This window comes from Macaca fascicularis, chromosome 13 (assembly GCF_037993035.2).
Source record: "Macaca fascicularis isolate 582-1 chromosome 13, T2T-MFA8v1.1".
NCBI lineage: Eukaryota > Metazoa > Chordata > Mammalia > Primates > Cercopithecidae > Macaca > Macaca fascicularis.
This window is the reverse complement of record NC_088387.1, coordinates 119,461,191-119,533,279: the sequence shown is the minus strand read 5'-3', so window position 1 is coordinate 119,533,279 and position 72,089 is coordinate 119,461,191. Positions and strand designations below refer to the sequence as shown.

The 72,089-nt window shown below is 50.3% G+C and overlaps 1 long non-coding RNA gene across 2 annotated transcripts; it reads right to left on the bottom strand.

Annotated features, from left to right (window-relative positions):
- Nucleotides 1-32,572: 32,572 nt before the first annotated feature.
- Nucleotides 32,573-44,690, bottom strand: LOC135966888 (uncharacterized). Of its 2 annotated transcripts, none has more exons than XR_010580610.1 (3): nt 40,581-44,690; nt 34,582-34,669; nt 32,573-33,038 (listed from the first exon to the last, which is right to left on the bottom strand). It is a non-coding gene; the product is annotated as an uncharacterized lncRNA (long non-coding RNA). The 2 variants fall into 2 exon arrangements; XR_010580611.1 differs by lacking the exon at nt 40,581-44,690 and adding an exon at nt 34,965-35,607.
- Between the last annotated feature and the right edge of the window lie 27,399 nt (nt 44,691-72,089).

Genomic DNA, 72,089 nt, shown 5'->3' with positions numbered 1-72,089 from the left:
TGCATGGAATCTTCGGCGGCTCTGCATGATGCTGTCTCCTCTGGATAAGGCTGCACCCTTCCTCTGACACCCACGCTGAGGGAGGGTCCTCCTTAGTCTATCACAGGCCGAGTTCCTGTGGCTACCATGCGGTTCTTGTTTATTTGCGTGTTTTGTTTTCTCGGTGCCGTTTTTTGCAAGGCTTTCTATTAGTCTCATTTTCCTTTCTAGGACGCCCCCTCAAGGTCCTAACCTAAAGCGCGGACTATTTGCTAACGCCTACATGGCCTTTAAACTCTAACTCGGCCCCATCAAATAAAAAGTTCCAAACACCAGGGCTTTGTGCTTATTTTCTTAGAATCTTCCCCCCTTCACCCTAATAATGTAGTAAATGCTTTAACGGGGAAATCAAAGGTTTATGACAGAGCACTCTTATTGTGGACTCAATGCTTATTTCTCCCCAAAAGTTATACGTTGAATTTTTTTTCATTTCTTTTTTTTTTTTTTTGTAGACAGAATTTCACTCTTGTCGCCCAGGCTGGAGTGCAATGGCGTGATCTCGGCTCACTGCAACCTCTGCCTCCCAGGTTCAAGCGATTCTCCCGCCTCAGCCACCGGAGTAGCTGAGATTACAGGTATCCACCACCACGCCGGGCTAATGTTTTGTATTTTTAGTAGAGACAGGGTTTCTCTATTTTGGTCAGGCTAGTCTCGAACTCCTGACCTCAGGCGATCCACTCTCCTCTGCCTCCCAAAGTGCTGGGATTACAGGCCTAAGCTATGCGCCCAGACTATACGTCGAAGTTTTAACCCCCAATATAATTGTATTTGGAGATGGAATCTTCGGGAGATAAATGGGTTTAAATAAGATGGTGAGGGTGGGGTCCCTATGATAGGATTAGTGCCCTTATAAGAAGAGGAACAGACACCAGGGCTCTCTCTGCTTGGCGAGGTTGCAACAAGACAGAGGACATCTGTGAGCCAAGGAGATGCCCTCGCCAGGAACCAACCACGCTGCACCCTGATCTCGGACTCGCAGCCTCCATACTGTGACAAAGCAGATGTCTGTTGCTTAAAGGCCACTAGTCTATGGTATTTGGTTATGGCATCCTGAGATGCCTAAGACACCCCTGTACCTCCCTTTTCTCTGGGATCCTCGTTCCTTAAGTCTCATCACATGCATGGGATTAGCAAACTCCTTGCTGGCTTCACTGACTCCCAGTCAGTGCCTGGCAGGTTTCTTGGGCTCTCTCCCAGCACAGAGGAAGGCAACATCTCACTTCTAGGTGGTTCCTTCTGTCTGGGATCCTGACTTCTCCAGTCTTGACTGCTTGGGCAGCTTGCGGATGTCTTCAAACACACTTTTTAAAAATCTGACCTTTCTGCATGTTCTCAATGAAGCATTAATGTATGTCTGGCTTCTCCATCTTAGTGGGAAACTAGGCGGTCCCACTGCCCCAGTATTGATCCAAATAAGGGGGAAAATATGAAACCTGTGATTCGCCAGTTGCCTGCTCCCAGTCCTTAAATGACGCTCCTGGTGCTACCAGTCCTTGGATGACGCTCCCAGTGCCCCTAGTCCATGGATGATGCTCTCAGTGCTCTCAGTCCATGGATGGCACTCCTAGTGCTCCCAGTCCATGAATGATGCTCCTAGTGCTCCCAGTCCATGGATGATACTCCTAGTGCTCCCAGTCATTGGATGGCATTCTAGTGCTCCCAGCCTTTGTATGACACTCCTAGGGCCCCCAGTCCTAAGATGATGCTCCTAGTGCTCCTAGTCCTTGGATAACGTTCCTGGTGCTCCCAGTCTGTGGATGACACTCCTAGTGCTCCCAGTCCTTGGATGACACTCCTAGTGCTCCCAGTCCTTGGATGACACTCCTAGTGCTCCCAGTCCATGGATGATGCTCCTAGTGCTCCCAGTCCATGGATGATGCTCCTAGTGCTCCCAGTCCTTGGATAATGTTCCTGGAGCTCCCAGTCTTTAGGTGAGACTCCTAGTGGTCTCAGTCCATGGATGATGCTTTTAGTGCTCCCAGTCCTTGGATAACACTCCTGGTGCTCCCAGTCTGTGGATGACACTCCCAGTGCTCCCAGTCCTTGGATAATGTTCCTGGTGCTCCCAGACTTTGGATGAGACTCCTAGTGGTTTCAGTCCATGGATGATGCTTTTAGTGCTCCCAGCCCATGGATGATGCTCCTAGTGCTCCCAGTCCTTGGATAATGTTCCTGGTGCTCCCAGTCTTTGGATGAGACTCCTAGTGGTCTCAGTCGATGGATGATGCTGCTAGTGCTCCCAGTCCTTGGATAATGTTCCTGGTGCTCCCAGTCTTTGGATGAGACTCTTAGTGCTCCCAGCCCATGGATGATGCTCCCAGCCCATGGATGATGCTCCTAGTGCTCCCAGTCCTTGGATGATGTTTCTAGCTGACCCTTGTTCTATTCTTTGAATCCATGATGTAATCTCAGGAATTTTGTCAACACATAGCTCTAGAGGTTCACATAGTATTAAACCTATCTGCCTGACCCATTTGAGGTTTCTCACGGAGTTACTGAATCATTTTGGTCAAACACTTGCCAATCTCAAGCAAAAAGTGAGTCTGCAGTTGTCTGAATTCAATAGTTTTTCATAGCATTATGGTTTTCTTGGCTAAATTCAGACTGACTTCATGTGTTGGAACAGTTTGCATCTCTTACTTTATCCGCTTAAGAAATGAAAAGAATAATACTCGTGACTGAAAAACAGGGTCATGAAGACTATGCAAATATTTGGAAAGCAGCATCGTTTGAACACTTGAAAGAAAAGTGCAATATAAATGATTATTTTTTAAAGCACCATATGTAGGAAATGCGATCCAGCTTTTTAAAGAAGTGTTTTGGCGTTTCATCCCAATTTACTGATGAATGGTAACTAATGAAATGTTTGTCTGGGATTCTGAAGAGGCAATTCGATTGCTGCATGTGGATAAAGAATGCCAGTTGCTTTTGATCCTGCCGACCAAGGCATCTTATATAATGATAAATTATACCAGGTTTCAAAATCCTCTGAATGATGCTATCTGCAATACCATTGCTTCTCCTTACTATCTCCCATTTTTACTTCCTCCCAGTGAAAGAAATAACAGTTTGTAAAGGCTTATAAATTCCAACTCTTATCTTTTAAAATGGTTGTTCTCTTCCTCATCTTAACATGCAAATAGACTGCCTTTCTTAAGGCTTTGATAAAGAGCCAGAAGAAAAGTTCACAAGGTTTCGATAAACCGTCCTGAGAAGCCCAGCCAGTGAACAAAGATCCACGAGGAATTGACTATCTCCTAATGTCACTGTAATAAGCAGACCCTCACCTGACATCCTCAAAGGAAGCCGGGTGAACATTGTAAGCGATGCTCAGAAAAGGTAAAGGAAAACCTACGCATAAATCTGGTGAGGAGTTTGGAATCATCTATTCACAAAAGAAATTTACTTAATTGTCTTCAGCACTGCTCCCAGCAGTGGGGCTGTAGGAAAAGCAGAGTCCCCCAGAGGCGGCTGCAGGGAGGTGACCTTCCAGGGCCCTGCGAACTTCCGTTCTGTGTTCTCGTCCTGACGCAGCCACTAATTTGCTGCATGACCTTGGCAGGACCCACTGGGCTTACAGGATCTTTTCTCTGTGCACTGATGGGATGAGGCTGGATCTCTGTTGCCTTCAGCCGTGCTGTTTATAACAACAGGGTTTGGAGTTTTAGTTCAGGAGGGGGCACCACGGAGTGCGGGGCCCCTCTCCATGTCATGGCAGTCAAATTCCCCACACTCAGGCCCCAGGACTCTAACCCAGACACCTGAAGCTCTTCCTCGCCCTCGTTTCCTGTTCCTTCTCCTCATCCCAATGATCCCAAAGGATCTGCAAACTTCCTTTCCAAACCTACTTTTCTGAGTTGTTGGTATCATGTTACATTTCTCTTTAAAAGCTCTCATTCTGTGGCCCGGACCTAATCTTTTGTTGTCATTGTTTCTAAGAAAGTCACTTTTTAAAATATTTTTGCATATTTAATGTACAAATAAAATTGTGTATACACAAGGTGTACAATGTGACGATTTGATTTATTCATCCATTATGTAATGATGATCACAACTTACCATGTCCGTCATCACTCGTGCTGTGCAGGAGATCCCCAGAACTTTGTCATCTTATAACCGCAAGTTTGTGCCCTTTGACCAACATCTCCCCACTTCACCTCCCAGCTCCTGGTAACCACTCTCTGCTTCTGTGATTTCAACTTGTTTAGACCCCACGTACGTAAGTGAGATCATGCACTCTTTGTCTTTCTGTGCCTGGCCCGTTTCACTCAGCACCACAGCCTCCAATTTATCCATGTTTTTGTGAATGGCAAGATGTCCTCCTTTATCAAGGCGGAGTAATAATCCACTGTGTGTGTGTGTGTGTGTGTGTGTGTGTGTGTGTGTGTGTGTGTGACGTTGTCTTCATCTATTCATTTGTTATGGGTGCTTAGGCTGCAGCATATCTTGGCTTTGGTGAACAGGCTGCAGTGAGCCTGGGGACTGTTTTGGCTCCCGGACGCCTCTCAGTGCTGTGGTGAACAGGCTGCAGTGAGCCTGGGGACTGTTTTGGCTCCCGGACGCCTCTCGGTGCTGTGGTGAGCAGTCTGCAGTGAGCCTGGGGACTGTGTTTTGGCTCCCGGACGCCTCTCGGTGCTGTGGTGAGCAGGCTGCAGTGAGCCTGGGACTGTATTTTGACACCTGGATGCCTACCGGTGCTGTGGTGAACAGGCTGCAGTGAGCCTGGGGACTGTGTTTTGGCTCCCGGACGCCTCTCGGTGCTGTGGTGAACAGGCTGCAGTGAGCCTGGGGACTGTATTTTGACACCCGGACACGTCTCGGTGCTGTGGTGAACAGGCTGCAGTGAGCCTGGGACTGTATTTTGACACCTGGACGCCTCTCGGTGCTGTGGTGAGCAGGCTGCAGTGAGCCTGGGGACTGTGTTTTGACACCTGGACGCCTCTCGGTGCTGTGGTGAGCAGGCTGCAGTGAGCCTGGGACTGTATTTTGACACCTGGATGCCTCCCGGTGCTGTGGTGAACAGGCTGCAGTGAGCCCGGGGACTGTGTTTTGGCTCCCGGACGCCTCTCGGTTTTACCTCTCATGCCCCTTTATTGGTGATTCTCTTCTCCAGCTTTAAGCAAACTTCCTCGGCATTGACCTGGGTCCTCACATTCTTTCTTAAGGGTTCTGGACCGCGGTGTTGTTTCTATCCCGTGTCTTCCTCTGCATCTCCACCTACCAATACTCAAAATCTTCTTCTCATTTTAAAGGCAGCCTCTGCCTATTTTGTAACTGCTGATCCTACTATTGTCTTTAATGTACATTTTTTTGTGTTTTATTGTCTCCTGTCCACAAGCCCTGAGTTTTTGCTTTCAGAGGAGACTTTTATACCCCCAAAATGTAAAAAAGTAGGAGTAGCTTAATGGCATCACCTTCGTTTTACAATGAAAACTAGTTTTCACAGCCTCAAAGAGGTCATCAGGCCTGACACTCTCCCCAGTAGGGTTTTTATGTCTCCATCCGCACTGGAGAAGAATTCCATGGTCTGTGGCCATGCCGTTATTGGAGTTGGGGTGAGTTAGTTAGTTAGTTGGAGTTGGAGTGAGTGAGTTAGTTGGAGTTGGGGTAAGTTAGTTAGTTGGAGTTGGGGTGAGACTGTGGCCTTCAGCCCATTTTTAGAGGTGAGACTAAGAAAAAGCTCATGCCAGCCTCTGCTTTTCTAACAATGTCAAATTCAGGAGGTAGTGGGTGTGTTCTGAGGGTTGTTAGGATTGCCATTGTTAGGACAATGGAAAATGGATGTCACAAAGCAGGAATATGCCTTAAAGAGTGCGCTGGTTATCAACTGCTGTGTAACAAATTACACAAACTCAGTGGCTTAGAACAACAGGTAGTCTTCACTCCACAGCTCCCCGTATCAACACATGGCCATGGTTCAGCTGTGTCCTCCACTCCAAGTCCTCCTTGGTTGAGCTGTGTCTTCTGCTCCGAGTCCTCCATGGTTGAGCTGTGTCCTCTGCTCCGAGTCCTCCATGGTTGAGCTGTGTCCTCTGCTCCGAGTCCTCCATGGTTCAGCTGTGTCCTCCGCTCTGAGTCCTCCATGGTTGAGCTGTGTCTTCTGCTCCGAGTCCTCCATGGTTCAGCTGTGTCCTCCGCTCTGTGTCCTCCATGGTTGAGCTGTGTCCTCTGCTCCGAGTCCTCCATGGTTCAGCTGTGTCCTCCGCTCTGTGTCCTCCATGGTTCAGCTGTGTCCTCCGCTCTGAGTCCTCCATGGTTGAGCTGTGTCCTCCGCTCCGAGTCCTCCATGGTTCAGCTGTGTCCTCCGCTCTGAGTCCTCCATGGTTGAGCTGTGTCCTCCGCTCTGAGTCCTCCATGGCAGCTGTGTCCTCTGCTCCGAGTCCTCCATGGTTGAGTTGTGTCCTCCACTCCGAGTCCTCCATGGTTGAGCTGTGTCCTCCGCTCCGAGTCCTCCATGGTTGAGCTGTGTCCTCTGCTCCGAGTCCTCCATGGTTGAGCTGTGTCCTCCGCTCCAAGTCCTCCATGGTTGAGCTGTGTCCTTTGCTCCAAGTCCTCCAAGGTCACAGTCAAGGTGTCAGCTGGGCTGCATGCCTCTCTGGACACCAAGTCCTCCTGGAAGTGCATGCGTTTGTTGTTGGAACCTAGTTTTTTGTGATTGTAGGGATGAGGTCCCTGTTCTCTTGTGGGCAGTCAGCCAAGGGTTGCTCTCAGCTCCCAGGGCTGCCAGCAGCTCCCTGCCTCAGGAATCTCTCTGGAGATGGCAGCTGAGCCCTTCAAGGCCAGCAGGTGACTCTGCTGCTCCCCATCCCTGAGCTTGGAGGAGAACAACATCTTCCATTGAAGGGTTCGCCTGATTAGGCCAGACCCACCCAGGGTCATCTTTGTGTTTACTTAAAGTTAAGCTGATTTGGGGCCTTACTTAGATCTGGAAAATTCCTTCATCTTTGTCCTAAAATGTGGCCTGACTCCCAATTCCATCTCCTTTGCAGGTGAGAAGCCAGTCACAGGGGCTGCCCTCACTACAGCCTGGCTCAGGGGGCTGTCCGGTGTGTTTTCATGACGAGAAATTACTCGAAGAGATAAGCAGTCCCGCAGTGTGGGTCGAATACGTTAATTAGCATTGCAGGATTAAAAATGTTAAATCAGAAGCGTGGAGGTTAAAGAAAAAGCTCGTATCCAGGGGGCGACTTCTGAACCTGTCTCCCCGCGTGCATGGCTTTCTGTAAGGAGATCACTTCAGCTGGGAGTCAGCCCTGGCCCCAGGAGACCTTGTCCTTATTTCACAGACAAAGAAACTGGGTCTCAGCACAAATAAGAAACATGCTGGAGGCTAGAAGCCCTGCCAGTGCTGGGGGCTGGCGCTGGAGCTCAGGCCGCATGCCCCGACAACGGCTGTATTTAGGTCTCTGATGTTTAGGCAGAGGGGGCATCGCTGCCCTTGGATCCTCCGTGTCAGAGCTTGAGCATGGGCCCACCTCTTCCACGTGGAGAATGAGAGGTTTGGAAGCCTGCCACAGAGAAGGCCCTGCTCCCTTGCCCCCACCCTTCAGTCGGGTCCAAGCCTCTGATTTCCAGCCCTCACCAGCCCCTGGGCACCCGTCTACCTGTCTATCTCCTCGTGCCCATAAAGACCAGGTGACACTTCTTTTTTTTTTTGAGACAGAGTCTCGCTGTGTCCCCCAGGTTGGAGTCCAATGGCGCAATCTCGGCTCGCTGCAACCTCCACCTCCCAGGTTAAAGAGATTATCCTGCCTCAGCCTCCCAAGTAGCTGGGACTACAAGCGCGTAACCACCACGCCCAGCTAATTTTTGTATTTTTAGTAAGGATGGGGTTTCACCATGTCGGCCAGGCTTGTCTCGAACCCTTGGCCTCAAGAGATCTGCCTGCCTCAGCCTCTCAAAGTGCTGGGATTACAGGCATGAGCCACTGCGCCCAGACAACCAGGTGACACTGCTAATCCAGCCACCTGATCTCTCACCCTCATGGCTTGTCACACATTCCCTGACCCAGTCCTGCCCATCAGCTAAGCCAGCCTCCACTCCGGGCACTCAGAAGGTCTTCCCAGGCTCACCTCTGGTCACATTCCTCCTGCGCTCATGCCCACTAAGGCTCAGCTTTCCTTCCTGGCGACTGAGGCCTTTCTTGCTCAAATGCTCTGGGTGACTTCTCCCTTCCAGCCCCATGTGACAGTCCTGCCTCCTTGTCATCTTCCCTCCTTCCACTGACACCTCCTATTTGTCCTCCAGGGTCTGGGGTCCTCCCAGAGGAGGCCCAGCAGTCTCAGGTGTTATAGGCTCCCACGTCCACTGGACACTCTCCACAGCCGAGCTTGTCACTCATCCGGAGTCCACCTGCTCCTCTGATGCCGCAGCTGCCCCGGAAGCTCCTATTGCCCCAGTAGAGTCGTGCGTCAGGCTGGGCATGCAGTAGGCGCTTGATACATAAAGTCTGCTCAGTGAAGATGGGCCAGGAAAGACAGTGCTCCATCCCTAACCTACACCTCAGTGGCTCTCCGTCAGGACTGCACTGATAGTCTACGGGGTGGGACTGAGTGCCCAGGGGCCTGGAGGAATGCCAGCGGCATGCAAGTTCACACCACGTCCTATCACCGCGTGGACTCTCACAGGGCAAGAGCAGGTTCCCGGCAGCTCACCCTTCTGGGGCTCTCAGGAAATCCTGCCTTTAAAGCTCCTTTGAGAGTAAGTGGATCTCGCTAGAACCCCCTTGATCAGATCCAGTGGGACTTGGGGTATTTCTTCGTCTTTGCCCGGAGCCCCACCCTGCTCAGGAACTTGCATAGCTTGTCCCCTCCTGAAGGCTCTGGAAGGTCCCGCCTCTGCGAGCAGGACAGAGCCACACTTCCCGGCTGTGTAGGCTGAGCTGTTAGGACTCAGAATCTGCCCGCCGTGTAGACTGAGCTGTGAGGACTCAGAATCACTGACAGCCCAGCTGCTCAGATGGGGAGGGGCAGTGGAGCACTGGAGGGCCTGCGAGACCCTTCCCACAGCAGCTGATGCCTGTTAATTGTAGAATCATAAAATGATAAAGGGGCCTTGGAGATCAATGCATTTTATCTGGCATTGCTGCAAACTGCAGCTGTTGGCGTTCATTTTCCCAGCCCCCAGCCTGGACAAATAAACACGTTATCCAAAAAGTGCAGCAAAGACGGTGCTGCTCTTAGCCCCCAGCCCTCTGTTTTGGAGATTTTGGCCTCTTTCAAATTCTAACCTTTGCCCAAAGGAATAGGAGAGTGTGGGGGCAGGGGCGGGATGATGGAGACAAGAACTGGATTCTAACCCGGGAGACTCTGAAAGAGCAACAGGATTTGGGGTGTGGCCTCGGTTTCCCCATCTGAGGAATGAGGGAATTGACGAAGATGACCTCTGAGGTTCTAGACAGCCTGAAAGATTTTAAGATTTTAGAGGACTGCTTTATATGATGGGGAACAAAGGCAAACTCCACATGACATAAAATTAACCCTTTTCAGGTGAGCAATTCGGTGGCATTGGTTCAGTCACAAAGTGTGCAACCAGGTGGGCCACTGATAGGTTGATCTGTTTTTGTATAGACAGAACAGAGATCAAGCAGAGGCCTGGGAAACTAAAGGAGGGGGTCTTGGCTCTCATCCTGTACCCCATGGACATAACTGTCCCCACACTGACAGGGACACATTCCGGAGACTGCCCATGGGCAGGAATGCAGCAGGAGCCTGTGATGTGTCCTCACCTCCACCTGCCACCTGAGAAGGCGTCATCAACCTGCTGGGGCCCCAGGTGTTCAGGCCACAGCCCCTTAACCCTCCCTTGGGTCTGCGTTTATGCAGATGCTCTTGTCACCAGTCAACAACTGTGACATAAGGAGAGCTTAAGACAGCACCAGGTCCAGGTCCTGAGGGGACCAGAAGAAAGGAGGCAGCCTAGGCCTGATGGAAGAGGAGTCCCAGGACCCAGGTCTGTGTAGCTCTGGCCAGGTGGGAGGCAGGAACAGGGCCACAGAGGACCCACACGGTGAGAGATCCCCGTGTGTCCTAGGGCAGCTAGAGCTGCCTCCCAGCTCATACACAGCCCACCTGCTCACTGTGGAGCCACATCCTTCATTTCTGCAGAGAAGCTGGGCTTTGGGGAGAATAGAAATGAGAAGCCAGCGCTGCAGCTGAGGAGGGGGATACAGTCACACTGGATCTGTCATGTTCAGAAAGCAAAAGACAGAGCAAGAAGCCAGCACTGACCTCGCACATTCCTCAAGGTGCTTTGTCTTCATTGCATTTCAGCATCTAAAACTGGATGCTGCTGCCTTTCTTTTATTTTTCTTTATGTTTATCTCCACCGCTTTAGTGTGAATGGTGTTTGTGAGGATCTGCTCATTTGCTTTCTCAGTGCTATGTTTTCTGGAGAAATCTGCACTTCTGCACTTACATTCTCTGAAGACATAAAAGCTATGCTTTTTTATGAGAGCTATGAAGATGGAGATAAATAAACGTGTGAGATGTATTCTTGTCTCCATGTGCTAGGGGCAGTACATGCACTGTTTTTCGTTCCTGAAACAACAGGAGATAGGCATGCATCATCTACTGAGATGATTTGGGGGAGCAGTAAGTTACTCCCAGGGGGTCATGGGAGGAGCAGGGAGAGTGGAGGGGGGTGCACTTGTGGACACCGGTGACTCATTTCCCAGGGAGAAAGCTGAGGCTGCAGAGGTCATGCAGGTGACTGGGGACGGCTTCCCAGCGTGGGGTCTCCAAGCGCTTTTCTGAAAGGCCTGGACCGCCTCCATCTCCTCGGCCCCTTGCTTCATCTGTGTGAGCTTTCTGCCATGACCCCTGGCTTCAGCAAGGGAAAGGTAATTTTTCCTGAAGCACACAGAACGTAGTTTATGGTTACTGCAGCGTGCGCTTCGAGAAACTCTAAATTACCGTGATTGCCGAGACCTACGTGCATGAATAATGGATCCAGCCCAGTGCAGCAGCCTTGTGTGCGACTTCTCAAGGCGCCTCGATAGTCTCTCAAGGGTGCTCACCGAGGTCACAGCCTACTTGAGCTATTCTGGGAGGGGAGCAGCAGAAATCTGCAGGTGGAGAGGAAACACCATTCCTCACCAGCGTCAGCCTCCCGCAGAAGCTGCCAGAGGCGAGCTCTGAAGAGCGCAGGTCTGCCGGAGGGAAGGAGCTGGCATCTGTTCAGCTCTGCTCAAGAAGCAAGGGGCATCATGGCTGTGGCTCTGCAGGCACTGTCCCATTTAATCCTCCCAAATGACCACCGCCAGCAGGGCAGGCATGGGATCAAAACGCAGAGCGTTCTACCAGCCCAGAGCCGTATTCTTTCCACTATTACATGTCACGTCAGGGGAAGGTCACTTAAAAATTTAAGAGCAGCCTGGCCCACATGGTGAAATGCCGTCTCTACTAAAAATACCAAAAATTAGCCAGGGGTAGTGGCGGGCGCCTGTAATCCCAGCTACTCAGGAAGCTGAGGCAGGAGAATCACTTGAACCTGGGAAGCGGAGGTTGCAGGGAGGTTGCAGTGAGCTGAGATTGCACTGTTGCACTCTAGCCTAGGCAACAAGAGCAAAACTCCTTCAAAAAAAATTTTTGAGCCCAAAATGCATGGGGCTTTGATGACTGTGGCCCCCCTGGGAAGCAGGGAGCCTCACTTTCAGTCTCTTGCTGGGCTTGGTGACCTTGAACTCGTCACTGACGTTCCTGAGGTACACGGTGTGTCACAATGCAGACGCTGCGCCTCAGTGCCTGTCTGCCATGTGGGCAATACACAGCACTGTAAATGGAGCGAGATGTCACTGGGGGAAGGGCAAAGGCTCTGCCCCAATGGTGGCACCGTGGGTCCTTCTCTCGCTCTAATTCTTGCAGACACGAGGTTGGCCATGTCTTGGCTTGGTGTGCTGTGTCATCAGTGCGTAACCTACTTCGTTCTTCCCTGTTAGTGTAAATTCAGTGACAATTTGGCAAAGAAAAAGGTGGTTGGAACTGTGTTCACAGTGTTGGTGAATAAGCAGGTGCGTTGCTCTGTGCATTCCGTGTTTGTCGTCAGAGTTGCTTCACACACAGCCCTGGAGGCAGAGTAATGACCCTCAATGACACCCAGCTCCTAATCCCTGGAAACCGCAAATATGTCACGTCTTGTGACAAAGGGGCCTTTGCAGACATGCTTATGCTACAGTCTTGAGACGGGAGATGGTTGTGGATCAGCCAGGTGGCCCTAAGCAATCACTAGGGCCCTTAGAGTGGCAGAGGCAGGAGGGTCAGTGGCAGGGGAGGAGAAGCGAGAGCAGAAGCAGAGGCAGGAGGGATGTGGGGTAGGAACTGGAAGAGTGGAAGCCCTTCCCACACCACCCGGGAGCACAATGCACGTCCCGGCTCTACCCAAGCTTTGTTTCTCAAGCACACCCCATATTTCATAGGTGTGGTTATTTGCTTCTCTCTGCCTGGAAAACATGTCCTTGAAGGCTCAGCTCAAACCCCTGCTCCCTGGGGAAGCTTCCCCTCACGGCTCCCCTTGCAGAGCTGGGCCCCCCACCCTGCAGCAGCCTCAACAGCCCCTGACCACACACCTGCTCTCACCGTCCCTCCAGTGGACACGGAGGCAGCCCTACCCGTCTCTCTCAGGGTCCCACAGCCTGGCTGGCCGAGGGGTGCCTCGTGCTGTTGAGAGTGTGCAGCCCTGCACACACACGAGACCTCTTCTCTTGCACACTCCTCTCTGGAGGCAGACGGCCATGGAGGTCGGTCAGGAGAGAGCCAGGGGCCACCTGAAGATCTCATCTCAGAGGGGAGGAGAGCTCTGTCCAGACTGCTGGGGACAAGGACAGTCGCTCTTCATGGTCACAAGGTTCAACGTCTGGTCGCATACCTGAGTCCTTTGGGAGTTCCCAGTGACCGGGATTTCTCGGCAGGGCTGCTGTTGCAGGTGAGACTGTCTCACCCTCGGCTGTCCTCTGGGGCTAAGTTATTCCAACAGCAGAGCCTGCCCTCCATTTCCCACAGTCCTGGGTGCAACGCTGTTCAGAATCTGGGCAGTGGAGGAGCTTTGAGAAAAGCTGCTGTCAGGCCGCTGTGGGTGGGGGTCAGAGGCTCTCAGCCCAGGCTGCTGTCAGGAAATAGGGGACATGGAGGGATGGCCATCTTAACCAGGAGGCATGACTAATGGGTGAGGTTAAAGATTTCTTTGTAGGAGAACATCAGTCACTCATACTGCCCGGGAACGGGGGCATTTGGCACTTCTGGGCTCTGAATGTGGTCTTGTTTGTCTGTGCTGAGACATGATCGCAAAAGCCGCCTCTCTTCAGCCTTGATGTGCGGTGAGACCGGCTTTGGCTGAGCTGGTGTCCTGTTCACTGTTTCTGTGGCACAGAAACACGCTGGGGCCCAGGTGCGAGCGGCAGGTGGGGTCGGAGCTGCGTTTGCCCCCAGAAATGCAGGTAACGCTCCTGCTCTCAGCTTCCTCGGGAGCTCCGGCGTGCGGCCTGCCCCCAGGTTCATGGCAAGGCTCGTTTGGCTGGTTTGGCTGCAGTCCCTGCACTCCGTGGTCCTTGAAAGGGACAGGCAGCCTTCAGAGGCCGGCAACACCAGAGCGGACCTCCACAGCTGTCATGTCTCAAGTGGGTCAATGTTATCATTATCAGGGTTCAGCCACAGGCTTGCGTCTCAGCCTTAAGCAAGTAATGGTATCCAGAGAGAAACCAGCCATCGAGAAAATCTAGGAAAACATATGAGGAAAGCTTGGTTTGTTGAAAAAATTTATTTCAACGAGAAGAGAAGTAGAGAGAGAGTCAGAGAGAGGAAAAGTCAGGGAGAGAGACCCAGAGAGAGAGGGAGAGAGAGAGACCACAGTATATTAATTTCTGATGTAGTGCCTTAAAAGCAAGGTTTAACTAAAGAAAATTCTAAATTAAAATATTTTCTGTAGAGTTACAGAGAGTAAATCTTACTACTTATTATGTTTTATTTATCCTCATTTCAGCATTTTAATTTATAGGCTATTTAAGCCCAGCCAGTAATAAGAGTCAGAAGAATGTTACCTCTTAAGACAACCTTGCGTGCAGATTGTTTTATAGGAGCCTAGGGAATTAAAACATTTTTGTAGCACTTTTTCTTTTGCTCAAATCTGTAAACTGTATTAGGAAGTATATGAAACATAGTACACATTTTTAGAATACCATGAAACAAAGTGACAGGATGCTGTTGACTGCATTTGAACACCGTCTGATACCAACTTACCATCTTTCCAGTGTCTGCCTGCCGTCGTGGGGAGGTGCAGGCGGCACAGCTTTCTGAGTAGCTGGAGCTTCCGAGTGCCAGGCCCGGCCAGAGGTGGCAGCCCCATGGGCTTGGGAAGCCCCAGCTAGGGGACGGACGGCCAGAGACAGAGCTGAGAGGCCACCAGGCAGACACAGGACTCACAGTCCTGGGGGAATGAGGGCAGCCCAGGATGCAGGGAACCGGCGGCACACAGAGGCCAAACCTCAACCCCTCAGCGCTGGGAAATGGGCTCCTATGTAGCTGCGCCTTGATTGCAGAGGGCTCACAAGCAGGACAAGACTCAGCCACGTGGTGTGAAATTTGATTGCCATGGTGCTGAGCAGGCGTAGGACTGGCACAGCGCTGGGGCTCTCTGCTGTCACATTTCTATACACTGAGCAGCTCAGCTTCTGGCAGAGGAGGCACTTTGGCCTTAAGAGGCTGAGTCCTGGCTTGCCAGCCCTGGATGCCCACCAGCCGCTATGTCTGTGCCAGATGTTCTGTGACCCCTGCCAGAGGCTGGCTGTACTCTGGGGTTTGGTCCCTCTTTCTGTCACTGGGAAAGGACCCAGGGGTCCATCTAGCCCCTTCTTGGGCATAGGCATCAGGGAATGTCAGGTCACTCTGCTGCATGCCCAGGAAGCTTAGGCCACAGTAGCCAAGGCAGGCTGGACGACCTCACTGGGGTCAGCGTCAGCCCACGTTGGCCACCAGCCGTCCTGGAGCACCAGGGTTTCAGCAGCTGGACCGCGGTCCTCCTCCAGCCTGTGGGCCCCTGGGCTGTCTCCCGTGGTCTGACTCGGTGCCAATCTCAGAGAATCTGGTCCCAGCAGAGGGACTGCGGGAGGCCCAGCCTAGGCACAGGGGGTGCTGCCAGCCCCTACCCAGTTGAGGCCCCAGCAAGCCTTGAAGCAGAACCTGTCCAGGTGGCATCCTTAACTTCTTGCCTTAATATTATATTCCCGCCAGTGACAGAGCACACAACACCACAACCACTATACAACAACCACACAACCACACAACCACACTACACACAACACATCACAACACAACATCACAACACAACCACACCACACTCCACCACATTACATTCCCGCCAGTGACAGAGCACACACCACCACAACCACTATACAACAACCACACAACCACACAACCACACTACACACCACAACACATCACAATACAACCACACCACACACCACCACCACCACAACATATCACAACACAGCCACACCACACACCACCACCACCACCACAACACATCACAACACAACCACACCACACACCACCACCACAACACATCACAACCACACCACACACCACCACCACCACCACAACACAGCACAACACAGCCACACCACACACCACCACCACATCACATCACAACACAACCACACCACACACCACCATATTACATTCTCACCAGTGACAGCACACAACCACACAACCACACTACACACCACCACCACAACAACATATCACAACACAACCACACCACACACCACCACCACCACAACACATCACAACACAACCACACCACACACCACCACAACACATGACAACACAACCACACCACACACCACCACCACAACACAGCACAACACAACCACACCACACACCACCATATTACATTCCCACCAGTGACAGCACACAACCACACACCACACAACCACACTACACACAATAACACATCACAACACAACCACACCATACACCACCACCACCATATTACATTCCCGCCAGTGACAGAGCACATGACAATACAACCACTACACAACAACCACACAACCACACTACACACCACCACATCACAACACAACCACACCATACACCACCACATTATTTTATTCCCACTAGTGACAGAGCACACAACACAACCACTATACAACAACCACACAACTGCACAACCACACTACACACCACCACCACCACAACACATCACAACACAACCACACCACACACCACCACCACCACCACAACACAACATCACAACACAACCACACCACACACCACCACATTACATTTCCGTCAGTGACAGAGCACACAACCACCATTATACAACAACCACACAATCACACTACACACCACCACAACACATCACAATACAACACCACACACCACCACATTACATTCCTGCCAGTGACAGAGCACATGACAACACAACAAGCACAAAACAACCACACAGCCACACCACACACCACCACCACAACACATCACAACACAACCACACAGCAGAACCACACAACCATACCACACCACCACCAGTGACAGAGCACACAACACAACCATACAACAACCACACAACCTTATCACACACCACCACAACACAACATCACAACACAACCACACAATGACAGAACAAAACACAATCACAGAACCACACAATATCACAACACAACTGTACAACAACAGAAAAACAATGACACAACAACACAACACTACACAACACAACACCACCACAACAACAGCAGCGGCAGCAGAGCGTCCCAGAGTCTCCCGGCCTGCTCCGGAGGCTGCCACCTGGCCGTGCAAGCTCTTCCCCTCCTCAGTCTTCCACAGGGATTCCCTCCTGGTCAGGCCTCTCCTCGGAGACTTGGTGAAGTAGAAGCAGGCAGAGATAGGCAGGAGGTGCAAGCTAAAGCCACCGATGGCCAGGCTGGAGGAGAACCTGGGGTGGGAGGTGGCTGAGCTGAGCTCAGGAGGAGGTGTGGCTTGAGAGAAGCAGGTGGCTGCACCCTGCCCTCTTGGCTCAGAGCCCCTGGGACTGGTCCTGTGAAAGCACCTCTTGCCACCACCTCCCCCCCACCTCTGGGCACCCTGTCCACCATTCCAGCCACCACCTCCCCCCAACCACTGGGCACCCTGTCCACCGTTCCAGCCACCAACTCCCCCCAACCACTGGGCACCCTGTCCACCATTCCAGCCACCAACTCCCCCCAACCACTGGGCACCCTGTCCACCGTTCCAGCCACCACCTCCCCTCCACCTCTGGGCACCCTGTCCACCATTCCAGCCACCACCTTCCCCCAACCACTGGGCACCCTGTCCACCGTTCCAGCCACCACCTCCCCCCAACCACTGGGCACCCTGTCCACCATTCCAGCCACCAACTCCCCCAACCACTGGGCACCCTGTCCACCGTTCCAGCCACCAACTCCCCCCAACCACTGGGCACCCTGTCCACCGTTCCAGCCACCAACTCCCCCCAACCACTGGGCACCCTGTCCACCGTTCCAGCCACCACCTCCCCCCAACCACTGGGCACCCTGTCCACCATTCCAGCCACCACCTCCTCTCCACCTCTGGGCACCCTGTCCACCGTTCCAGCCACCACCTCCCCCCAACCACTGGGCACCCTGTCCACCATTCCAGCCACCACCTCCTCTCCACCTCTGGGCACCCTGTCCACCGTTCCAGCCACCACCTCCCCCCAACCACTGGGCACCCTGTCCACCATTCCAGCCACCAACTCCCCCAACCACTGGGCACCCTGTCCACCGTTCCAGCCACCAACTCCCCCCAACCACTGGGCACCCTGTCCACCGTTCCAGCCACCAACTCCCCCCAACCACTGGGCACCCTGTCCACCGTTCCAGCCACCACCTCCCCCCAACCACTGGGCACCCTGTCCACCATTCCAGCCACCACCTCCTCTCCACCTCTGGGCACCCTGTCCACCGTTCCAGCCACCACCTCCCCCCAACCACTGGGCACCCTGTCCACCGTTCCAGCCACCAACTCCCCCCAACCACTGGGCACCCTGTCCACCGTTCCAGCCACCACCTCCCCCCAACCACTGGGCACCCTGTCCACCGTTCCAGCCACCACCTCCCCCCAACCACTGGGCACCCTGTCCACCATTCCAGCCACCACCTCCTCTCCACCTCTGGGCACCCTGTCCACCGTTCCAGCCACCACCTCCCCCCAACCACTGGGCACCCTGTCCACCGTTCCAGCCACCAACTCCCCCCAACCACTGGGCACCCTGTCCACCGTTCCAGCCACCACCTCCCCCCAACCACTGGGCACCCTGTCCACCGTTCCAGCCACCACCTCCCCCCAACCACTGGGCACCCTGTCCACCATTCCAGCCACCAACTCCCCCAACCACTGGGCACCCTGTCCACCGTTCCAGCCACCAACTCCCCCCAACCACTGGGCACCCTGTCCACCGTTCCAGCCACCAACTCCCCCCAACCACTGGGCACCCTGTCCACCGTTCCAGCCACCACCTCCCCCCAACCACTGGGCACCCTGTCCACCATTCCAGCCACCACCTCCTCTCCACCTCTGGGCACCCTGTCCACCGTTCCAGCCACCACCTCCCCCCAACCACTGGGCACCCTGTCCACCGTTCCAGCCACCAACTCCCCCCAACCACTGGGCACCCTGTCCACCGTTCCAGCCACCACCTCCCCCCAACCACTGGGCACCCTGTCCACCATTCCAGCCACCACCTCCTCTCCACCTCTGGGCACCCTGTCCACCGTTCCAGCCACTGCCTTCAGAAAACCTGGCCTCCTCTGCTGCCTGCACCCTGTGTGCTCCCAAATCACTTTGTGGCTCCCACACAGCCCTCGGCCGTTCTTCCTGACACGGAAAGGACGAGGGCTGAGCACAGGAGCAGCACCTGCACGGCACAGGCTGTGGAGTTGACAGAATTCTTCCACACATTGTCTAAGTGGCTCCTGTACAACCTTGTGAGAAAGGACACCGATCAGAGGCCATGGGGCTTGCCAGCATCCCGCCCTCCCCTCCTTCCTGGGCACACAGCTGGGCTCGTATCTCCAGCCCCCTTGGGCTGCAAGGTGGAGCTCTGGTCACCAGAATGTGAGCCGAGAGCCCAGCCCCACTTCCAGTTATGAACCTGAGAGGCTCCTATGAGCCTGAATTTCCTTCCCAGTGGGCCGACAGGGTAACCCTTTGAGGACCAGCAGGAGGAGCCACCAAATGGAAGGGCCTGGGGTGGCCCAGAGCCCTGCTGATGACCATTCTCCTGCGATGTGAGACAGCCGGGGCAGGGGTGAAGGAGGCCTCCAGGGGCACACGGTGAGCAGGAGCCCTCTCTGGGCCCCGCAGGGCCGGGTGGCCTCACCTTCATTCTGCACCCACGGCACCTGCTCGCCTCTGTTGGGTCTGGCCATGGTGAGAAACAGACCTCAGTGTTGCTAAGCTGCCGAAATCAGGTTTCCTATAGGAATTAAAGGAATTCAGGTCTATAGGAGTTATACCCATGCTAACTAATGCAAGTGGATGGGTATTTTGTGTTTCCTTATTCACAAGTGAGGAAACCATGGCTTTAAAGCTCTATGATTTACTGAAGTCACACAGCAGAAAACTGAGCAGAACTGTTAGCATACAAGGTGCCAGTGCAGAGCATCTGGTGGGTTTATTCTGCTGCTTCACACACCTGGCACCGACCCCCTCGCATCCAGGGCACATGTGAGTGCAGCCCGGGAGTTCTTCTATCATTTGCCCCACACGACCCTCGCACAGAACCTCGCGTGGCATAGATGGTGCTCAAGAAACTGTTGAATGGATAATCCCTGGGTTAATGTGGAATGCGAGTTTTCTGTAAGTTTAGTTTATTTAACTCAACTTCAAGTTGGATAATTATTGTTTACTTTGGGAAAAAATTGTTGAATTTCAATTGTTGAAGACTATGAATGACCCTTGAGTTTAAAAGTGATGGAAGGATGAGCACGAAGAGCTTAATTAATGCACTGAAGAAGGATGTGACAGAAAGCTTGTGCTCGTCACACCTCCGCGTCTTGTCTCCAGGAGGTAACGGGGAGGGTGCGGGGGAGGCTGCTGAGTGGTTTTGAAATTATACAGAGCAGAGCTGGATTTGAACCCCTTTCAGCAACATGCTTTCTGTGGGACTTCTCTAAGACTCATTTTTCTTTTCTGTAAAACAATGTTAAAAAGTCCTATTTCTAGGGTTAATAAAAAAACATTTATTAATCATTTACTATGTGTCACAAACTGTGTTATGCACGTATAGACATGGTCTTATTTCATCAAGTACTGTGGCTGGTGAGTGGCAGAACAGAAACTGAAGTCTGGGCATCTCTGACTGCAGAGCCCACGTGTTTACCCCGTTTCTGGCACCTCCTCCGGAGCGCAATGTGAGTTCAGATTAAAGGAGACCACTGCGGTGAAATGGAAAGCAAGGCCCTTTGATCTGGCAGCTCTCAGACTGCTGGCGCCTCCCTCCCAGCCCTCCTTCCTCTCCCTGCGCCTCTCAGTGCCCGCAGGTGGGATCGTCACCCCTTCCATCTGGGCCGTCCCCGACTCCTCATGTCTTAGCTGTCCTACTCCGAGTAGCCCCAAGAGGAGATGCCACTCAGAAAACTCTTTGGGGACTCAAAAAAATTGAGGTATAATTCGCACACCATTCTGGAGATGTTAAAATCTAGACAGAGAAACTGTTCTCTTGCTGGTCACGAAGATTCCAGTTTCAGAGCAGGAAGTGGCCAGAGGCCACGGCCCCAGCCTCTTGGAGGAGCTGATTTGAGAGAAGAAGCCTGGACCCTGAGAAGACCAATGAGAAGGAAGCGCTGAGGGCACCTGCCCTGGGCTCTGCACCCCCGGTGTGTGCCACTCCTGCAAGCTGGTTATGTGGGCCAAGTGTTCCTCTCAGAGGGTGCACAGCTTAAGCTGGCTTTTGCCTCTTGCAAGCGTTCGCTTATCCTCAGAGGTACATATTATTATGTTTTACTGACAGAAATCCTGACAACTGTAATCCATGCGGTGACTCATGTGCAATCGCAGGAAACAAGCCATCCCCTCTGCCTGGAATTCTCTCCCTTCCACCCTCGTAGCTTTCACTCCTTTTCTTTTTACGCTCTCATCTTAACGAAGTCTTCCCTGACAAGCTTTTCTGAGGGATGCCCTCCCTCCCTCCCATTCCGTCCAAATTACTGCATGATGTTCATTGCCACCAGATCATTTCTTTCAAGTTATAATAACATACTTGTTTATATGATTATTTTCTGTCTACCCACATTATTTGGGAGAATCTCAGCTGTGTGAGTAATAGGACCCTGAAAATAACTTGGTCTTAAATAAGACAGAGGTTTATTTTTACCTCAAATAAAATAAGTTCAGAGATAAGCAGTCTGGGGCTGGTGTGACAGCTCCACAAACAACAGAGACTCTGGTTCCCTCAATTCCGCTCCTCAGCCATCCCCACACATGACATGACCCGTGTTCCAAGAAGGCTGCTTGAGCTCCTGCCCTTGCATTCCTATTCCAGCCAGCAGGAAGTGGGAAGGGACTGAAACACAGACGCCTTCTCCCTTGTATACGCACCTTCTGGAATTTTAACCCTACTCTTCTGCTCCTGCCTTTTGGAGCAGAGTCCATTCTCATGGCCACGCTTGTCTACAGAGGAAATGGGGGAGTCTAATCTCATATTTGATGGCCACATGCCTCACTAAGAATTTGAAATTTTATAATTAAGAAGGGATAAAGGATTATTGGGGGCGGGGGGAATCTCTGTCCTTCTCCACTCACAGGCAGTGACACACAGGAAGGAAGGTGCGTGTCTTTGTGGCTGACCAACAGGGACCCAGCATTGTGCACAGTCAGCATCCAGGGCACAGTTGTGAAAAAAATGTATGTATGGAACAAATGAACTCCTGCCCTGACCTAGACTATTCAGAGAATCAGATGACAGCTAGAGTGTTTGAAAAGCTGCTCTTTCCAACTGGGTGTGGTGGCTCATGCCTGTAACCCCAGCACTGTGGGAGGCCAAGGCAGGTGGATCACTTGAGGTCAGGAGTTCGAGACCAGCCTGGTCAACACCGTGAAACCCCGTCTCCACTAAAAATACAAAAATGAGCCAGGTGTAGTGGTGCACACCTGTAATCCCAGCTACTGGAGAAGCTGAAGCAGGTGACTCACTTGAACCTGGGAGGCGGAGGTTGCAGTGAGCTGAGATCATGCTACTGCACTCCAGCCTGGGCAACAGAGTGAGACTCTGTCTCAAAAAAAAAAAAAAAAAAAACCAAGAAGAAGAACTCTTCTTTCCCATGTATTATTATACAGAGAATTAGCAAATCACTAGGCAAGAAAAACAAGAAAAATGATGCTAATAATTTCTCTCACTCTGTGCCCAAGCCCGCTCATCTGGTGGTTTGCATTCCCACACCTCCCCCTTCCTGTCTTCTGCTCCTGTCCAAAGGGAATGGGGAATGTACCCGGCCCTCTGGTCGTCTGCTCCCATGTTCCCTCTGCTGCTTCACCTTTGGCCTCCGCGTCCTTCCTTTTCCTTAGGGCTGGAGCATGTTCAGTGCCTTGCACCCGGACCCCACTTGGTTAATGGCAGAACACAAAGTCAGGACCTCCTCTGGCCGCACGTCCTTCTCCTGCTTCAGGCTGTGCTTCTCCCGGTCCTTCTGCAGCCCCGTCTCCTCTCTGGACAGGCAGCGTTTTCCTCCCTCACTTCTGCGGCTGGGATCCAGCCCCCGCGGGCTGCTGAGATTGGCAGAGCTGCTGGAACACCTCTGTCCAGACGCCCAGACTGACGATGTGGACCTGCACTCCGGCTGCCTCCCTCCTGGGTGGCGGGACGTGGGACTCTGCTCCTCCCCACTCACCTCATCTGGTTTCCAGGCAGCCTCTTTCCTGAGCTTCCCGCCTCTGCAGCCACCTCCCAGCATCTCCTTGGCAGTCCCTGCGTCCTCCTGCCCCACGTGCAGTGATGTTCCCAGGCTGCTGTGGTCCTTCAGTTCTCACTCCCAGGAAAGCCTCGTCCCAGCTGGCGGCTGTCACTGCCCATCCATGGCACTCACCACGTCACGCCGCCAGTGTGGACGGAGACACAGCTCCCCACGGAGTTACCCTTAGGGGCCTCATCAGAACCCAAGTTCCTCAAGGGTTCCCAGCCATGCCTCTCTCTCTCTCTCTCTCTCTCTCTCTCTCTCTCTCTAGATCCGGGCTCTGGTTGTCCAGGGCAGCCCCGGTTTCCTCTCCCATCCCCTCACATCCCACTTAGCACTAAGTGCTGTTGGTTTCCCTCTCAGGCGCTTCCTGTATCGGCCTCGGCCTCAGCCTCTGCCCTCTATGGGCGCTGACCTAACCCTCTCCCCGTGGCCTCCCCAGGCTCTGCCCAAAGGTCCACACCGGCTCCACACTTCCACCCGAGGTGGGCCCAGGAACATTTCCCACAGAACCCTGGGGACACACGCGCCCTCTCCGAGCGGAAGCCTCCCCTGTTACCCCAGACCCAGCCGTGGGTGCTAATGGTGATGTTCCTGATACTTGTCTAGTCCAGCACCCCGGGGTACCCAACACATGCCTCCTGTGGCCGTCTGAGTCCCCTGGACTCCCGGAAACACAGTGCCCTCCCCCACGACCTCCCCTGCCTGTGAGCTCCTTCCCCGACCTGCTTATGGCCCGGCTAATCACTTTCATCTCCCCGCTCAGCTCCGACATCTCCAAGACGCTTTTGTCACCTGTTCATCTTGGTGCTCGTTGTAACTGCACCGAATTACTTGTGTAGAAATGGGATTCAGTGTCACCACAGGGCTCCAGGCCCTGTGAGCAGAACGGGGGTCAGAGGCCACGTCTAATTTGTTCACTGCTGCGTCCCTGAGACACACCCAGGGCCCTGCACACAGGACAGTTTCAGGCATTATGGGCATATTTGCCTCCTGCCTGTCTCCTCCTCAGATGCAGGATGTCAGCACCAGGGCCTGGAATCATCAGATCCTCTGTCCCAAGCTGGAGAGCCCAGCGGAGGGGATTCAACCTGTATTCCATGGAGTAAATGCTGGGGCATTCCTGTTGCTCAGGCTTGGACACTCTATTTGATACACAGCATTTCTGCAGTTAGGCAGGTTCCACACAGCCATCAGAGAAATGTTATTCCTACTTGGACAAAATGTGCATACTTTTTATTAACAGGTTGTTTGGGGAAAGATGTGGGTCCTATTTGAGTTTTTAAAATTCCAATGCCAAAAGGAGGATCCTGGGAGGCCAGGGCATAACATAGCGTGGGTCCCAAGAGGTGAGCCTGGTACCTCTCCAGTGCCTCAGCCAGGCTTCCCTGGGCTCCCCGCATCTCTGAGGGGTCAGGTGGCTTCCCAGGTTCTGAACCCCTTTGCAACACAGTCTTGGGGTAACCCACCTGAGCTGCACTGCACACCCTGTCTCACACTCCTGAAGTTCTCCAGGGCTCCCCATGGTCTTCAGGAGAAACAGCCCTTTGCCCAGCACAGACCTCTATCAGGTCCAAGCAGCAGGCGTGCTCCATCCACATCTCGCACGGTGCCCAGCATGGTGCTCGCACAGGGACAAGTTCTCAGAGGGCCCTCGGGTACCAGTGATGTTACAGAATGTTTCACGGGTCTTCATCAGGTCCTCAATCTGTTGCTTGTGTTTTCACTGTTAGGAAGAATTGGCCTATGCTGATATACTAGTCATTTTATTGCTGTCTAGACATGATTTCCTGCACACAGACCTCTATAGGAAATGAGGCAGGTGCAAAAATTTGCAGCAGCAGGTGCCATGAGGCCAGAGAAAGACTCAGACACAGAGAATAGCAGGGAGGGAAAAGCGCCCTGTGCTGGGCAAACAGGAGTTGGGGACACAGACCTGGCTGGAGGGTGGGGCCAGTTAGGAGAGTCACAGCGGGAAAGCAGGGAGGCAGGCTGGGAAGAAAAACAATTTTTACAGTCCCTAGAAGGAATTCAAAGGAGTTTTCCTCATCCATTTGGATGAATCCTGATGCTTAAACAAAACCAGACTGTAGATTATACACACTATGTGTGTGTATGCTATATGTGCATTTGCGTGTGTACCTAAATACTGTGTGTGTGCTTGCCACGTGTTTCTGTGTATATGCTATGGGTATGCATGTGTGTGCATGTTATGTGTGTGTGCATGTTTTATGTTGTGTATGTGTGTGTATACTACATTTGCACTTATGCAGTGTACTCTGTTGTGAAATGTACAGTGTTGTGAATGGACTCTGCTCCAAAAGGCAGGAGCAGAAGAGCAGGGTTAAAATTCTAGAAGGTGCGTATACAAGGGAGAAGGCATCTCTGTTTTAGTCCCTTCCACTTCCTGCTGGCTGGAATAGGAATGCGAGGGCAGGAGCTCAAGCAGCCTTCTTGGAACACGGGTCATGTCATGTGTGGGGATGGCTGAGGAGCGGAATTGAGGGAACCAGAGTCTCTGTTGTTTGTGGAGCTGTCACACCAGCCCCAGACTGCTTATCTCTGAACTTATTTTATTTGAGGTAAAAATAAACCTCTGTCTTATTTAAGACCAAGTTATTTTCAGGGTCCTATTACTCACACAGCTGAAATTCTCCCAAATAATGTAGGTAGACAGAAAATAATCATGTAAATTATTAATATAAATAAGCATATGGGGATATGCTATGTTTCTGAATGTACTTGTAGATTATGTGTATATTTGGGTGTGTGCACATGTGTTCTGAAGGTGTTGTGTGTGTGTACGTTTATGTATGCTATGTGTGTGTATGCTGTATGTGTGCCTGTGTCTACATATGTGCATGCACAATGTGTGAATGCATATGTGCATGAGGTGTGTGTATATGTTGCAATGTGCTTGTGTGTACATGTGTGTTTGTGTGAATTTATGCTATATGTATGTGTGTGCTATGTGTGTGCTAGTGTGTGTGCCTACATACTAGATGTGTGCGCATAGTGTGCGTGGACTCTATGTGCATGCGTGTATGCTATATATGTGTGCTATATGTGTGTGGGTGTGCTGTGTGTGCATATGTGTATGCTGCATGCATGTTTGTGTGTGCTGTGTATGCACATGTGTGTACTCTATACATGTATTTGTGTGTATGTTGTGTGTGGGCATGAGCGTATGTATGTTAAATTTGTGTGTATGCTTGAATGCTATGTGTGTGGGCATGTGTGTGTGTGTGTGTATACTTTGTGTGTATGCATTTATACTGTGGGTGTGTGTGCACATGCATTGCCTTCTGTTCAGTGTACAAGACACACAGTTCTCCACAGGGCCACACATATAAGCCAGGGAGCCCAGGTCTGTGGCATGTCTGCCTCCCGCCCTCCAGATACAAGCCAAGCAGAACCAGCTTCTCTCCCCACATGCTGAGGACACCAGGGACTTTGCCAGATTGCAACTCACTGTCTGTCTCCACAGCCTGAACCTTAGCTTCCACTGCAAAGTGCCTACCTAACTTTAAACCGCTGCCCCAAATAGATTACACACCTGGTATCAGTGTCTACAGACAAATGCCTCACTGTTGTCCAATAAATACTGTCCAATAAATACTGACGACATTGGCGAAGTTACGGCCTTGGCCCCGCATTGCTCATTGAAGTGATAAACCAGCAGCTTTGACACCTAAACTCATTCCAAAAGCAGTTTAAAAAAACAAACGAAGCAAGATAATTCAATGACACTTCATAACTTAAATTTTAGAGAGACAGGTAGGTGATGGGCTCCCTGATTATGACTTCCCAGCTCCTGACAGTACGGTTGATGCTTACTTCCTCTGATACCAAATTAGAAAACTCAAGTCTCTGTCTCCTGAAACAGAAGAACCGTCGACAGAGCCTCAGTGCCACGAAACCCGTCTGCCCACGGGTCTTGGCTCAGCCCAGCACGTGCTGCCCTCTTCCGATCAGGGCATCGGGCCATTTGGTTTAAATAAAAGACTCCAAGACACTGAAGGCAGCTTTGGAGAAACCTGACAAGGGCTGGGTGAGACGTGAATGGCTGACGAGGAGCAGGGAAGCTGCATTTCTCCTCCCCTCTGCGAGAAGCTCAGTAAGTCGCACGGAAAGGTCTCCCTTTCGATGCCCGTGAGTGATCTCCCATTAGAGTTAATGGGACTTACCCTGTGCACGGAACACTGAGAGCGGGTGATTGCAATCTCAGCTCTAAATAGCCTGTTCTTATTCGAGACCCTCTGGAGTCCTCTGCCTTTATGGCCTTTCTGTGTTCTCTCCCGGAGTTTCATTTCCTACTGAGTCAAATCACAAGTTCAGATTTTTGAAAATTTCCAAGTCTTGTCAGAGTGAGACTTGGCTAAGATATAAATTTGGTGAAGACACAGTCCATTGGAAGATATCTCTTTTTATTTTGCCTGCATAAAATAATGAGGGTTTTAAAAATTGCTCTAATTTTCTTGACAAATAATAGAGTTTGAGGTGATATCAGTAGAGGGATTAATAAGGACAATAAAGCATATTTTGTAGACCAGAGCAAAGAAATAAAAGAGTTGTGATGAAAGCTGAGAGATCTGGGCAGGAGTGACTGCACACTGAAGGTAATGAACATATGGAATAAATGAGGAGACAAGGCAAATGTAGCAAAAAATTAATTCAAGCCCCTGACTTATTTCAATGGAGGGAAGGCATGTCGACAGATGGGAAAACATCAGGAATGCAGGATTAAGATAAATTTTAAGAGGACAGGTGTGCAGGACAGAATGGCCTTTTCTGCTCTGAAATGCTCTTCCCTTTTTAATATTTCATTGCTGGTTGGATCCCAAGGCACAGCCCGCATTAGGTGCCCATTGCAATATGCCCTTACAAAAGGGCTATACGTCTTGTCTCTGCTACGAGGCTGAACTTTAATCCACTCTGAGAGATGTATGGCTCATTCTCCCTCTGCAGGGATGCTGGAGAGCCCAAACTCAGGAAGGAACTCTCTTTCAACAGGAGATCCTGCTACTACAGCCGGGCTCTAATTTAAAATTACCACAAGGTTTCTGTGCACAAAATACTAGAAGTCCTAAAGACATAAATGTGTTTGACTATATGCAAGAGTAATATTTTATGTATCGAAACACTATACCCACGTTAAATGACAAGCGGCAAATGAAAAATAGTTGCTACATGTGACAGATCAATATCCTTAAAATATAAAGAAACCTAACCAAAAATTAAAAATAACACTGTCAAGAAAATGAACAGGCAATTGAAAATATAAATCAAGAATAAATATGTGAAAATATTCTAATTCATTAGAATTCAAATCAAGATAAAATCTGTCTACCGTTCATACCTATCAAATTGGTAGGGATGAAAATATTCATAAATGCCAATGAGTATTTTGGAATAAGTGAAAAAATAGAGTTATCTGATATGTTGGTAAGAATACGAGTTAGGGAAGAATTTCTGGATGATAATTGTTGATTTTTATTAAAAGCCAACTAAATGTCCATACTTTTTGACCTGGAAAGGTCGCGTTGAAGATTTGCCTTAACAGCAAAAAGATTTACATACAATGTAATTTGTTGTGTAGTCACTTCAAGTGTCTACCAGTGGACAACTGGTTAAAACCATTCATGTGTCCAGCAAATATTTGTGGACCGTCTGCCATGTGTCACTTATTATTCTGTGTTCTTTTAATACAGCAGTGGACACATCCAGCAAAGACCCTATCCTGCTAAAGCTTCTATTTTAGCTGAGGACACAGACAAGAAACCACTAAATACATCATAAAATGGCAGATGGCAATGCATGCCATGAAAGAAAATTTGAAAAGCAAAGAAATGGAGAGTGATCAAGGGCTGCTGGAAGACCAGCAGAAACGCTTAAAGCCACGAAAACAATGTCATAGAGAATACTTGATAAATTGTGAAAAAGTCTAGGATGTTTTGAAAAACAAAAGGATATTATAAACCAATAAGTACAACACAATACTATTAATATCATGTAGAAACTAATCACATGCACTGGAAGAAATGGATATGTGCCCCATGGATATATCATGTAGAAACTAATCACATGCACTGGAAGAAATGGATATGTGCCCCATGGATATATCATGTAGAAACTAATCACATGCACTGGAAGAAATGGATATGTGCCCCATGGATATATCATGTAGAAACTAATCACATGCACTGGAAGAAGTGGATATGTGCCCCGTGGATATATCATGTAGAAACTAATCACATGCACTGGAAGAAATGGATATGTGCCCCGTGGATATATCATGTAGAAACTAATCACATGCACTGGAAGAAATGGATATGTGCCCCATGGATATATCATGTAGAAACTAATCACATGCGCTGGAAGAAATGGATATGTGCCCCATGGATATATCATGTAGAAACTAATCACATGCGCTGGAAGAAATGGATATGTGCCCCGAAATGTTCCCAGTAGTTTTCTCTGGCCTACGAGATTATATATGATTATTTTTAAAGCTATTTCTTCTATTTTCCAAAACTTCTACTCAATTGTGTACTTTTACAAAAATAGAAATACAGAAGGGTTCGGGCCTTTTTAAAAAATATATAGCAATAAGTCTCTCTCCTCAGCAACTTGTTTTATGCGTGCAATGATTTGACATGGGCTTAACAGGAGTGTGCGACAAGGCCAGAGGTGATGAGAAGCTTGGGGGATGCCGCTGCTGCGTCCTCATCTATCTGAAGAGTGCTCACAGCCCAGGGGTTCAGCCTCTCCCTGCAGTGTCAAGGGCAAGACCGAGGGCTGCAGGTGGCAGACGGTGAGAAACGTTTGAGCCACGGGTGCCCAGCAGTGTGGGGGTAGCAGTCAGTGTAAGTGTGGCCTCCAAGATCATGCACAAATTAGAGGGTCCACGAGGGTTCTCCCTAGTGTTTCACCCTTGTCTTTCTAGCTCTGCCTCAGCTCAAAACAGCCTCATCCCAACAGCACACAGGCTTTGGTTAACAAGAGCAAGCATTCTTCAAAAATAGCCGGACTGCACCAGCACATAGGAGAAACATTTCCAGGCTATGAAAAAATAAAACCATGAAAATATGTTGATGGAGACAAGGCTAGCTTCGAAAGAAACACAATATGCAGCAACCATCTTGTTCCAGGGGGAGATTCTGTACCCAAATGTGCAGCGTTCATAATGCCTCCACTGCTCAGATTGCTTAAATTTACCAAACATACTCCCATTCACCATTGTGTTTGTTTTCCAGATTGCACTGTGTTGAGTAGAGGGGCTCTTATCTGCCCTTGACAGAGAAGGAAAGTGACCCACGGAGAGACAACCCCCACGGGAATCCTGACTTCTGCCTCGGAGCAGCCATAAGCAGGTCAGCACAGAGCCCTCACACGTGGCTGTCGGCGCTGGGTTAACAGCCAGGGCAGACAATGAAGACGGTGGCGGGCTGCTCAGATTCCAGAACAGAGAGCTGTTTGTCTTGTGCTTTTGTGTCCCAAAGGGTTGGATTTGGCATTTTTAAACCTTCAGATGATAGCCTCTCAGGTGCTCAGTCTGAGGTTTATGAGAAAATGGATGTGAAGCAGGGCAGCCTGTGCCTGGGAGGAACCCATCCGGAAGGGCTCGCCTCTTACCCTGTGTGTCCATCGACCAGGACTGCGAACGCCTCCCCTGGTGGGGCCAGCCAGCCTGCCCACGGCCTCCGTGTCTTGGAAAACCGCCAGCGTCTCACTGTCACTTAACACTTTGTGGGAAGTCACTCCCACACTGGCTGCAGACACTTTGGAAGAAAAGAAAGGATCGATAGACTTGCAAAGCCGGGAGGGGAAATGCAATATGCATTTGGTGTTACTGGCAAGGAAAGGTTCATTTTGAGGGTATGCATAATACCCTGAGCAGCACAGTTCAACTGCTCTGTCCGGCTCTTCCCCACATTGCTGGCAGCTTTCTCTCAGACTGCAGTAGTCTCCGACCCCTCCCTGAGTTGTTGGTTCTGTCAGTTCTGTCTGTGTTTGCCGTTCAGACTCAGGCCTTAGCTTCTTACTGTTTTATTTCTGCATAAACTACTGGAGGAGCTCATTCACTATTGGATGCCTATGGAAAGTCCAGTGAGACGGTACCTGGACCTTTGAAAGCAGGCCTGACTTCCCTGCCACCTGGGCTCTGTGCATGGAACACCTTCACCTGGATTCCTTCAAACGCAGCACACCTGAGCCAGGTGTAGTCTTATTTTTTTCTTCCCAGCCCTCTTTCCCAGTTGCTGCTGCACTCCATGTGTCAGCCCATCACCCAGACTCCAACTCAACCGTGTTTCCCTCGAGCAATTGCTGCACCCGTGGAGCTGTCTTTTGGTCCTCATAGCAACCCCACTGAGGAAGGAAGTGTAGCTCAGAGAGGCAGACACTGGACCCAGCTATTAGAGCGCATCAGAGGCAAGGTCTGCATTTGGTGCAGCTTCTCATGCTCCCCACGGCTCCATTGCTGCTCCTTGTACATGCTTGGCCCCCACGCACCAGCAAACCCCACCAGCACCTCTGTTGAGAGGTACCCACATGTTCTTCTGCATGTTCACTTCACAAAGGATCGTGCAGCCTCCTCGCCCCAGGCTGTGCACACCAGCCCCACCTCCCGTCGGTGGCAGGCTCCACCCAGTGCTGTTCAGAACTAAGGACCTCTCTGATGTTTTCTGCCAGAGGAGCCCCCGCCTGCACTCAGCAGGGCAGACCCACACCAAGGTAAATCTATGAGTGCAGTTTGAGGACAGACAGACCTGACTTCAGGCCAGACACACCCACAGCTAGCTAATGGTTCCCATTTGCTGAACTGCTCTGCCTCATCTCAGATGAAAATAACAATTGCCCCTGCCCTAGAGGGTCATTTAGAGGTGACTGTGGTCACGTGCTAGGAAACTCATTTGGTGATATTCACAGTTACTCTATTGTCAAAATAAACACCTGTACCCAGGTGGTCTCTACCCTCCTTCATGCTCTTCCTCTCCTGCCCATCATTGCAAATTCTCTGTTCCCTCACGGTTAAAACATTCCTGAGGATGCCTCTCTTGCTTCCTGGAAATGTCCAGTGACCTGTCCATAAAAATTCCGCCATCTGCTAGGTGAGACCTAAGGCCTGGGGAAAACCCTCTGGGGGAGGTGATTTTTATCAACATTGCAAGATAGAGAAACACAACTCAAGCTCTAGAGTCAGGCTGCAGAAATGTCATCTGATCTCCCAGTCACAGTTGTTCAAAATCAGTTTCCTCATCTGTGCAGTGGGCATAGTGATTGAACTAACTCCTTGTGTAGACTGTGGAATGGCAAGGGTTTTAAACAAAATTTTCTAAAGTGGGGATAATATTATTGAATTCCTTGTAGAATCATTATGAGATTGGTCACTTGAAAATAGATAGAATTAACAATCTGCAAGTACACAGGCTTGCACCAGAACAAAAAGCAGAACCAAAAATACAAAGATGGTGGGGATAAATAAAGCAGGCCAGATTAACATCATCTGGTGTCTTTAAAATAGAGTAGGCAAGAGATGACCACTGTAGTAGTCAAATCTCACACTGCTATAAAGAGCTACCTGAGACTGGGTAGTTTAGGAAGAAAACAGGTTTAATTAATTCAGTTCCACAGGCTTTACAGGAAGCATGGCTGAGAAGACCTCAGGAAACTTACAATCATGGCAGAAGGTGAAGGGGAAGCAAGCACATGTTCATGTAGCCAGCAGGAGAGAGAGAGAGTGAAAGGGTAAGTGCTACACACTTTCAAACAACCAGATCTCATGAGAGCTCATTCACTTATCATAACAACAACAAAGGGGATGTTCACCTCCATGATCCAATCACCTTCATTTTATTTCATGGGGAATGCAATTCAACAATAGATTTGGGTAGGGGCACCATCAAACCATATCATTCTACCTCTGGCCCCCCCAAAATCTCATGTCCTGCTCATATTTCAAAACACAATCATGCCTTCCCAATAGTCCCTCAAAGTCTTAACTCATTCCAGCATTAACTCAAAAGCCCAAGTCCAATGTCTCATCTCGAAATAAGGCAAGTCCCTTCAACCTATGAGTCTGTAAAATCAAAAACAGGTTAGTTACTTCCAAGTTACAGGCACTGGATAAATGCTCCTATTCCAAATGGGATAAATTGGCCAAAACGAAGGGTCTACGTGCCCCATACATGTTCAAAACCCAACAGGGAAGTAATTAGATGTTAAAGCTCAAAGTAATCTCCTTTGACTCCATGTCTTACATTCAGGCCACATTGATACAAGGGGTGGTCTCCCAAGGCCTTGGACACCTCTGTCCTTGTGTCTGTGTAGAGCTCAACTCCCACAGCTTCTCTCAAGGTTTGGCATTGAGTGTCTGCAGCTTTTACAGGGGCACAGTGCAAGCTGTCTGTGAATCTACCATTCTGGGGGCTGGAGGATGGTGGCCCTCTTCTCACAGTTCCACTAGGCAGTGCCCCAGTGGAGACCCCCTACATTCCCCTAGTAGAGAACTCCACACTGCTCTAGTAGAGGTTCTCTATGAGGGCTCCACCCCTGAAGCAGACTTCCCCCTGGACATCCTGGCATTTCCCTACATTCTCTGAATCTAGGTGGGGGCTCCCAAGCCTCAACTCTTGCCCTCTGTACACCCAATGGCTTAATACCATGTGGAAGCCACCAAGGTTTCTTATGGCTTGCAACCTCTGAAGCAGTGGCCTGGGACATATCTAGGGCCCTTTTAACCATGGCTGGAGCTGTAGTGACTGGGAAGCAGGGTGTCATGTCCAAAAGCTGCACAGAGCAGTGGGGCCCTGGGCCTGGCCTGGCCCACAAAACCATTTTTCCCTCTTAGGCCTCCAGGGAGGCCTCCTGTGACGGGAGGGGCTGCTGTGAAGGTCTCTGAAATGTCTTGGAAGTATTTTCCCCATCATCTTGGCTATTAACAGTTGGATTTTTTTACTTATGCGAATTTCTGAAGCTGGCTGGGATTCCCCCCTCCGAAAGTGAGTTTTTCTTTTCTATCATATGACCAGGCTGAAAATTTTTCAAACTTTTATGCTCCGCTTTCCTTTTAAATATAAATTCCAGTTTCAGGAAATTTTTTTTTGCTTATGAATATAAGCACACCCTGTTAGAAGCAGCCAGGCCAAATCTTGAACACATTGCTGCTTAGAAATTTCATTCGCCAGATACCCTAAATTGTCTCTCTCAAGTTCAGAGTTCCACAGATCCCTCAAGCAGGGGCACAATGCTGCCAGGCTCTTCGCTAAAGCATAGCAAGAGTGACCTTTCCTCCAATTCCCAATAATTTCCTAATCTCCATCGGAGACCACCTCAGTCTGGACTTCACTGTCCATATCATTATCAGCATTTCGGTCACAACCATTCAACAAGTCTCCAGGAAGTTTCAACCTTTCCCACATCTTCCTGTCTTCTGAGCCCTCTAAACTGTTCCAACCTCTACCCATTACCCATTTCCAAAGTCACTTCCACGTTTTCAGGTATCTTTACAGCAATGCCCCAGTTCTCTTGTACCAATTTCCTGTATTCGTTTGTTCTCACACTGCTATCGAGATATATCTGAGACTGGGTAACTTATAAAGAAAAGAGTTTAATAGGCTCACGGTTCTGTGGGCTGTGCAAGCTTCTTCTTCTGGGGAGGCCTCAGGAAACTTACAATCATGATGGACGGTGAAAGGGAAGCAGGCAGGTCTTCACATGGTCAGAGAGAGAAAGAGAATGACAGGGGAAGTGTTACATACTTTTAAATAACCATATCTCATCAGAACTCACTATCATGAGAACAGCAAGGTAGAAATCTGGCCCCATGATCTGATCATCTTTCACTAGGTCTCTCCCTCAACACTGGGGATTACAATTCAACATGAGATTTTGGTGGGCACACAGAACCACACTATCTCATGCACATCTGGATCACAGAGGCGCAGTGCAGTACCTGCCGGAGACAAGAGCTAGAGGCATGGGCAAGTCAGCTCTGGAATCTTACCACGTTGCCTGGGAATCCATTGCTGGGGTTGAGCTGTGGAAGCAGGAGGTGAAGGACATGCAGCAGGGACCCCATGAGGGCACCAGACGGAAGCAGGGTCAGCCTTAGGAAGGACAGAGTAGGAGAAACTCAGGAGACTGCGTCCTGAACTAGGATAAGGTGGGTGCCATCCCCACAGCAGAGCCCGGGGGATGACAGCTCCAGCTTGCTATCCAGGCTGCGGGGAGGGCCAGACAGCAGGTATGACATCACTCTCCAGACGTTTCTGGTGCAGGAGGGCTCAGGAAGCCACCCAAATTTTACTTTGTTGCTGTTTTTATCATTTGTCTATTTGTTTTAGCTCTGCCTTCCTGGTTTTCTTTCCAGAATCTCCATTCCTTGCCCAAATTAACTCCCCTTTGGATAGAGCTTAGCCAGTGCTGTGTGCCAATTGTGTCCCCAAAAGGACAAATCCAAGTGCTAACCTTGGTGCCTGTGAGTGTGACCTTGTTTGGAATAGGGAGTGTGCAGATGTCATCGCGGGAGGACTTAAGGTAGACCCCATGTGCAGTCACTGGCTTCTTGATGGAAGAGGTGAGGTCGCAGAGCCTCACGCAGAGGGAGGACGGCCCGATGGTGATACAGGCAGAGACTGCAGCAATGCGGCCATGGACTGGAGAAGGCCTGGAGCCACCAGGGGCCAGAAGAGTCAAGGAGGGACTCTCCCCCAGAGCTTGTGGAGGAAGCGTGGCCCTGCCAACACCTGCGTTTGGCTTCCAGCCCAGAACTGAGAGAATAACTGTCTGTTGTTTGAAGCCACCACGTGTGTGAACGTGTCACAGCAGCCCTAGGTAGGCCAGACAGCCAGACGCTGCGGCTTGCTCCAGTGAGGGCGCACACTCTGCTGACATCTTGTTTTGCAGCCCTGCTGAGCTGGCTGCCCTGGGGTCCCTGCTTTCCAGCCTGAAGCTTCCATGACCTACGGTTTAGAAGAGACCTAGTGCTCACTGTCCAGAAGACTTAATGCCAAGGCCTGGTCCAGAGGCTGCCTGGCCAGCTTTCGAATGAGTCAGGAAGTGCAGGGCCCAGTAATGAGCCTCTCCTGAGTTGTCTGTGGGAGTCAAGGCAGGCCAGGCAGCCCTTGTCATCCACACGAGCTCCCCAAGGCAGCCCACGTCAGTCCCGGCAACCGAAATGGATGCACAAACTCTTGTTTATATTGAACCAAGCTCTTACCCCTTCCCCATTCCCCACCAGCACGCACACAGCTGCACACCACCCGCCTGCCCCTGGCGCTCTCAGCTTGTGCTGTCCTGGGGTGCATTTGCAACTCAGAGCCACAGCCGTGGCTGCCCCTCCCCAGCCTCCCAGCCTCAGCAGCCACAGAGGTGCAAGGAGATCACTCGCGGAGGAATGACTAGAGGAGAGCACTGCACTGGACGCTTGGTGCCGTGCATCTGATTTAACTCTCGCAGTAACTGTAAGGAAGGAGTCACACTCCTTGTTTCTAAAACAGAAAGACTGAGACTCACAGAGAATAAGTTATTTGCCCTGCATCTCCCAGCTAGAAAGTGGTCAAATTGGATGAGACCTGTGTCGGATGCACAGCTCTCGTTCTTGGCAGGAGAGACTCCCGTGTCTGGTGGGTAAGGAGGCCGCTCTCCCTGGAAGACAATTCCCCATGAGTGCTGCAGGGCAGAGCCAGCTGTGGTGACGTCCTGCAGGGGGTGCAGGCTTATAGGACACCTGCCCCACCTGCCCGCACAGCGGGGAAAGGCAGCTCATGGCCCCAAAAGGAACATCGGGGACAGATGGGGACCAGCTTCCCCACGCCCATCTTCCCCTTGGTCCTGAGCTCCCAGGGTATCCGTTCTGATGTCCCAGACCCCTGGGAGGCCTTGAGCCCCCGCCTGCCCTAGCAGGGTACAAACCCTCTTCTCTGTGTCTCCTGTGGGCAGAAGCTGAGCAAACACGGGAGTCTCTCCTGCCAAGAATGACAGCTGTGCACCCGACAGAGGTCTCTTCCAATTCGACCACTTTCTAGCTGGGAGATGCAGGGCAAATAACTTATCCTCTGTCTCAGTCTTTCTGTTTTAGGAACGAGGAGTATGATTCCTACCTTAGAGAGTTACTGCGAGAATTAAATAAAACACACTGCACCAAGCGCCCAGTGTGGCGCTCTCCACGAGTGATCCCTCCGAAGGCGCAGTTCCTCCCCTTGCCAACCTTTCCAGTAAACAATGCACACTACTTACCATTTATTTCTGAGGATTTTTCCCGGCAAATTATTTCACAGTGGGAAGCACAACTATTACAATGCACCTAGCGTCTTCAAAAAAAGTACAAAAGTGGGCCAAAAAAGGTCACCTTAGCTATGTCTCAGCAAACGTCAAAACTGCATTGGTCTCTCAAGCCCCTGTTCTGCCTAAGGGTTCTTCCAGGTAAGATGGGGTGCTTCTGCGGGACCTCGGGGGCTGAGAAGGCAGCCACCCACGCCTGAGGACCCCCGCCCCTTGGAGTGGCGTCTGTGTGGTGAGGGTCCCGCAGGGTTGCCGGGAGTCGTGGGGACGGGTGTCGGGCGTAGTGCCTGCCTCTGGTGTCTGCCAGTGTCTGCCTTTTGGTTACCGGCCTCTGAGCCTCTGCCCCTCAGCAGGCTGGGGCTTGTACACGGCCACTGACGGGTAAATCTACGAAAGCCCTACTGTCCTCATGATCTCGGCCACCGCACCTGGCCACATCCACCGTGCGCTCTCACAGAGCCACTGCGCACCGTGGGCAGCCCCTCCTTCTCCATGCAGCTGCCCAGAGCCCTGTACCTCGCTGTGGGGCCGGGAGACGAAGGCTGTACTTGGGAATCACTGCACTCATGACTCAGTCAGGCACTGACGTGTCCCCAGAAAGGGTCCCAGGACTCCTGCTCAGGGAGGGAGCACTTTTCACCCCAGCTCCCAGTAAAACTCAGTGTGCAAGTGTGTGGGTGTCCTGTGACCTCTCTGTGTGCGAGCGTGTGAGGGCGTCACACAGGACACACTCACAAGCAGAGATAAGGAATACAATCACACACACACAGAGGACACAGGACACCCTAACACACACGCACATGCAGAGAAGACACGGGATACCCTCTCCATACTCAGACACACACAGGGCACAGGACACACACAGAGAGAAAGGACACAGGACCCTCTCACACTCACACATGCAGACAGGACATGGGACACTCACACATTTACACACGCACACAGGACACCCTCAGACACACACACAGAGGACATGGGACACTCACACACTCATACACAGAGAGGACACGGGATACACTCTCCATACTCAGACACACACAGGGCATGGGACACTCACATACACACACAGAGAAAGGACACAGGACCCTCTCACACTCACACATGCAGACAGGACACCCCCCCACACACACACAGAGGACATGGGACACTTTCACACACACGAAGAGGACACGGGACACTCTCACACACACACACAGAGGACACAGGACACACACACTCACAGAGGACACAGGACACTCTCACACACACTCATACACAGAGAGGACACAGGACACCCTCACACATTCACACACGGAGAGAACATGGGACACACACACTCATGTGCAGAGAGGACATGGGACACTCTCACACACACAGAGAGGACACGGGATACTCTCCATACTCACACACACAGAGGACATGGGACACACACACTCACAGAGGACACAGGATACTCTCACACACACACTCACAGAGGACACGGGACACTCTCACACACACAGAGAGAGGACATGGGATACTCTCCATACTCAGACACTCTCATATACTCACTCACACACACAGGCTACACACTGACATTTTCCCACGCACGTGAATGGGACCCTCTCTCACACACACAGACACAGAAGACACAGGACATTCTCACACAGAGAACACAGGAGGCACTCATGTACTCACACATAGTCACACACAGAAGACACAGGACACATTCTCATACACACACATACAGACAACACACACACAGGATGTGGGACTTGCTCTCACATACACACATGCACACAGAAAACATGGGGCACACTCACAGCCTCCCACACAGGGGGCCACACTCATATGCTCACACAGACAACACACAGTCACACACCCCTAGCAGCATGCATCTGCTTTGCAGGCATCTGTACACACACCCCACATGTGTGCACACACCATACCCCCACACATGTGCACTCCCGACACATGAGCACACACCCCACACATGTGCACACACACACATGCACGCACCCCACACACCTGCACACTCACTCTCATCTCTGCTTGTCTGAAGCCATCACCCAGTGGTCCACCTGAGGCTGCCTTTGTCTCCATGGGAGGATTTCCTGGCTTCCACCTCTCAGGTCCCACTGCTGTGCTGTCTAGCATGAGTGGCTGCCTCTGGCCCTGCGAGGACCGTCTGCTCTCTGGGTCGGTCATAGGCTGCCTGGTCCACCGGCTGCGCCCCTGTAGGTTCTCGTGAGCCCTGCAGAGCCCTGGGCCCTGGCCTGCCCACCCACCCACCCACCCAGGCGCTCCTCGGCTCAGACTCACAGGTTCCAAGGCCTCTGAGTGACTCGGGCTGTGCACAGGCCACCAGCTCACTCACACAGACTGAGGCCCCAGCTCACTCACACACAGAGAGACCGCCAGCTCACTCACACAGACTGAGGCCCCGGCTCACTCACACGGACGGAGGCCACCAGTTCACTCACACGGACGGAGGCCCCCGACTCATACAGGCAGAGGCCCCGGCTCACTCACACAGATGGAGGTCCTGGGCTCACCACACAGACAGAGGACACAGGGCTCCGGGTTTCCCTCCTGTCAACAGCTGGAGTGACCAAAGCAGGCCTCACCTTCATGGGAAGGGGAGTCAGGGACCCCTCCACAGCAGGAAGGACTAGACACAGCCCTGCCTCACGGACCCCAGCCCCAGCTCACCTCCTTCCCCAAGGCCTCACTCTGCCCAGCCCCATTCCCAGCACACGGAGGCCCTCGAGGGTGCTCTGCTCTCAGGGACATGTGCCCTCTGCACCAGGTCAGCTTGGCTACACCCAACCCTTCTTTCTCTATCCAGGCCCAGTGAGGCCTTCTCCTCGAGTCCTCCTCGATTCCCAGTAGGTGCCAGCTTCCCCCTGCATCCTGACTGCTGCCTACCACTCCCCTCACCTCGCTACTGAATGCACTCATTTTCCTGGGCTCACGGCCACTGCGCTGAAGTTGGCCCTTTTCGTCAGTCTTCCCACTGCCCCCTTCCTCTCCACACCATGCTCTCCTTTCCGGGATCTCACACGTGCGTTTGATAAGTTACAAGTGCTTGTTGCGAAATGCTGGTGTCCTGTCCCATCTCCGTGAAGGCCGAGGCAGGCCCCTGGGTGCCTGCGTGCGGAAGGCCCTCTAGATCCTTACAAAGCAGGTCACTCTCTGCATTCCCAGAATGTAGCAGTGCCTGGGATAAAGCACGGGCCTCAGACGTGCCCGTCCACTGAAACTGGAAATGGTGAAGCGCCCAGTTTAACAGCACGTAGATATCACGCATAGCAGTATAGAGGTGTTAGAGTTTTATATTTTTTCATACTTTAAAGTGTATGTGCTACATTTCACTTACCTTCTCCATTTTTCCCTGCATTGATTGGCCTCAAATGGTGAAAACATCGCTGCAAATTTTAGACACAGCAAAGCCTCAAAGAGGTTCCTATTACTTATAAGAAATTAGCTCCAAGCGCTCCCCAAAGCCAGGTGTAGGATATATTTACAGCACGTTTAACTGTTTGAATTTCAAATGGTAACACATGGACGGAGCAATCATGCAAAGTCATTCCTCTTCCTGGGCCTGGGGCGATGCTGTTTGTTTGTTTGTTTGTTTGTTTGTTTGTTTGTTTTGAGACAGTCTCACTCTGTCTCCCAGGCTGGAGTGCAGTAGTGCGATCTCAGCTCACTGCAACCTCCGCCTCCAGGGTTCGAGCAATTCTTATGCCTCAGCCACCCAAGTAGCTGGGATTACAGGCATGTAACACCACACCCAGCTAATTTTTGTATTTTTAAATAGAGACAGGGTTTCACCATGTTGGCCAGGCTGGTCTGGAACTCCTGGCCTCAAGTGATCTGCCTGCCTCGGCCTCCCAAAGTGCTGGAACGACAGGTGTGAGCCACCGTGTCTGGCCATGCTGCTGTCTTTGTGGAGAGAGCTTCGGTCCCATGCCAGACCTAGAGAGCCACAGCCACTGTTCTGAACTTGGGCACTTCAGCTCACTCTTTGACTTTTGTAATAGCCCTTATTCTTCACTGACCCCCGCCTGCTGCAGTGAAAGCTGAATGTACACCATGCCCTCTGTTGAGCAGTTACTACTATCTGAAGGCTACCTGGGAACAGGTGCAAAGCTTTGAGGGGTCTTTGCCCATAAACCCCCACACCTTCCAGCAAGGATACTGTTCTAGTACGGCAGTGGGTTGCCTTGAGACTCGAGTTCACGACCAGGCTAGGAGATGAGGACCCCCAAGCTCTCCATTCAGAACCTCCAGATGGGACAGGAGCCCAGACGTGTATTCTGCAGGCCCGTGCTGAGATTTATTATCAAATGCAAGGGAGGGTCGGTATACAGGTCCCCCAGGTGATATGGAGAGCACCAGTCACAGTGACCACCTGTCAAATGGAGGTGATGATTGAATGCAGCAGACGTGTTGTGGAACCGCAGAGATCTCCGATACACATTCCCGGCCAGCAGTAGCTGCTCAAGAAACATCACCCCCATTTTGTAACATTGCAGCCTATGTGTAGGGAGATAACTGTTCCATGGGAAACAGGAGCCCTGGAGGAGGACTCGGGTTTGAAATGTGGTTGATATCTCCCAGGTGATACAGCTTAATCTCTCTGAACCTCAGATGTCCTATCTGTAAGTAGTGAAGACAAGCGCCTCGCAGGGTTGCTGTCAAGATTAACTGCGAGGTGCTACACAGCAGAATTCCCGTCAACGCCCAATTCTTCCCCTGCACAGAGAGCTCAGGTGCACATTGACCTGGTGAAGGACATCAGTCTCGGCTCTCCCAGGCTGGAGGCCAGCCTCAGTCTCAGAGCTCAGGCATCTCCCAAGTTCCTTCCCCTCCCACTTGGCCACTTGCCACCAGACAGCTCCCTCTAACTTCTCCCCACACGGCCCAGCTGTGAGCCCTGGTCAGGCCACCTGGCTGTGGTCTGGTGATCACATGGTCCACCGCTGTGTGGTGCACAAGAGGCTGGACATCCAGTACATCGAGGGTGTGTGTCCACTCCGCCTAAGTCAACCTCTCCCTGGCAATGCTGAAAGCTTCAGTGAAGTTAAAAAAACAAAACAGGGTGCAAGGTTCATGTTATCTTGGGGTCACTTTGTGGAAGTGGTACTGGAAGCTGGTACTGGAGTCTCCTCTGGAAGAGAGGACGGTCAGTTCTGAGCGCTGTGCATGTCACTGATATGGAAACTAGAGTCGCGATTGATCCCTCTCTCTTCAGTGCATCTGAAGACTTGGATGAGTGCCCCTGATTCCAGGTCATCTTCACAATGCAACTGAAGCACCCTTTGAACTCTGTCTGTTCCTGATTAAAACTGTCACCTGGAGAGATGCCACATGATTGCGGAGGCCAGAGCAGCCGAGTAGGGCTGCCTGGAGTCATTGTGCACCTCAGCCTCCACAAGAACGGCCTCCCTCGTGCAGAGGACCAGCCCTGCAGACTGCTGGCCATAGTGAACCACGCCTGCCGTTCACTCAGAGGAATCTGGATTTGTTCAAAAGAATGGCACCCTTGGCCGGGCGCGGTGGCTCAAGCCTGTAATCCCAGCACTTTGGGAGGCCGAGACGGGCGGATCACGAGGTCAGAAGATCGAGACCATCCTGGCTGACACGGTGAAACCCCGTCTCTACTAAAAAAATACAAAAAACTAGCCGGGCGAGGTGGCGGGCGCCTGTAATCCCAGCTACTCGGGAGGCTGAGGCAGGAGAATGGTGGGAACCCGGGAGGCGGAGCTTGCAGTGAGCTGAGATCCGGCCACTGCACTCCAGCCTGGGCGGCAGAGCGAGACTCCGTCTCAAAAAAAAAAAAAAAAAAGAATGGCACCCTTGCCTCTGTGACTGCAAAAGAACTCTTGGCCAATGCCCAGTGGTCCCAACAGGCCCAGAGGAACTCAGCCAACCCCTCCGTGCCAGGTAGCCAGGGGCCCCACGCCCATGGCCTCCAGTGCAGAGCCTGCCTGCCTGTGGGCTGTGCTCCCTCTTCCCCCACACCACACACTCCCGGCTCATTCCTGCCTTGGTTTTTTTATGTGGGAAATGCAAACCCTCTGTCCTTCACTCTCCTGCAGGAAAGCCTGCTTCCCGAGGTCTCGGCAGTGTCTCTGGCCAGGAAGCCCTGAGCACTCCCTTGGTGTGGGACTCGAGGACAGGCCTGCAAACCGCCGATGGTCTCGCCCAGGATGATGCTTGTGGTTCCGGCGGCATGGGAGGGGTCAGGATGATTCACAGAAGGGCCCCGAGGATCAGGGAGGTGTCCCAGGGGCTGCTGCCAGCCGAAGCTCAAAGGGTGAAGCTGCATTCACGGAACCCAGGGAAGCGGCAGGAGCTCACTCGAGGTGAAGGCTGGTCCAGGTGCAGCCACAGCAGGTTTGCTGTGTCTCTGTGCGGAGCGTCCACAGCTCAGGTTCTGTTCTCCCTACGCGCCTTCTCGGGCTCCAGTCAAGCCCTGGCACACACATGGCCCAGTGGTGGGACACAGGTGTCAGGTGGCTGCTGCAGGGCAGGGATGAGCAAACACAATGTGCCTGCCCCTGGCTCGGGTGGGCTCAGGCCCCTTCACCCAGTGAGGAGTTGGTGCCCCCGAATCTCTGGGAGGACACATCCTAGGGGATTTCCTCCATGGTGTTGGAATTGAGGGACTCAATGACATCCCTTCCCAGGAGCACCGAGTGCCACAGCGTCCCTGGCACGTGCCTCAGCCTCACACACCAGGGCCCAGGGCTGCCCTGCGAGGTGGGAGGGAGACCCAGGTGAGGACCTGGAGCCGTGGGCTTCCCCACCCGTGAATTCGCAGGTGAGGACCTGGAGCCAAGGGCCAGTTCTTACTGCTCCAAGCACCCATGGGCCAACGTTGGCAGTGGCCTCTATGCCCGGAGCCTCATAGCCCCTCATCAGCATGACTGGTGATGGTGTCCAGGTGGACCCCGCCTGGCCAAGTGGCCTGGGGGAGCCGGCCCATTGAGTCTCTTTCCTAGTCATCAGAAACTAGACATCGAGTTTCTTTCCTAGTCACCAGAAACTAGAACGCAGCCTGGGAGGGCCAGCCCATCGAGTTTCTTTCCTGGTCACCAGGAACACAGAGGTGTGGGCTGGCTTCTCTGGATGCTTGAACTGAGAAAAGTTAGAAATCAGAAGGGACCTGGAGAGGGTGGGGCATTTTTGAGCTACAAAAATGAGAGAACAGGACAGAGCAGAGAGGCAGCAGTGGAAGGCGGGAGTCTGAGAAGAGGAACAGAGTCACAGAGGGAGAGCAGGACCCCTGGAGCCCCATACCCCGGCCCCTCATCCCAGCCTGAGAGGGGTTTTGGGCTGCTCCCACCCCTGGAGCCCCTGAGCTGGGACTGAGTCCCCCGACCCCTGGAGACCCTGAGCTGGGACTGAGTCCCCCGACCCCTGGAGACCCTGAGCTGGGACTGAGTCCCCTGACCCCTGGAGACCCTGAGCTGGGACCGCATCCCCCGACCCCTGGAGACCCTGAGCTGGGACCACATCCCCCGACCCCTGGAGACCCTGAGCTGGGACCACATCCCCCGACCCCTGCAGCCCCTGAGCTGGGACTGAGTCCCCCGACCCCTGGAGCCCCCGAGACTGCGTCCTTCAGTGATCTCAGCTTCATGTTCCTGAGCTAATGGCAGCACGTTCTGACTCCATGATTGCCGAGATCGTGTTCATCCCTGAGCTTTATCGAGTGTTCTCCATGGGCCAGTTACCCCCCATTCATTCTATGTGCCACTTCAAGGAAGATTCATATCTTGCCTACCATGAGAGTACTACTTAATCTTGTCCCCATCATACACATTTTAAAATCAGAAAACAAAAATGTGAGAGAGAGAAAACAGATGGTGTGCATGAGACGGCAGGACCAGAAGGCCGCAGAGACTGCCTGGCCCATGCAAGAGGGAGAAGCCCAGTGCCCTGCACTGTCCCACCGAGATGGAGATGCCCAAATGGAGCAGGGCACCCTGACACTGAGCCAGTCTCTCCTTCTCTAATTCTTACTTAATTGCCTTGCCGCGAAGCCAGGTGTGCGAGGCAAAATGCCTTTGCTGGGCTGCCTTTTGAAAAGTTCTTGCTCAGTTCGTCTCCCGCTCTCCACCTTGGTTCAGCCCAGGCTCCCAGCTCCCATCCCCTCACCACTGCAGCCAGGCACCTCTCTAGAGTCAAGTCCAACGATGCTGGTCCTCACTTTACTGACTTTATGGGTTTCCCAGAATCGACCTCCAGTCTATTTCTGTATTTTCAGGACTGTTTATCACCTGACCTCTACCTGAGTTTACTTCTTCACCCCATCACCCCAAATCCAACTTCACAACCCAGCCCCAGCGTCAGTACGATCTTGTTTGCTGATGATACTGACGTAAATGCAACAGGAATTCCTGCCTGGTGGAGTCTGCAGTGTCCTGGGGGAGACAGACAAAGAAGAGCGAACCGAACAAATGAGAAAGCATAGAGTTTGTTACAGGTTAAATGTGCTGCGAAAGAAAGAGGAAGCAGAGGGGTCCAGGAGGCCCAGAAAGGCGAGCGTGGGGGACGAGCAGAGTCAGCCAGGGTGGCCATGTCACCCCTACTGAGAAGGCGGTGGTGTTTGAGGGAAAGCTTGCAAGGGTGGGGGGAAATCCAACAGGCTCTGGAGGAAAGATTCGAGGCAGAGAGAGGAGCCACGAGAAGGACCTTAAGGTGGAGGTGCACTGGACACACGAGGGGAACGAGGGAGGCCAGCGCGGCCAGGGGGAGCACAGGAGCTGAGGTCAGAAGAGTGGTGGGAACCAGAACATTGGCGGGCACCGGGGGCCGTTATTGGAAATTTGGGCCTCCCTCGGTAAGGCAGTGACCTCCTGAGGATTCCAAACAGAGGAGTAAAATGATCCGAGAGAGCTTTGGATGCTGTGTCCAGGACACATTGCAGGCTGGCCAAGGCTGTGGGTGCAGCAGAGACGGAGGAGTGGTCAGGCTGCCGCCCTGACACAGCCCAGAGAGGACAGCGCTGGACCAGGCTGAACCTGGAAAGGAGATGGGGAGTAATCAGATTTGGGTCATGTTTGGCCATGGGGCCAACAGATTCCCTCATTGTCTGGGTCTGCAACGTGAGGTAAAGAGAAGGGTCAAAAATGACCTCACAGTTTTTTTTTACCTGAACAAACATAAGGATAAATAAAAGCAGCCATCCACTGAGTTGGGGGCTCTGGAAGAAGCACTTCACAGGGGGAAGATCAGACTTTCAGTTTGGGATGGGTGAAGCTGGAAAAGCCTGTTTGACATTCCAGCTGGGATGTGAGGTAGACAGAGCAGGAATGGGTGTGAGCTGGAGACACCTACCCACTGGTGAGTCCTCATCAGACAGACATCGTTTAAAATAGAGGGAAACGCTACGAAGACCAAACATTGAGCCCTGAGTCAAAAGGGCCACAGTTAAAAGGTCTTCAGGATGTGTAAGGACCAGCAGGGAGTCCGAGAATGAGCAGTGGGTTCGAGGGAAGATCGAGATGGCACCGTGTCCTTCAAGCCGGTAAGTCCTGCTGTCCAGGGAGCACAGACCATGACCACGTTGGGGGAGTTCCAGCAGGGCAGCCGCACGGGACCGTCACCATCGTGGGGCCTGGAGGAGGCAGAAGTCCAGCTGGAGTGAGTTTAAGATGGAAAAGAAGGGGAGAAATGGGAATTCACAGGATGACCCAAGGGTTTTACTGCAAAGAGGCACAGATCTCTGGAGCAGCAGCTGGAAGGGCGAATTGGGTGAAACACATTGCTAACTTTAAAAAAAAAAAAAAAAAAAGATGGATACAGAGGCCAAAGGAAACAGCATTGATATGAGGAAAAAAGAGTTGCCATTTGAATATACTGCATCGGGACAGCCATGAATAGCGTCTTGCGAGGCAAGTGCATGAGAGGGTTTTTGTAGGGGATTTTCACAAAGAGCTGGTTTTGGAGGCCACTCCTTGATGAGGCCCTGAGTCCTACTCAGCCCCGCCATCCCCAGGTCCTGACCATGGCCTGGTAATCACATGGCCCATCACCGTGTGGTGGACAAGAAGCTGCACAGCCAGAGAGTTGAGCAACTGTGCCAGCGCTGCCCATGTCAGCCGCTCCATGGCAATGCCAAAAATCTCAGGGACGTTGAAAAAGCAAAACCTTTAAGGGAGCCAGGTTCATATTATCTTAGGGTCACTCTATGAGTCCTGCAGCTGGGACTGGACATGGATATTCATGTATCCTCCGGAAGAGATGACGGTCAGTTCTGAGGACTGTGCACGTCTCCAACATGGCCATTTGCTGTCTGGGCAGCGATCCTCAATTGCAAACCTGTTCTGGTTGGTGAGTTAATTAGTGTGGTCCTAGTGAAGAGTTGTTGAAGGCTGGGGGACGGTGACTTCAATTGCTTCCTCAAGTCTGTCGGAGCATCTAGCAGGTATGGGAGCAAAGCTGTCACCATCTTCCAACCCCTCTTTAGAAAGCCTTAGTTACCTCAACTTCCACATGTTGCCCTTTTGATCAAGATCTTTATCCAGAAGGCATCTCAGATTAACTGGTGAGTCTGACTTTGTTCTTTGTCGCTGGGATACACCTGTGCCAGGGAGTCACGTTCCTTACTGGAGGGTCTCTAGGCCTATGGGAATATAAGACTAGACTGTGTTACATTTGAGTAACAGGGGATTTTGAAAGGAAAGCTCTCAAGCCTGCTTACATCCCTAGAATTGTCAGATCAGATGTGTTTTCCACATCGTAGCCTTGATTAATCATATCATGTTCTAAGGACTGTTACTTTGGTTAAACTGATTTCTGAGCACGCATGGATAAGGAGAAGTGACTTAAGTTTTGCAACAATAACAACAATAGTCACAATAGTAAGTAACAAAAGCTGAAGACTGGATTTTAGCCACCTTCTGAAGAGATCAAATGGCTGAATATTTCCATGGTGAATGCTCTATTTAGCTAATTAGTGAGTGCGCGAATATTTCCAACTCAGTTTCTGCTTTGCTAGATGTATTTATCCAGTATAACATGAGGAATTCACTACAGTGGTTGGGCAAGATATAATTTAAAGGAATTCTGTTGTGTAAGGGAGTGAAAGACAAAAAGCTGGAGTACAGGGAAAGCAACAGACACAAAACCAAATATTTCCCGGAGCTTAATGATATCCAGGCCTGGTCTGGGGGTCTTGGGTGCGCAGTCAACTTTAGCTATTCTCTGCTCCACTCCTAGGTCAATTTTAGCTTCAGACCTCTGACTGTTTCTGAATTCCAGCAGGGGTAGGAGCCTCCTTTAAATAAGAAGTGTGAATCCAAGAGTGAACCTTTTAGTTTGGCAGCACAGAGATGGTCAAGGAGCACCTGACATGGACCTTTCTATTGAGGTTGAAGCAATGATTTTGTAAATTTTTCTCCCAATAGGCAAAATCACCAGGAGGCAGGTTGTTCTGTTCGGTGTCTTTATCTCCTGGAAGCACGCTATGGAAAGATGGTTCTACCAGGGTATAACTTGTGTCTAAAGCCTTCATTATTCCTTTACAATGTTGGAAACTGTCTCCTTTGATGAGTTGGATTTTAAAAGCAGAGTGGGCTAAATGCATTGGCCACCCAGTAATAATTTCAAAAGGCGACGAGTTATGTTTTCCAAAAGTTGCAGACCTTAGACTCAAAAGGACCGGAGCAAGTGTCTTTGTCCAGGGCAACTTTAATGCCTCCTCAAATTTCACCAGTTGAGTTTTGATAGTGCCATTTGTTCTTTCTGCCAATATGGAAGATTGGAGATAGGCACAAGGAAAGGGTTGTAATATGGGCCAAGCTTGGCAAATTTACTCTTTATCATGACCAGTTAGGTGTATTCCTCAGTCACCATATAAGTCTGAGGGTTTGCCCTTTGCTAACAATAGCTTTGTAGCTGCTGAGGTAGTAGCCTGTCAGCAAGAGAGTGCATCTACCCAAAGGGAAAACACACAAACCATGGTTTATAACCTTGAGAGGGAGGTAGCTGGATGAAACTCACTGGCCAGATCTCAAAGGGTCCATTAGGCTGATCAAAGGGACCTGGAATTGTCTAAATAATCTCTGCTGGGTTGAATTCTGGACAAACAGTATGAGACAGCTGTGCCTCTTCAGTGGCCCCCGAAATGTTTCTCTAACAATACTTTCTCATAGAATATAAGTTTACCAGTTTCCCAGCGAACGATCTCAAGTCTCACTTTCCATAGGGGATCTTCATAGATCGTGGTGATACTGGTTTATTAGTGGGACCACACCGTAGGTCTGTCTTTGGACCAAAAATGCAACCACTAGTCCAATAAGATTTTTCTCTATGTGCCCAAGACTGAACATCTTTTAAACCCTTTAAAAAGAACACCGCTTAAATCCTTTTTGGAGAATAACCAACACTAACTACAGGGTTTTCAGTCTTTGTGGAGCTGGAGGCAGCCGCCCTCACTGCATGATCTGACACGTGGTCTCCTTTCCCCTCATCAGACTCCAGTTTTGAATGGCCAGGAATTTTGATTACAGCTGAGGCAAAAAGAGGTTGAATTAAACTGAATGAATTATGGCAAAAGTTCCATTTGTAATTTGGTTTCCTCTAGAGGTTAAAAATTCTCCTTGTTTCCACAGCAGACAAAAAGCACAACCACAGAGTCATACGGACTGATGGTGTAAATATTTGCAGTTTGACCATTCACCAGAAGACAAGTCCTGTGATCAAGGCATAAAGTTCTGCATGTTGGGCTGAAGTGGCCGTTAGCAGTGGGTGCTTCCACTACTTCACAGAGTGTGGAAATAGCATATGCAGCACACTCTTTTCCTGCATTATCTGTTCTAGATGATTGATTAGTAAACCAGGAAATTCTGTCTGGCATTGGAGTTTCCTATAAATTGACTCTAGGTTTTAGTCGTTGGTCAGTTACACGATGATGAGGTTTCTCATCATCAAGTAGGAAAGGCGGGCTTCTGGATTCAGATTACTGCAGCAGGAAAGAATAATATGCAGAGAGGCCAATGGCGAAGCCTAATAAGCAGTTAGTCTACTTGCAGAAAGATGTTGGGTATCATGAGAGTGGAGGAAAGCTTTCAGGGCATGAGGAGTATAGATGAGAGAGGAGAGCCCACAACCATCTTCTCCATACCTCTAAAGCCATAGTGGCTAGCACAGCTCTCATGCAGGGAGGGAATCTCTTTACTCCTGATTCTAATTGCTGCTATAATAGCCAAGGGGTCTGTCAGTCTCCATTTCTTCGGGTAAGGATCCCTAACGTATTCACTTCTCTTTCGTGCACAAAAAGGAAGAAGGAGAGATAATAATTGAGGTACCCTAAGGCAGGAGAACTTAGAAGTCCTTCTTTTAACTGATGGAATACTGTGTGGGCATTCCTTTCCAGTTTAAGGAACTGGTCTGTTAACTTTCAGAAGGGTTGAGCTATCAGAGACAAAGCTCTTCCCTCATCCGTGAGGCTTCTTTGCAGGCAGGTGGTATTATTACAGGGGTTAGTGCAAGACACCGTTACATTATTGGCTTTATGTTCTGCTGTAATTGGTTTAATTTCTGCTAGAGCTTCAGGGTTAGGGGGTATTACCTGATTTTAGAAGGGGGCTTGTTTGAGTTCATTTGAAATTTTTTGGGGGGAGCTGAATGGATTCATCCAATGTCTGTTGTGGATTTAGCCCAAAGTTCCTCAGGAACCTTTTTAAAAAGAGGTAATCTCTCTGCATTTTTGTTATTTAGGTTAAGGGCCAAAATCGGCAAGAGTATTGAAGAATTCTTACTGCTGTCAGTTAACGCAGGGGTTGACTCAATTTTTAAAACTACAGGAAAGGAAGCTTTCGGGAAAAGGAAATAGCCACAGGTGTTTTACTAAGAAGTCCTTTCCAAGGAAGTGAACCGGGGTCGAGATCACTCATAAAAATGAATGACTGCCCCGGAGATGACCTCGCTGGAAAAGTGGGGTAAGGATTTGCAAATTGTTGAAGGTGCATTAGAAACTCCCAACATTTGAATTTGTTCAGTGCACCAAGGAAAAGGCTACTTGAGGCCAGTGACGTCAGTCCCAGCAAGGCCTGCTTCCCGTCTACGACGACAGTGAGAACTTCCTTCCAGTCAGGAGGGTGGTCTTGTCCAAATGATTAAGAGGCAAGACCTGTTTCCTCAGAGCACCTGCAGTCCCTAAGGGCTATAGAGGGCAGTTTATTAAGGGGTCTTTTAGCACACTTTAGCTGTGTGTATATATAATATATATGTGTGTGTTTATTAATATATATGTGTATATATATGTGTATATTATGTAATATTGTATATTATGTAATATGTGTATATTATGTAATATGCACATATATATGTGTATTGTATATATATGTGTGTATTATATATATATGTGTATTATGAATACATACATATTAATATATATGTGTATATATGTGTGTGTATATATATATTTTAATTTCCAGGCTTTTTGCAGTAGCAGTAGGTCTCTTTAAGATTTAGTTTTGTGGTATTTGATCACCGTGTTTTATTATGAGGAATAGAAGCTGCTGAAGCTGTAGATTCATTATTTTCTTTGCCCTCACTTTATTGTTCTTAAAAACTGAGCAGGCTAATTTGTTGGCCTAACAAATCAGAGATTAACATTGTTGTGATGGTTAATACTGATGTTAACTTGATTGGCTTGAGGGATACAAAGTATTAATCCTGGGTGTGTCTGTGTGGGTGTTGCCAAAAGAGATTAACATTTGAGTCAGTGGGCTGGGGAAGGCAGATCCACCCTTAATCTGATGGGCATGATCTAATCAGCTTCCAGTGAATATAAAGCAGGAAGAAAAACATGAAAAGAAGAGATGGGCCTAGCCTCCCAGCCTACATCTTTCTCTGGTGCTGGATGCTTCCTGCCCTAGAACACCGGACTCTAAGTTCTTCTGTTTTGGGACTTGGTCTGGCTCTCCTTGCTCCTTAGCTTTCAGACAGCCTATTGTGGGACCTTATGATTGTGTAAGTTAATACTTAATAAACTACTATATGTAGATTTTGGTACCAGGAGTGGTTCTGAAGAACAGAATATTAAGGATGGAGTTATTTCGTTGGTTTTGGGGTTTCTGAAGTTGGCTGCTTAATATGATTAGACCCCAAAATGCTAAGGACTCTACTTCTAATAATATGGAGAGCACTTACCGTCCTTGGCAGAAACTGTTTAGAGAGTTATGCAAAATAAATGCGTTTGACACTCCTGATTCACTGCTTGTAAGGGGCAAGGAGTTTAGTGACTCTATACATAATACCTTTGACCATATGTGGAGAACCAAGGAACATAATGAAGCTGGTTGGTTGCTCCTAAGTCCAGTGGACAAAGTGATGAAAGAAAATGATGAACTCATGGATTCTGTCTCCTGGCTTCAAAAGCAGATACTAAGCCTCAAATCTGCTAAGGTTGCCCTGGGTGAGAGTCTTATCTCCTGTAGAGAAGGAGATGAAATTGTGGAAAAACAGACACAAGCTCTTATCATGTGAGTGGCTGACCTGCAACAAAACGTGCATGGACAGTCTCGCCAGGTGTCTACTGTTAAAGTGAGGGCATTGATTGGAAGAGAGTGGGACCCTGCAACTTGGAATGGGGACATGTGGGAGGACCCTGATGAAGCTGAGGACACTGAGTTTGCAAACTCTGATGAACCTTTTTGCCAGAAGGAATGGCTTCCTTATCCCCAGTAGTGGCAACATATCCTTTCCGACCCATGCTGCCATCAGCCTTTCTACCTTTGTCTGAGGAGACAAACCCTGCACTGACTGAGGCAACAGTGATGACCTCCCCTGGGGCAGTTCCCAGGCAAGATAATGTTAATTCTCTTCAGAAGCCAGCCCTAACACCTCTGTTTACTTCTAGACCTTTAACTGGACTAAAGTCCCAGTGGGCCCCTAGCACTGAAGTTGAGAGTATGACCCATGAGGTGTGCTACACTAAAAAAGAAAAGAAAAGTTTGAGTTTTCTAATTTACATAAATGGCAATCTGGAGAACAGACATGGAAATGGATATTAAGGGTGTATGATAATGGTGGAAGGAACATAGAGTTGGATCCAGCTGAATTTATTGATCTGGGCCCACTAAGTAGGGACTCTGCATTTAATGTTTCAGCTCAGGCAGTTAAAAAAGGTTCTAATAGTTTATTTGCTTGGTTAGCTGAACTATGGATTAAAAGATGGCCCACTGTGAATAAGCTGGAAATGCCTGATCTCCCTTGGTTTAATGTAGAGGAAGAGGTGCAAAGGCTTAGGGAGACTGGGATGGTGAAGTGGATTAGCCACTTGAGACCTACTTGTCCCAGCTAGGAGGGTCCAGAAGTTATACCCTTGACCAGTGCCTTACAAAATAGATTTGTGAGGGCAGCACCTGCATCTTTGAAGAGCTCTGTAATTGCTTTTCTCTGTATGCCAGATCCAATGTTGGGAACAGCAGTCGCTCAACTACAAAATTTAAATACAATGGGAATAATTAGATCCTGAGGTGGCAAGGGCCAAGTGGCCTCACTCAACCGTCAAGATGGGCATAGCTACTGTAATGGACAGCAGAGACAAAGTGGCAATCATAATAGCCTGACTTGAGTAGAGTTCTGTCACTGGCTAATTAATCACTGTGCTCCTATCCTAGAAGTAAGATTGATAGGAAGCCTACTGCATTCCTACTTAAATTATACATATAGAAAACTTCTAGGTTGAATGGACAAAAGACTAATTTGAATTATAAAAACAGAGAATCACAGCATCTCAATCAATTTCCAGACTTGAGCCACTTTACAGACCCAGAATCCCTTGAATGAAGGGGAGGCTGGGTCCCCTTGAGGAAGGACCCACTACATTACTGAAATTTTATGCAGTGAATCTTTCTTCCATCCATCCATCCCCAAGGACACCTCCAGCTTTTTACCAGGGTAATTGTGCATTGGGGAAAGGGAAATGATCAGACATTTTGGGGACTACTGGACCCTGGCTCTGAGCTGATGTTGATTCCAGGGGACCCAAAATGTCATTGTGGTCCTCCAGCTAAAGTATGGTCTTATGGAGGTCAGGTAATTAATGGAGTTAGCTCAGGTCTGACTTACAGTGGGTCCAGTGGGTCCACGGACTCATTCTGTGGTCATTTCCCCAGCACTAGAATGTATAACTGGTATAGACACACTTAGCAGCTGGCAGAACCCCTACATTGGCTCCCTGACTGGCATGGGGATGGCTGTTATAGTAGAAAAGGCCAAATGGAAGCCTTTAGAGCTGGATCTATCTAGAAAAACAGTAAATCAAAAACAATATCACATCCCTGGAGGGTATGTGGAGATTAGTGCCACCATCAAGGACTTGAAAGATGCAGGAGTGGTAATTCCCACCACACCCCTGTTCAACTCTCCCATTTGGCCTGTGCAGAAGACAGATGGATCTTGGAAAAGGACAGTAGATTATTGTAAGTTTAACAAAGTGGTGACTCCAACTCAGCTGCTGCACCAGATGTGGTTTCATTGCTTGAGCAAATTAACTCATCTCCTGGTACCTGGTGTGCAGCCACTGACTTGGCAAATGCCTTTCTCTCCATTCCTGTCCATAAGGCCCACCAGAAGCAATTTTCCTTCAGCTGGCAAGGCAAGCAATATACCTTTACTGTCCTACCTCAGGGGTGTATCAACTCCCCGGCTTTGTGTCAGAATCTTATTCAGAGAGACCTTGATCGCTTTTCACTTTTGTAAGATACCACACTCGTCCATTACATTGATGACATTACGTTGATTGGACCCAGTGAACAAGCAGTGGCAAACACACTGGACTTATTGGTGAGACATTTGCATATAGAAGATGGGAAATAAATCTAACTAAAATTCAAGGACCTTCTACCTCAGTAAAATTTCTAGGGGTTCAGTGGTGTGGGGCTGCTGAGATATTCCTTCTAAGGTGAAGGATAAGTTGTTGCATTTGGTGTCTCCTACAACCACAAAAGAGGCACAATGCCTAGTGGGCCCATTTGGATTTTGGAGGCAACACATTCCTCATTTGTGTATGTTAATCCTGCCCTTTCATTAAGTGACCCAAAAGGCTCCCAGTTTTGAGTGGGTCCAGAACAGGAGAAGGCTCTGCAACTGGTCCAGGCTGCTGTGCAAGCTGCTCTGCCACTTGGGCCATATGATCCAGAAGATCCAATGGTGCTTGAGGTGTCAGTGGCAGACCAGCATGCTGTTTGGAGCCTTGGCAGGCTTCCATAGGTGAATAACAGTGGGAGTTTCTAGTATTTTGGGGCAAGGCCCTGTGCCATCTTCTGCAGATAACTAATCTTCTTTTGAGAGACAGCACTTGGCCTGTTACTGGGCTTTGGTGGAAGCTGAACGTTAGACTATGGGTCATCAAGTCACCATGTGACCTGAACTGCCTATCATGAACTGAGTGCCTTCTGACTCATCTAGCCATAAAGTGGGTCATGCACAGCAGCATTCCATCATCAAATGGAAGTAGAATATATGTGATCAGGCTCAAGTAGGTCCTGAAGGCACAAGTAAGTTACATGAGCAAGTGGGTCAAATGCCCATGGTCTCCACTCCTGCCACCTGCCTTCTCTCCCCGCAACCTGTGCCAGTGGCCTCATGGGGAGTTTCCTATGATCAGTTGACAGAGAAAGAGAAGACTAGGCCTGGTTCACAGATGGTTTTGCACAATATGCAGGCACCACCCAAAAGTAGAGGGTTGAAGCACTGCAGCCCATTTCTAGGACAGCCCTGAAGGACAGTGGTGAAGGGAAATCTTCCCAATGGGCAGAACTTGAAGCAGTGCACCTGGTTGTGCACTTTGCATGGAAGGAGAAATGGCCAGATGTGCGATTACTGATTCATGGGCTGTAGCCAATGGTTTGGCTGGATGGTCAGGGATTAGAAGAAGCATGATCGGAAAATTGGTGACAAAGAAATTTGGGGAAGAGTTTTGTAGATGGACCTCTCTGAGTGGTCAAAAACTGAAGATATTTGTATCCATGGGAGTGTGCACCAACAGGTGACCTCAGCAGAGGAGGAGTTTCATAATCAAGTGGATAGGATGACCTGTTCTGTGGACACTACTCAGCCTCTTTCCCCAGCCACCCCTGTCATCACCCAATGGGCCCATGAACAAAGTGGGCCTGGTGGCTGGGATGGAGGGTACACATGGGCTCAGCAACATGGACTTCCACTTACCACGGCTGACCTGGCTACGGCCACTGCTGAGTGCCCAATTTGCCAGCATCAGAGACCAACACTGAGCCCTCAATATGGCACCATTCCTGGGGGTGATCAGCCAGCTCCCTGGTGGCAGGTTGATTATATTGAACCTCTTCCATCATGGAAACGGCAGAGGTTTGTCCTCACTGGAATGGATACTTACTTCAGATATGGGTTTGCCTACCCTGCTTGCAGTGCTGCTGCCAAGACTACCATCCGTGAACTCGCAGAATGTCTTATCCACCATCAAATATTCCACACAGCATTGCCTCTGACCAAGGCACTCACTTTATGGCTGACAAAGTGCAGCAGAGGGATCATGCTCATGGAATTCACTGATCTTACCATGTTCTCCATCATCCTGAAGCAGCTGGATTGACAGAATGTTGGAATGGCCTTTTGAAGTCACAATTACAACACAACCAGGTAATAACACTTTGCAGGGCTGGGGCAAAGTTCTCCAGAAGGCCATGTATGCTCTGAATCAGCGTCCAATATATGGTCCTGTTTCTCCCATAGCCAGGATTCATGGGTCCAGGAATCAAGGGATGGAAGTGGAAGTGGCACCACTCACTATCACCCCTAGTGATCCACTAGCAAAAGTTTTGCTTTCTGTTCCCACGACTTTATGTTCTGCTGGCCTAGATGTCTTAGTTCCAGGGGGAGGAATGCTGCCACCAGGAGACACAAGGGCAATTCCATTAAACTGGAAGTTAAGATTGCCACCTGGACACTTTGGGCTCCTCCTACCTTTAAGTCAACAGGCTAAGAAGGGAATTACAGTGTTAGCTGGGATGATTGACCCAGACTAAGATGCAATCAGTCTACTACTCCACAACGGAGGTAAGGAAGAGTATGCAAGGATTACAGGAGCTCCATTAGGGCATCTCTTAGTATTACCATGCCCTGTGATTAAGGTCAATAGGAAACTACAACAGCCCAATCCAGGCAAGACTACAAATGGGCCAGACCCTTCAGCGATGAAGGCTTTGGTCACTCCGCCAGGAAAAAAAAAAACAAAAACAAACAAACAAAAAAAAAAAACACGACCTGCTGAGGTGCTTGCTGAAGGCAAAGGGAATACAGAATGGGTAGTAGAAGAATGTAGTCATCAATACCAGCTACAACCATGGGACCAGCTGTAGAAATGAAGACTGTAATTGTCATGAGTATTTCCTCCTTTTTTAAAAAACATGCTTGTTCATGTATACACTTGAACTAAGAAAATATCTTCATTTTATTTCATTTTCCTTTATTATGTGACATAAGATTTATTGACTTCATACCAGCATTTAAGTATTGTTAACTTTACATAATAGTATTTGGACTGGGGATTGGTGTGTTTCCAGTTGTACGAAGGATAGTTGTATTATGTTGGGTGTAATTATAACCTCATTATTGTCTTATGTGAAGATAATGTATGATCTCAGGAGATGTGTATGAGTTCAAGTTGACAAGCGGTGGACTCGTGGTGGTTAATACTGAGTGTCAACTTGATTGGATTGAGGGACACAAAGTGTTAATCATGGGTGTGTCTGTGTGGGTGTTGCCAAAAGAGATTAACATTTGACTCAATGGGCTGGGGACAGCAGATCCACCCTTAACCTGGTGGGCACAATCTAATCAGCTTTCAGCAAATATAAAGCAGGCAGAAAAATATGAAAAGGGTGAGTCGGGCCTAGCCTGCCAGCCTCCATCTTTCTCCTGTGCTCTCCTGTGCTGGATGCTTTCTGCCCTTGAACATTGGACTCCAAGTTCTTCAGTGTTGGGACTCGGACTGGTTCTCCTTACTCCTCAGCTGCTTGCAGACAGCCTATAGTGGGACCTTGTGATTTGTGTAAGTTAATGCTTAATAAACTCATATATATATGTGATAAACTCATATATATATATACACACACACATATATATACACACACATACATATACACACACACACACATATATATATCTCCTATTAGTTCTGTCCCCCTAAAAGAACCCTGACTAATGCAATTGTTTACCTTAACAAATTAAGTTGAGCCTATTTAACTGGAATTGTAAGATTTTCATCTCAGCCATTTCTGAAGAGAGGGTTAAAAACCACTCTGGTAGATTCAGCATTCTGAAAGGAGTTCCGAGTTTTTCTTGAAAGTGATTTCAAGTCTGTTGTAATAATCACTGCCTCACCTTCCTTCTGAGAGCAGGCATGAATCTCGTCCCAAGCTACTTATTTGGGGATGCTAAGGGAACGGCTCGGCATAACGTTTTAGCTCCTTCTTGAGCTTTTTGTCTGCTGGGAAGCACATAGCATGGGAGGTCTGCTAGAAGATTGCCCCTGCCTGCTTTTGCCATCCAACGTTTTACCCGGCCTTCTCCAGTGAGCCTGTGTATTAATTGATAAAGATCAGAGGAACAAGGTTCATCAATGTGGGCAACAATTTGAAATTCTTCAGGAAATTTATGAGGGTGTTCAAGAACTTTGGGGAAGTCGGGTTATAGCCATAAGCTCAGCTTTGGTTCAGGATGTATAGCAAATGTTTGAGAGAGGGCCCTTCTTATTCGGATGAAGCTGGAAAGGGAGAAATTGAACAGGTCTGGCAGAAACAGGGAGATCAAGAGAAGCTTTGGGGTCAGAAGATTAGAAGGGAAGTTGAGCATGTGTGGGGATATCGAGGCAGCGAGCAGCAGGAGTGGGGGAAGGAGGGTGAGGGGAGAAACCTGAACCTCAAAGACTTTTTCTTTCTCCTTCAATTATTTAATAGTCTCTGTGAGTTCAGAGGGTATATTTTGAAGAGAGACCATTTTAGAGCCCTGAATATGTTTGGATGACTCTAAATGCCAATCGAAACCCACACCCCATTCAGGTTGTTTTGTTTTCAAATCAAGGTATTCTGTGAATGATTCAGTCTGGAGGAAACCTAGCTTTGATATGACAAAGGAACCTCAGTCTGGCCATTGTAAAAGCATCCACAGTTCCAGATAAGTACGGGTGAAGACCCCATAATTTTTTTTACATATAACTAGTTTGAGTCCCAGAAGGAGGACCAACATTACTTGGTTTGGAATTAAAGAATCCCATACTCAGGGCCGGGCACAGTGGCTCACACCTGTAATCCCAGCACTTTGGGAGGTTGAGGTGGGCGGATCACCCGAGGTCAAGAGTTCAAGACCAGCCTGGCCAACATGGTAAAATCTCATTTCTACAAAAATACAAAATCAGCCGGGCTTGGTAGCGGGTGCCTGTAAGGCAGCTACTCAGGAGGCTGAGGCAGGAGAATTGCTTGAACCCAGGAGGCGGAGGTTGCAACGAGCCGAGATCAAGCCATTGTACTCCAGCCTGGGCAAAAATAGCAAAATTCCGTATTACCAAAAAAAAAAAAAAAAAGGCGGGGGGGGGGAAATCCGATACTCATAATAATTATTATAATCCTAATAATACTCACCAAGAGGAAAACTTCTAGTAAATTAGGAAAACTTCCTCACAATTAGAAGCCTTTGTTGGCACAAATGGAACAATCTGCTTTAAATTCCCAAATAGAGACATGAACCTCAACCAGGGGGATAGAGGTCAGGGCCCCGGACGCCTTCAGAGCCCGGGTGCCAGCAGTCTGGGAAGGTGAGGAGAGGCGACCTCACTCGACTCCAGAGAACACGAGGCCCTGCAAGGGAAGGTCACTTTGGGCCCTACTTCTGACATCAGTTATGTTAACTTGGAAAAAACAAAAAAGATTTACATCAAGATGAAAGAAATACATTTGTCTGGAGAACAAAGAATTGCCATTTGAATACACTGAATGGGGCTGCCCCGCAGTGTCCTGGAAGGCAAGGGCAGCAGAGGGTTTTTGTAGGGGATTTTCACAAAACGTTGTTTTTGGAGGCAGTTCACTGTCTGGACAGCAATCCTAAATTGCAAACCTGTTCTGATTGGTTAACTCATTAGGGTACTGCTAGCTGAGAGGCACTGAAGAGGGGGTAGCAGATCCATCCTTGCGTTGTTTATCCACATCCCTCGGAGCATCCTGGAGTTCGACCTTCAGCAGGCGTGAATGGAATCGCTCTGCAACCTCATACTCCACGTGAGAAAGCCTTAGCCTTGGTTACTTATTTCCCAGCATACACACAAATGCACACGCACATCCACATATGCGGCATGCACAGTGGAAATGTCAGCATGTCCACTCACTGATGGGGATGACTTAGCAAGGGCACAATTAATAACTGAGAAGGAAGAGACGCGTACTTCGGTGACAGTTTTCCCAGACTGCGAGGGGACGTGTCCAGTGAGAGTTGGAGTCACTGGCTCTGGATGGACCCGTGGACGGCACATCTCTAGTCGAAGTCAGCCACAGGCAGGAAGGTGGAGGGCAGGGTGCAGAGGCTGGGGCGGAAGTGCAGTGGAAAAGCCTGGCAGGTTCCCTATTTTAATCTTCTCAGTGAGGCAGGAAGCAAGGTCATCAGCTGAGATAAGCATCGTGGAGGAGGTAATGGCGTGCGGTGGGTAGGAGACGTGAGAGGGGGATGCACTAGATGGAGGAAGCTGCAGGTGTCATATAAAGTTCCCCGCAGGCTCACGGCCATGAATTCAAAAGGAGCCAGTGAGGGCACTTTGTTTTTTATTCAGACACAATCAGTTGAACAGATGCAGGCAAAGTGTTGATAGAAAATTGGGTTTGCCCAGGGTTGTGGCTCTGCCAAGACAGTTGTAGGAAGCGACAGAACCATGAGGAAACGGAGCAGGTGTGAGAGGGATGAGAGCCCCTGATGAGGGAAGAGGTCAGGTCAGAGCAGAGAAGACGGAGGGAAGTATAGGCCGCAGCACGGTTTGGAGCTGTGGTAAAGACAAGTGGTCCTGGAGTTAAATGCTACAGGGAGGGAGGCAGGGAGGGAGGGAGAGAGGGAGGGAGGGAGGGAAGGAGGTATTCAGCTAGAAGGACAGGAGACAGCAATGCGAAAGCTGGGACTCACGACACTGAGTCTACAGAGGAATGAAGATAGAGTCTGTGGCCAACACAGGATGGAGGACACAGCCATTGGAGGAGGTGTGTTCAAGGAGTCCAGTCCAGATTATTAGTGATGCCATCGACACCAGCACCGAATCCCCAGGAATCAAGGTGGCAGGGGTGCAGGGCAGACAGGCTGTGAGTCAGGAGCCAGGAACCTCCAGAAACAAGGAGCAGCCACAGCTGGGGACCCAGGGTCACACCTGGGGACAGAAGAGGCCACACTGGGGAATTTAGGAAGAAGGCCTGAAATGTATGCCAGACACGGCAATGAGAAACAGAGTCATCTGTTCTGCTCCCAAGCTCAGGCCTGGTGGTGAGGAGGCACCAAGGACGTCAGGCAGAGACACACAGGAAAACCCACCGCCCCCAGGGAAAGCTGCAGGTACAGCAGATCTGGGGGGAGAACCAGGTTTCTGCTAACACGGGAAGGTGAAGGGAACATTCAGGGAGAAGCAGAGGGAGTTGGACTGCGAATTTCAGAGGGCCCCGGTAGATGTCAAAGCCGTGTAGAGAGAACGGCACGGATGAGGAGGGAGGCCCAGCAAGGCGTTCTGGGGATAGCAGGCAGAGAGTGGTGGGAGGCTGCGAACGCCAGGGCTGGGAGGAAGCGCGGGTGGCCTCCAGGAGGTGCAGTTTGCTTCCAAGTCCCCTGACAACAAGCCCCTGTGGTTCTTGGTAAGACGGAGAACATCCGGGGAAGTCAGGGATTCCTTCCCGAGTGTGTGTGTGGTGGGGACAGGGTAGAGTAATGGAAGTTTGAGAATGTGTAACCAACCCGCTGCTTGAGGCCCTTTCTGTGCTTGCTAGAGTCAGCTTTCCTGGGTGCTTCAATCTTCCCTTCACTTGGCCATGTCCTCCTCTAAGGTTCCACATTCACCCTGCAGGAAGCCCTCTGTTCCCTCCCAAACGTGCAGTCAGGCGCCCATCACGGTGACCCTTAGACCCGGGAATATTCCCCTCCTCGTCACCAAGGGTACTTGCCTCTCCACGTTCCATTCATCTTAGTGTTCAGGAACCTAGCATCATCTTGGTGCTTAGCAGGGGAGCAGAAACATGACGCAAGAGTAACCATACAACGTGACAGCTTGCAAGGACCTCAGTTACAACCGGTCCAGCCCCTTCCTTGGATAACTGAGGAGAACTGAGCCAAAAAGGGGCAGAGGCACTTGGCTGCACTAACAGCCCAGAGCCGGGGCTCCAGACCACTGAGTCACGGCTTTGGCCTCAGCCTCACAGCCAGACAGCTCTGATTTATGGTCCCTTGGTTTTCAACGCTGACTTCCCACTTTCCACTGTGCAGGGTTCTTGAAAGAAAATCCCACCTGCTGGTTCCCTGGGAGACTGGGGACCACTTCAGACCCAACCATTTCTTTGGCTCAAGAGTTTGGTGCCTTCTAAGCCCCCCGACTTCATCATCTGTTTTCTTCTTTGTCAAATAGGATCCATGCCACCAGTCCTGCAGACCCTCTAGCAGAGGGGTGAGAATTGTGAGAGACCAGGCCTGGCTCATTTACTTGTATACGTACGGTGCAAACATTTTTGAACTGTCTTCTATTCTCCATCTGCTTTATCTGTGTTTACTCCATATGCTTCTTGGCAGCAAGCTAGCTGCCTTCTTGTTCGTTTTTAACTTACAAGAGGTCTTCTTCCTCCCTCTCCCTGCGTTGCCTCTGTGGATGTTATTATCTTTTCAACAATCAATGTTTGGCAATAGCCCAGGTACAGAACGGCTAGGTCTAGAGACCATTCCTCAACTGAGAGCCCAGAATACTATTTTAAATAAATGTGCAGATTCAGAAAAAGGACAAATATCAAGTAAATCTTGTCTATGATGTCCCATCAAGTAATATTCCTGAAGATTAGCTGCTAGAACCTATGAATCTCAGGACCCATAAATAACCCTGCTTTTGACAAGCAACACATATACATTTTCTTTAAGAGCTAAATGTCAGGAAATTCATTCCTGGAGATCTACACGGAGACATGCACATCGACATGCTGCTACCTCTGTAATAAATTTGGAGATGTAAAATACAGATCATATCGCCGAATTTTTCACATCCTCATCAGCCACCTCAAAGAATCAAAGATTAGGAAGTCCTCACTGAAATCAACCATTGCAACTTTCTCTAGAGGCAATTTCCATTCTGATGTTTTTTCTCCCAGACCCAGACTATTAAAATTGGAAGAGGAATACGGAATGAAAAAAATCAGGCTCAAACCTTTCACAGATGAACGTACGACAAGAATAGAGGTGGATTGCAGTTTTACATTGATTATGAACAGCAGTATCTATAGACATATTGATGAATCCCACGGGGAGAAGCAATCGAGGTCTGTGAACATGGTTATACGAGTATTTTTAAGCCTACAATGTTATCAAGAGCACATAAGGTGAATGGCCTAAGAAAATGCAGAGTGTGAATCGTTTCATTCAACACTAGTTTAATTTGCAAGTCCAGATTTGAATCTAAATCCATAGGGATAAAAATAAACCTCAACTTAAAAATTTGGATAATTTCTAATTCTTTTTATTTTAAAGCTCGAAAATCTCTAACATCTGCCACCCGAAGACTTGACACCCTCCCCCTGCCATCTTTTTTAGGGCAGAGGAAATGATAGAGATCTTCAGAAAGGCTTTTGAAGGTGTCTTCGTCCATTTTGTGCTGCTGTAACATGATATTACAGACTGGGTAATTTATAAATAAAAATAATTGCTTGCTCACAGTTCTGGAGGCTGGAAAGTTCAAGGACAAGGTACCAGCATTTGGTGTGGGTCTTCTTGTTGTGTCATCCCAGGGCGGAAGGCAGAAGGGCAAAAGAGCACTCGGAGAATAAGAGTGGGGAAGAGGGGCTGACCTCACTTCTGTCAGGACCACACCCCTGCCGTGTAGACACTGATCCCCTCATGAGGCCTAATCACCTCTTGATAGTCCCACCTCTAATACATCACAAGGGCAATCAAATTTCAGCTTGAGTTTTGGAGGCACTGTTCAAACCACAGCAGCAGGGATCCCTAATGAGTTAATATAAGACACTTTTACTTTCAATACAGAGACATGTTTAAGAGTTGCTATTGTGTGGCTTATGTCAGAACAGAAGGAAGTTAAATGGATTGGTTGGGTGGATGGCTGCTTTTTGATTTGTTTGTTTACCTACTTTGCTTTGCTTCTTTCCTGTCCTAAGGAATTTCTTCATATAATTATTCATTTAAGAAATATTCTTACCTCCTATTCCTAACGATAATAACAGCAGTTGCTGTGTTTACTGAATTCTTATAATGCACCAGACATTATGTTAGTAATTCTGTGCGTGTGCTATCTCATCATTACATTAGACCTAAAAATGGGTATTATATTTCCATTTTGCACCTAAGGAAATAGAGGGTAACATGTGGGCAGGTGCTGTCTCTAGGAGTAGATTGTGGGGCAGATATTCTGTCCTTTTAAATGTCGTTAGATTTTTACGTAGGACCACAAAGATGAATACATCTTCCACTGCCTCTGAGAAGCTTATACAGATGAAAATATGTAAAACAACGTTAAAAGTGACAGATGACGTAAGAAAGTCTGATAGAAAGGTGAAGAAAATTCAGAGAAGAAAGGATCATTCTCTAGTGGGGGGATTAGGGAAGGTTTCCTAGAAAGAGGATTCAGAGAAGAGGGAAAGCGGCGAGAAGCAGAGGCTGGAAAGCACAGAGAATCCAGGCAAGTTCATTCTGATGAGATCATCGAGACGCAAACAAAGATTTGATGTTTTACATTAGCAAAATTATATTATAACAACAGAATTGTCTAATTACACAAGAACAGTTATAAAAACTGTGGCAGATGTATGTAGAGATATCACAGGAAATGGTCACATGAGGAGCCAAAGCCTGCGAAGGAAACAGCCGCAGCAGCCAGGAGGGGCGGGAAGCAGAGGAGCAGCCAGGAGGTCTGAGAAAAGGGCAGGTCAAGCTTTCCTGTGTCCAGTGCAGAGATGGACCCAGCAAAACCAAGGCTGGGCTGTACCTGCTTCCTTTACCATCAAAGAGGGCATCACTGAGCTCAGGGAAATGTGTGGTGAAGGAGGAACGGAAGAGGAAGGCAGAGAGGATGGCAGGGACTCCATCTGAGGGGAGGTAGCAGATGAAGAGGAGGAAGATGGATGATTCTTTCAGGAAGGAAGGATGTGAAGAGAAGTAAGCAGCATTTGGAGCGGGCGAGGGAACCAAGAAATGTTCTTACTTTACTGTTTCTTTTTTTGTATTTTTTTTGGAAGAGACGGGTTTCACCATGTTGCCCAGGCTGGTCTCGAACTCCTGAGCTCAGGGTATCCACCCGTCTCGGCCTCCCAAAGTGCTGGGATTACAGGCATGAGCTACCACACGTGGCCCTGTTCTTACTTTTTAACGTGCTGTTAACGTGGGAGAGACGTAAGCACATGACGTACCTACAGGAAGGGGCCCAGGGTGACCGAGGTGAAGGATACAGGAGCCAGCGTGGTGAAGGATACAGGAGCCAGCATGGTGGAGGATACAGGAGCCAGCGTGGTGAAGGATACAGGAACCAGCGTGGTGAAGGATACAGGAGCCAGCATGGTGGAGGATACAGCAGCCAGCATGGTGAAGGATACAGGAGCCAGCATGGTGGAGGATACAGGAGCCAGCGTGGTGAAGGATACAGGAACCAGCGTGGTGGAGGATACAGCAGCCAGCGTGGTGGAGGATACAGGAGCCAGCGTGGTGGAGGACACAGGAACCAGCGTGGTGGAGGATACAGCAGCCAGCGTGGGCCCTGGAGAAGGCAGGAGCCAGGAATGAGAAGAGCTGCAAGCAGGAACCTGGCCATGGGAAGAGGCCTCCGCCTGTCACAAGGAAGCCTTGCTAGAGAGAAGGAAATCATCCTTATAAACACACACCACGGCCTACCAGGGGGTGGGGGGCAAGGGGAGGGAACTTCGAGGACAGGTCAATGGGTGTAGCAAACCACCATGCACACGTTTACCTATATAACAAAACTGCATGTTCTGCAGATGTATCCTGAAACTTAAACTAAAAAATAAATAAACATAAACTAGCTTTGTGCATCCTTTTTCACCTGCATTTCTGATGACATAATTAGATAAATGACCCACAGTTTGACGTATCCGTCTCAGGCCTCCCACCCTCCGCATTCTGCCAACAACTCAAGCCCACAGGCCTGCCTCCCTCTTCAGCAGGCCCTTGACAGTCCCCACCTACCTCCCTGCCTTGGAGACAGAGGCAGCATCCTGGGGGGAATAAACAGCTCCTTGATGTCCTCTCAACCCCAGTTGATCAGGAGCTTATGGCAGAGAGAGTCCTCTTCAAAAAATTGTCTTAACATGGTCCATGAAAAAATGCTATTAGACAAATTTTAGTAGACAAAACTAACAATTAACAGGAAAAATTGTTTAGAGTAAAAGAGGTTATTCAGTTTTTTTAGGAGTAAAACCCAAGAGAAGCTCGATATTTTGAAATATATTATTGCAACTCAAAACCTAACCATGGGAGTTAGAATTGCGTGTCCCGAGGACGGACATTTTGTCAGAATTGGAGCCCAGTCTCCAAGGGGGGTCCTAGGAGTCCCCTCCTGGCACGGTCACCCTGGCAGCCTCTCCTCCCTTGTGAGGGTGGATGGGACCTGCAGCTGGTTTCTACTCAGCAGAATGTGCCAATTGCAGGGTACAGGGATACCATGACTGTGATTACGCTGCACTACCCTGGACGCTGCCTCTCCAGGAGACTCACACTGGAGGTTCTCCTTGCTGGCTTGATGAAGTGAGAAAGCCTTGTCAGCAAGGATCTGTGGATGACCTCTAGGAGTTGAGAATGACCTTGAGGAACTGAGGGTTCCTCAAATGATGGAATGTTCCTCCAAATGATGTTTGGAATGTTCCTCCAAATGTTCCTCCAAATGATGGCCAGCAAGGACCTGGGGTCAGTGATCCTGCAAACACTGGGAGATGGATTCCACAACCACCTACGTGAGCATGAAGGTGGATTCTTTCACAATCGAGCTTCCAGAGGGGAATGCGCCCTGGTCAGCCTCTTAATAGCAGCCTTGTGGGACCCAAACCAAAGCCCCTGCTAACCTGGGCTCTGACTCCTGACCCACAGGAACTATGAGATCTTAAATACTGTTTATGCCACTGCATGGTGGTCATTTGTTACCAGCCATGGATGACTGACAGGCGACAGGGAGCCACCTGGCAGCTCCTCTCACCTGCTTCCTCCCTATGCAGGGCCTCTCTTGACATCCCTGGGCACGGACGCATGCCTCTTCCCAGCCCCACCACACTCACAGGGCTGATGAACTTTAGGCCGCCTGCTGGTTTCAGACAATTTCTCTCATTCTTCCCATTGGTGATTTGATATCCTACTTTCTCTCGGTTTCTCAGTGTGAGGGAGACCCAGACGCATCACAGGTCTGTCCTTAGTGAACCGGGGCACACAATTGGGGCCTGTTTCTTAGACCCCTTGCACACTCCACACTGTATGTCTCAGTGTGACGTCGAGTTTGTAGTTTGGTTCCTCCTGATAATATTCATGTTCAAATTGAGATGCTTCACCTCTTAGAGTAGCAAGGATACAATGCACTTTGTCATATGTTTGTTGTTGCATGTTTGTTGTTGAATCAAATGGTCTTCTAGGGGGACGGCTTTTTGAAATCCTTGAAAAGAGTGAATGGGAACTCAGTGGTTAACAGAACAAGGTGTCCTGGTCAACACGGCACAGGGAAAATTGAGGGACCACCCTGAGTCTCCTCACAGCATAATTTCCCCATTCCCTTTCTAGGCCATATCTTCTGCCTCTCTGTTGCTGGGCACCTCGTCATTAAATCAGAGGCAGGAGAGGCATTCGATCATCGGGATCATTTCTTTGCCAAGGCAGAATTGATCCCCGGAGGATATTATGTCTTTGCCTCGTCTAATCTTCCGCATCTCGGGAAACTCCGCCGCTCCTCCAGGGACATCTTCCCGCGGAGCAAGAGAGCTCATCTCCTGTTCTTCCTAATCATTCTACCAACTTTTTCCTCCTCCAATTTGCCCCATTACTTCAAGTCAAACCTCCTGTATCAGGTCTAACGAACCCTCACAGCCTCCCATTAACTAGTGCTGCTGGCTCTTATGACCTCATTCTGTTGTCAGCCAAATTGTCATTTAATATTATTTATTCCCACAGTTCTTCTTGACAGCCTGAATGCTGTTGCACTGAGCCGTGCGGGTAGTCAGGTGTTCCTAATCCTCAGACAATGCTTGTTTTCTGAACCCTTTCTGAAGAAGGGGTGTGCTTGTGACAATGCTAGCTGCGTTTACGCCCTGCACAGTGATAGTTTGCAGGGAGCAGGCATCTAACGGCTCCGCCCTCCCTGGGCAGGGACATTGTCCAGAGCTCCTCTGTGCTCTTCGAAGAGCAGAGGGCTTACCCAAAACCCTCCCGGCCCATCTCAGCAGGTGCATTTGGAGATTAGAACTCCCCCAGAGCCTGCCTGATGCAAAACTAATGACTTCGAAGTTTCAGAGCCAGGGATGGGGCTGTGGGGACAGGAATGAGCAGGACACACAGGGGTATTTCCAGGGCTTTCTGTGTCCATCATTCCAGGGCACCAGCCTCAGACAGAGCCCTCTTGACTAGTTCTGTGGCCAGGGACACAGAGCTCACGAGGGACCAGGTGTCTTCCTCTCAATCAGGTGCCCTGGGGCGACGTCAGCTAGGAAGACCTCCAAGGCCCCCCACCTGTGGAGAAAGCCTGAGTGCCTGATGTGGCTCACAAGCTGCTTCCAAGACACTATTGTGGCTGCTCGGGTGCGGGTTCCAGCTGTCCTGCCCATTCAAGGTTCCAGCCCCACCTGGCCTAGGTACTGCTAGAAAGGTGGGAGGGTCTCATCAGGCCACTGTGCCGGGTGACACTCGGGGGCTGCAGTGTGGGAAGGAGCCATGGAGTGCGGTGGGCGTCCCTGGCCACTGCTTGGTGGGCCTGTCCCCACTCCCCCACCCTCTATTCATGGGCTGCTGCTGTCTGGGTGGGATCCACCAGGGTGTATCACCCATGGGAGCTGAGTCTGATACATTCTCTGGTTCTGTTCTTGCCTTCTGCTTCTCATCTGCTGCCTACTCTCCTACGTCCTCTTCCCTGAGCTCACACCACCCTCTCCGCCCTCCTCACACGGTTCCTGTTTGGCCCCAATCTCCACAAGCTGGCTTCTGACAAGGGGATGACCCCAGACCAGGTCCCTGTCCACAGCCACCTTGCTGAACTCAAGTCCCAGGAACCAGCAGCTAGGCAAAGCCTGGTCATGTAAAGCAAAGAGTGGCTCTTGAAGGCCCGTGTCCAGGACTACAGGCTCCAGGCGGTCTGCCTGCGTGAGACCACACCCCAAATAACACCTGAGGGGCTTGAGCAGGGACAGATGGGAATGGCTCACTGGTCACACCCTCGACTCTCACACAGTCACCTGTCACACACATTTGTCACTCACACCCTCGGTTCTCAAAAGCTCACGCCATTCACCTCTCACACATATTCATATCTCACACCCTCACCTCCCACACCCTAACCACCCACACACATTCACCTCTCACACCCTCCCCTCTCACTCCCTCCTTCTCACTCCCTCCCCTCTCACTCCCTCCCCTCTCACTCCCTCCTTCTCACTCCCTCCCCTCTCACTCCCTCCCCTCTCACATCCTCTCCTCTCACTCCCTCCCCTCTCACTCCCTCCCCTCTCACTCCCTCCCCTCTCACAACCTCCCCTCTCACATCCTCTCCTCTCACACCCTCCCCTCTCACTCCCTCCTTCTCACTCCCTCCCCTCTCACACCCTCTCCTCTCACACCCTCCCCTCTCACACCCTCTCCTCTCACTCCCTCCCCTCTCACACCCTCCTTCTCACTCCCTCCTTCTCACTCCCTCCCCTCTCACACCCTCTCCTCTCACCCCCTCCCCTCTCACCCCCTCCTCTCTCACTCCCTCCCCTCTCACACCCTCTCCTCTCACTCCCTCCCCTCTCACTCCCTCCCCTCTCACTCCCTCCTTCTCACTCCCGCCCCTCTCACACCCTCCCCTCTCACTCCCTCCCCTCTCACCCCCTCCCCTCTCACTCCCTCCCCTCTCACTCTCTCCCCTCTCACTCCCTCCCCTCTCACTCCCTCCTTCTCACTCCCTCCCCTCTCACTCCCTCCCCTCTCACACCCTCCCCTCTCACCCCCTCCCCTCTCACTCCCTCCCCTCTCACACCCTCCCCTCTCACCCCCTCCCCTCTCACTCCCTCCCCTCTCACACCCTCTCCTCTCACTCCCTCCCCTCTCACACCCTCCCCTCTCACTCCCTCCCCTCTCACTCCCTCCCCTCTCACTCCCTCTCCTCTCACTCCCTCCCCTCTCACACCCTCTCCTCTCCCTCCCCTCTCACTCCCTCCCCTCTCACTCCCTCCTTCTCACTCCCTCCCCTCTCACACCCTCCCCTCTCACTCCCTCCCCTCTCACTCCCTCTCCTCTCACTCCCTCCCCTCTCACTCCCTCCCCTCTCACACCCCCCTTCTCACTCCCTCCCCTCTCACACCCTCTCCTCTCACTCCCTCCCCTCTCACTCCCTCCCCTCTCACTCCCTCCCCTCTCACTCCCTCCCCTCTCACACCCTCCTTCTCACTCCCTCCCCTCTCACATCCTCTCCTCTCACTCCCTCCCCTCTCACTCCCTCCCCTCTCACTCCCTCCCCTCTCACACCCTCCTTCTCACTCCCTCCCCTCTCACACCCTCTCCTCTCACTCCCTCCCCTCTCACTCCCTCCCCTCTCACTCTCTCCCCTCTCACTCCCTCCCCTCTCACTCTCTTCCCTCTCACTCCCTCCCCTCTCACTCCCTCCTTCTCACTCCCTCCCCTCTCACTCTCTCCCCTCTCACTCCCTCCCCTCTCACTCTCTTCCCTCTCACCCCCTCCCCTCTCACTCCCTCCCCTCTCACACCCTCCCCTCTCACCCCCTCCCCTCTCACTCCCTCCCCTCTCACACCCTCCCCTCTCACCCCCTCCCCTCTCACACCCTCCCCTCTCACCCCCTCCCCTCTCACTCCCTCTCCTCTCACTCCCTCTCCTCTCACTCCCTCTCCTCTCACTCCCCTCTCACTCCTTCTCCTCTCCCTCCCCTCTCACTCCCTCCCCTCTCACTCCCTCACAAAGGTAACTAAGGCATTACTGCCTCCCATCTGGAGAGCTCCAGCACCGGCCCAGGTCTGCCACTGTCATGTCCTGATTGATATGGTTTGGCTGTGTCCCCATCCAAACCTCATCTTGAATTGTAGTTCCCTAATTCCCACGTGTTGTGGGAGGGACCTGGTAGGAGATAATTGAATCGTGGGGGCGGTTTTCTCCATACTGCTCTCATGGTAGTGGATAAGTCTCATGGGATCTGATGGTTTTGCAAGGGGTTTCTCCTCTCACTTGGCTCTCCTTCTCTCATCTGCCACCAATTAGGACACGCCTTTTGCCTTCTGCCACAATGGTGAGGCTTCCCCAGCCACATGGAACTGTGAGTCCATTAAATCTCTTTTTTCTTTATAAATTACCCGGTCTTAGGTAGGTCTTTATCAACAGCATGAAAACGGACCAATACACTGAGATTGAGCGAGACACGGCGCCCATGAGCCCCCTCTACCCGTAAGAATCAGGGATTGGGCTCTGT